This window comes from Hemiscyllium ocellatum, chromosome 44, assembly GCF_020745735.1.
Source record: "Hemiscyllium ocellatum isolate sHemOce1 chromosome 44, sHemOce1.pat.X.cur, whole genome shotgun sequence".
NCBI lineage: Eukaryota > Metazoa > Chordata > Chondrichthyes > Orectolobiformes > Hemiscylliidae > Hemiscyllium > Hemiscyllium ocellatum.
In genome coordinates this window covers 24,857,098-24,917,116 of record NC_083444.1, presented here as the reverse complement: position 1 = coordinate 24,917,116, position 60,019 = coordinate 24,857,098, and the positions used below count along the sequence as shown (strand labels likewise).

The following is a 60,019-nucleotide window of genomic DNA, read 5'->3' as shown; positions in this document are numbered from 1 at the left end:
GCTGGGGCGGCAGACGCGAGTTTGAATCCCTGGTGACATCTACATCCAGGGCAGCTTCACAGAGGCGAGGCCAGGGCAGGCTTGGATCAGAGGAAGAGCCCACGGAATTGACAGCGGCCGCACTAACGGGATTGGCCCAAAGCTGACTCTTGGCAGCCACAGTTGCGGAGTCGAGTTTGGGCCAGTGTGTATGTTCAGGTCCCTTGTTCCCTAAAGATGGCAGAACAGGTCCGTAGAGTGGTCAAGAAGGCGTACAGCATGCTATCCTTCATCGGACAGGGTATTGAGTACCAGAGTTGGCTGGTCATGTTACAGTTGTATTGGACTTTGGTACGGTCACATTTAGAATACTGCATACAGTTCTGGTCACCACATTACCAAAAGGATGTGGATGTTTTGGAGAGAGAGCAGAGGAGGTTCACCAGGATGTTGTACGGTATGGAGAGTGCTAGCTACGAGGAGAGGTTGAGTAGATTAGGATTATTTTCATTGGAAAGAAGGAGGTTGAGGGGGGAACCTGATTGAGGTGTACAAAATCATGTAAGGTATAGACAGGGTGGATAGCAAGAAGCTTTTTCCCGGAGTGTGGGACTCAATTACTAGGGGTCATGAGTCCAAAGTGAGAGGGGAAAGTTTAGGGGAGGGATGCATGGGAAGTTTTTTATGCAGAGGGTGGTGGATGCCAGGAAAGCATTACCACTGGTAGAGGCGGGAACAATAGTGTCATTTAAGATGTACCTAGACGGATACATGAATGGGCAGGGAGCAGAGGGACACAGATCCTTAGAAAATAGGCGACAGGTTTAGATAGAGGATCTGGATCGGTACAGGCTTGGAGGGCCGAAGGGCCTGTTCCTGTGCTGTAAAGTTCTCTGTTCTTTGGTACCCAGTGACAATGATGGTATCTGCATTGGCAATATCCAGTGAGGACCCACAGTGGTGGAGGTGAGATGGCATCAAAGACTGCCAACATTCGGACCGGCGACAGTGGATTGGCGAAGGGACCAGTGCCCAAGATCCATGGCAGAGCACTTTACAAGAAAGACCGTACATTCGGATACTTTTCCTTTATTTCTTATGTTCCAAGTTGTGATTTATTCTTGTCTGCTTTAAGATGGTGCTGGAGACTGGCAACACCATTCAACACTCCTCACTGTATTTTGGAACAACAAATAAATCAAACCAAATGGTACCTTGCACCCCACCCCACCCCACCCCCCTGTCACATCCCGCTCCGTGAGCTTTGATTTGTCACAATTTGTGGCTTTTCAAATGCTTTCTGGAGAGCTAAATGTTCCCTGGTTCCCTCTTTCTCTCCAGCACAAGTTACTTCTGCAATGACTTCCAATAAATCAGAAAAAGATCATTTCCCTTTGATGAAACCTTGTTGGCTCTTTCTGGTTAACCTGGGTTTATCCAAATGCTCTGCTGTTATGCCTTTAATAATTGCTTCAAATATTTGCCCTATTACAGATGTTGAGCTAACTGGCCTGTCGTTTCCCATTTTCTGCCTCTCTCCATTCTTGATTAAACAAGTTACATTGGCTGTTTTTCAACGCAAAGGAATCTTCTCTCAATCGAATGAGTTTCGGAAATTATAAAGCCAACTGTCTCTCTGGCTCCCTCTTTTCAGACCCAAGGATGAAATCCATTGCCATCTGGGGACTTGCCAACTTTAGTAGAGCCTTTGACAAGGTTCCACACGGTGAACTAAATGAAGTTGGATCGCATGAGATTCAGGGTGAGTTCGCCAATTGGATACAAAATTGGCTGAACAGCAGGAGGCAGAGGGTGCTGGCGGTGAACAGCTGATTTTTATACTGGGGCCTGTGACCAGCAGAAATCGATGCGAGGTCCACTTTTGTTTGTCATTTATGTAAACGATTTAGATGTGAATATAAAAGGCATGGTAAGTACATTTGCAGATACAATTGCAACATTTAAAAGGCATTTGATTAGATTAGATTACTTACAGTGTGGAAACAGGCCCTTCGGCCCAACAAGTCCACACCGACCCACCGGGGCGCAACCCACCCATACCCCCACATTTACCCCTTACCTAATAGCATGGCCAATTCACCTAACCCGCACATCTTTGGACTGTGGGAGGGAACCCACGCAGACATGGGGAGAATGTACAAACTCCACAGTCAGGCGCCTGAGTCAGGAATTGAACCCAGGTCTCAGGCACTGTGAGGTAGCAGTGCTAACCATTGTGCCACCGTGCCACCCACCATGGTGGATGGGTATATGAATAGGAAGGGTTTGGAGGGACCTGGGCCAGGTGCTGGCAGGTGGGACTAGATTGGGTCAGCATGGACGGGTTGGACCGAAGGGTCTGTTTCCGTGCTGTACATCTCTGTGACTATGACGATGTCACCAAAACTGGTGGCATAGTGCACAGTAAGAAAGGTGACAAAAGAGACATTGATCATTTGGGTGAATGGGCTGAGGAGTGGCAGATGGAGTTTAATTTGGATAAATGCGAAATATTGCATTTTGGCAAAACAAACGAGGGCAGAACTTATACAATTAATAGTAGGGTCTTGGGTGCTATTATAGAACAGAGAAACCGAGGGGTTCAGGTACATAATTCTTTGAAGTTTGTATCACATATGAATAGGGTAATTAAGAAGGCATTGACCCACTTACATTCAATGCTCAGTCCTTTGAGAATGGGAGTTGGGACATCACGTTGTGACTGGATTACTGCGTCCAGTTTGGACCTCCCTGTTGTAGGAAGGATATTATGAAGCTGGAGTGCATTCAGAAGAGATTTTACCAGGATGTTGCTAGGAATGAAGTGTTTGAATCACAAGGCAGAGCTGGATAGGCTGGAAGTTTTTTCTCTGGAGCGTAGGAGGTTGAGGGGTGACGTTTCAGAAGTTTATAAAATCATGAAGGGAATGGATAAAGTGACCAGCTGGTGTCTTTTCAATAAAAACAAATTACTGCGGATGCTGGAATCTGAAACCAAACGAGAAAATGCTGGAAAATCTCAGCAGGTCTGTAAGGAGAGAAAAGAGCTGACGTTTCGAGTCTAATCACCCTTGTCAAAGCCCAAAGGGTCAGTTAGACTCGAAACGTCAGCTCTTTTCTCTCCTGACAGATGCTGCCAGACCTGCTGAGATTTTCCAGCATTTCTCGTTTGGCTGGTGTCTTTTCCCTAGGGTGGGGGGATTTCAAGACAAGGGAGAACATTTTTAGGGTGATTAAATTAGATTCCATACAGTGTGGAAACAGGCCCTTCGGCCCAACAAGTCCATACCGACACTCCGAAGAGCAACCCACCCAGACCCATTCCTCTACATTCACCCCTGACTAATGCACCTAACACTATGGGTAATTTAGCACGGCCAATCCACCCTAACCTACACATCCCTGAACACTATGGGGTAATTTAGCACGGCCAATCCACCCTAACCTACACATCCCTGAACACTATGGGGTAATTTAGCACGGCCAATCCACCCTAACCTACACATCCCTGAACACTATGGGGTAATTTAGCATGGCCAATCCACCCTAACCTACACATCCCTGAACACTATGGGGTAATTTAGCATGGCCAATCCACCCTAACCTACACATCCCTGAACACTATGGGGTAATTTAGCATGGCCAATCCACCCTAACCTACACATCCCTGAACACTATGGGGCAATTTAGCATGGCCAATCCACCCTAACCTACACATCCCTGAACACTATGGGGCAATTTAGCATGGCCAATCCACCCTAACCTACACATCCCTGAACACTTTGGGGTAATTTAGCACGGCCAATCCACCCTAACCTACACATCCCTGAACACTATGGGGTAATTTAGCATGGCCAATCCACCCTAACCTACACATCCCTGAACACTATGGGGTAATTTAGCATGGCCAATCCACCCTAACCTACACATCTTTGGACTGTGTTAGGGAACCGGGGAAGATAAAGATTTTAAAAAGACATTCACGGCATTTTGTTTTACACAGGGAATGATTCATGTGTGGAATAGAGCAGAGGAGCTTTTATTTGTTATTTCTATCATATGCAAACTGATGCAGTAAAAACAAGACAGTGTTCCTCCGGGAGCAAAGGTGCGACATGGACAGCACAAACGTACACACACGGACACAACATAAAGTGCATAAGAAGTGCAAAACACTCAAGTTACAGTGTGACAGGAGAATGATGAATGATAGACATTTTGCGAGCAGCAATACGACAGAATTTCAGATGGGCAAGAGTCCAAACAGACAGTGTTAAGGAGCCTGATGGCCTGGGGGATGAAACTTTTGCACAGTCTGGCTTAGAGAGACCGAATGCTCAGGTGGGAGAAGAGTTTGTGTGAGGGGTGCATGGGGTCTTCCACAATGCTCTCTGCCCTTCATGCTAAATAACCCATTAGTGTCAGGGGTGTGTTGGTTAGGGTGGATTGGCCATGCTAAATTACCCCATAGTGTTCAGGGATGTGTAGGTTAGGGTGGATTGGCCATGCTAAATTACCCCATAGTGTTCAGGGATGTGTAGGTTAGGGTGGATTGGCCATGCTAAATTACCCCATAGTGTTCAGGGATGTGTAGGTTAGGGTGGATTGGCCGTGCTAAATTGTCCCATAGTGTTCAGGGATGTGTAGGTTAGGGTGGATTGGCCATGTTAAATTACCCCATAGTGTTCAGGGATGTGTAGGTTAGGGTGGATTGGCCGTGCTAAATTACCCCATAGTGTTCAGGGATGTGTAGGTTAGGGTGGATTGGCCATGCTAAATTACCGCATAGTGTTCAGGGATGTGTAGGTTAGGGTGGATTGGCCATGCTAAATTACCCCATAGTGTTCAGGGATGTGTAGGTTAGGGTGGATTGGCCGTGCTAAATTGTCCCATAGTGTTCAGGGATGTGTAGGTTAGGGTGGATTGGCCATGTTAAATTACCCCATAGTGTTCAGGGATGTGTAGGTTAGGGTGGACTGGCTATGCTAAGTTGCCCCATAGTGTTCAGGGATGTGTAGATTAGGGTGGATTGGCCATGCTAAATTGCCCCATAGTGTTCAGGGATGCGTAGGTTAGGGTGGATTGGCCATGCTAAATTACCCCATAGTGTTCAGGGATGTGTAGGTTAGGGTGGATTGGCCATGCTAAATAACCCATAATGTTCAGGGATGTGTGGGTTAGGGTGGATTGGCCATGCTAAATTACCCATAGTGTTCAGGGATGTGTGGGTTAGGGTGATTGGCCATGCTAAATTGTCCATACTGTTCAGGGATGTGTAGGTTAGGGTGAAATGGCCAACTAAATTGCCACATAGTGTTCAGGGATGTGTAGGTTAGGGTGGATTGGCCATGCTAAATTACCCCATAGTGTTCAGGGATGTGTAGGTTAGGATGGATTGGCCATGCTAAATTACCCATAGTGTTCAGGGATGTGTTGGTTAGGGTGGATTGGCCATGCTAAATTACCCCATAGTGTTCAGGGATGTGCAGGTTAGGTTGGATTGGCCATGCTAAGTTGCCCTATAATGTTCAGGGATGTGTAGGTTAGGGTGGACTGGCCGTGCTGAATTGTCCCATAGTGTTCAGGGATGTGTAGGTTAGGGTGGATTGGCCATGCTAAATTGCCGCATAGTGTTCAGTGATGTGGATGTTAGGGTGGATTGGCCATGCTAAACTGCCCATAATGTTCAGGGATGTGTAGGTTAGGGTGGACTGGCCATGCTAAGTTGCCCCATAGTGTTCAGGGATGTGTAGATTAGGGTGGATTGGCCATGCTAAATTGCCCCATAGTGTTCAGGGATGTGTGGGTTAGGGTGGATTGGCCATGCTAAATTGCCCATAGCGTTCAGTGATGTGTAGTTTAGGTTGGATTGGCCATGTTAAATTATCCAATAGTGTTCAGGGATGTGTAGGTTAGGGTGGACTGGCCATGCTAAATTACCGCATAGTGTTCAGGGGTGTGTTGGTTAGGGTGGACTGACCATGCTAAATAACCCATAATGTTCAGGGATGTGTGGGTTAGGGTGGATTGGCCATGCTAAATTACCCATAGTGCCCAGGGATGTGTGGGTTAGGGTGATTGGCCATGCTAAATTGTCCATAGTGTTCAGGGATGTGTAGGTTAGGGTGAAATGGCCAAGCTAAATTGCCCCATAGTGTTCAGGGATGTGTAGGTTAGGATGGAATGGCCATGCTAAATTACCCATAGTGTTCAGGGATGTGTTGGTTAGGGTGGATTGGCCATGCTAAATTACCCCATAGTGTTCAGGGATGTGCAGGTTTGGGTGGATTGGCCGTGCTAAATTGCCCTATAATGTTCAGGGATGTGTAGGTTAGGGTGGATTGGCCATGCTAAATTGCCCATAGTGTTCAGGGATGTGTAGTTTAGGGTGGATTGGCCATGTTAAATTATCCAATGGTGTTCAGGGATGTGCAGGTTCGGGTGGATTGGACATATTAAATTGCCTAGGAGAAAGTGAGGACTGCAGATCAGAGCTGAAAAATGTGTTGCTGGAAAAGCACAGCAGGTCAGGCAGCATCCAAGGAGCAGAAGAATTTACGTTTCAGGCATAAGCCCTTCTTCAGGAAACATGCTAAATTGCCCCATAGTGTTCAGGGATGTGTAGGTTAGGGTGGATTGGCCATGCTAAATTACCCCATAGTGTTCAGGGATGTGTAGGTTAGGGTGGATTGGCCGTGCTAAATTACCCCATAGTCTTCAGGGATGTGTAGGTTAGGGTGGATTGGCCATGCTAAATTACCCCATAGTGTTCAGGGATGTATAGGTTAGTCAGGAAAAATGTCCAGTAATAGGGTCAGGGGTTGTATCTGGGTGAGATTCTCTTCAGAGGGTCTGTGTGGAGTTGTTATGCTGAATGGCCTGTTCCCACACTGCCGGGATTCTATGATAGACTGGTTGAACTGAAGGGTCTGCTTATAGACTGTTTTACCTTATGCCTCTATAACTTGCAATTCCAACAATTTACGCGGTCTTACTTGCCTGGTAACTATAATTATTTGAGCTTCTCCCTCCCTTTCAATTCACAGCAATTTCTGGAATGTTACTGGTATCCTCTTTGGTGAAGAACAACACCAAATATCTTCAATTCATCGGCTTCTCCTTACTAATTCCCCAAACTATCTTCTCCAGGACCAAGACTTACTTTGTTCACTTATTTTTCTTTTTAAATATCTGAAGAATGTTTTTGTATTTTCACATTTTTGGCTACATTTCCCTTGCTCTCTAGTTTTCCCCCTCCTTATGAATCTTTTGGTAATGCTTTCCATTCTTTCAATATTCTGTCCATTCTTCTGACCTGCCACCCATCTCAGCACCATTAAACGACTTCTCTCTCAGTTTGATGCTATCTTTGATTTTCCAGAATAATCACTTAAACGCTGGCCCAACCTAAATTCCCAGTTCACTTTGAGTCGTTCTTTTTGCATGTCCTTATAATTCAAAACAGCGGTCTTAGACCCACATTTTTCTCTCCTTTAAAACTGTATGTAGAACATAGAACACTGAACATTCCAGCGCAGTATAGGCCCTTCGGCCCTCGATGTTGCGCTGACCTGTGAAGCCCATCTAACTTTCACTATTCCGTTATCATCCATATGTTTATCTAACAACCTCAAAGTTGGCGAGTCGACTACTGTTGCTGGCAGTGCACTCCATGCCCCTACTACTCTCTGAGTAAAGAACCTACCTCTGACATCTGTCCTATATCTATCACCCCTCAATTTAAAGCTATGTCCCCTCGTGCTAGCCATCACTATCCGATGAAAAAGGCTCTCCCTCTCCACTCTCTCTAACCCTCTGATTATCTTGTATGTCTCAATTAAGTCGCCTCTCAACCCCCTTCTCTCTAATGAAAACAGCCTCAAGTCCCTCAGCCTTTCCTCATAAGACCTTCCCTCCATATCAGGCAACATCCTGGTAAATCTCCTCCGAACCCTTTCCAAAACTTCCACATCCTTCCTATAATGCAGTGACCAGAACTGTACACAATACTCCAAGTGCGGCCGCACCAGAGTTTTGTACAGCTGTAATATGACCTCGTGGCTCTGAAACTCGATCCCTCTCCCAATAAAAGCTAACACACTGAATGCCTTTTTAACAACCCTATCAACCTGGATGGCAACTTTCAGGGATTTCTGTACCTGGACACCGAGATCTCTCTGCTCATCCACATGGTCAAGAATCTTACCATTAGCCCTGTAAAGCGATTACTGGGCTATCCAGGGGTAGCTTTCCCGACTTGGTTAGTAATTTATCCTATCTCATTGATCAAGCACAAAAACAGAAATTGCTCAGAAACTCAGCAGGTTGGGCAGCATTTGTGTGGAGGAAGCAGAGTTAAAATCCCCTGTTATAATCATGGTACCATTTTGTAAAGCCCCCTTTATTTCTTCTCGATATCCTGTCCTATCATAATATCACTGTTATGGAACCTGTGCACAGTTCTCACAAGTGACCTCTCACTTTTATCATTCCTCATCTCTCCCCAGACTGTTTCAATATCCTGGTTTCCAGAATTTAGGTCATCCCTCTGAACTGTGCACATATAATCCTTAATTAACAGAGCCACTCTTCCCCTCCACAGACAGAGAGATAGACAGAGAGGAGAAAGAGAGGCGAAAACCAGATAGATGTGTGTGTGTGAGAGATGGGGAGAGTGAGAGAAAGACAGAGAGACAAAGATACAGAGAAAGGGAGGTGTGTGTGTGTGTGTGTGTGCGCGCGCGCGCGCGCGCGCACGAGAGAGAGAGGGAGAAACAGGGAGAAAGACAAAGTCAGAAAGACAGTCACAGAGAAAAAAAACAGACAGTGTGAGAGAGAGAGAGAGAGCCAGAGAGAGACGTGTGTGTGTGCGAGAGACAGGGAGAGAGAAAATAACAGAGAGAGAAAGAGAAGTGTGAGAGAGTGTGTGTGTGTGTGTGTGTGTGTGTGTGTGTGTTAGAGACAGAGATAGGGAGGAAGACAGAGAGGTGTGAGAGACACTGGGAGAGACAGACAGACAGACAGACAGAGAGGTGCGAGAGACACTGGGGGGGGAGAGAGAGAGCGACAGATAGACTGATAGACAGACAGACAGACAGAGAGGTGTGAGAGACACTGGGAGAGAGAGACAGACAGACAGACAGAGAGGTGTGAGAGACACTGGGAGAGAGAGAGAGACAGACAGGGAGATGTGAGAGACACTGGGAGAGAGAGACAGACAGACAGACACACAGAGAGGTGTGAGAGTGTAGACTCAATGTGTAGAAGGGCATCTTTTCTGTACTGTATGAGTGTGGGTGAGAGAGATGTGTGAGAAAGAGAGAGAGGAACAGAAACAGAAAGAGACAGAGAAAGGAGACAGAGAGGTTTTAGGGGTTGGAATGGTGGTGGGAGCAGATTCTCCAGTTTGTTCTGTCTCACTCCATGTGAGAAAGATCTGGGACGATCTGGTATCAATCCCCAGCCAAGATCTAACACCCCCACCTATCCTGCCTGTCAGCCTCAGTCAATTCCTCTGGCTACCGTGAGTGATAAGCTTCTCTGTTAATCTCTCAAAATGGAAGAGCAATAACGTCTCAGACATAGGCTGGTGAAGCACCTCTGTCATTCAGTCTCCCTTCCATGTAACTCATCTGTTACATTACCCAGAATGTAGCCGCTCCCTCTGCCCCACCAACTCTCCTGTCATTTAATCTCTCCTCTCCTCCACCCTTCCCCACTCCCTTCACACGTAAAACCTTCCTCATTTACACAATGTCTGCATTGACAGCTCTGAAATATTATTTCCTGTTTCTTTTGTCCCGGATACTGCCTGACCTGCGGAATGTTTCCATTATTAACTGCTTTAATTTCAGATTTCTGACACCTTTGCAGGAAATGTTCTCTCTTCAAAGTGTTATGACCAATCCCCTCGAGCGATCCGTGTGGGAGTGACTTTCCGCATTCTTCCCACTCTCTGGGTGAAGATGTTTCGCCTGAATTCCTGACAGGATTTATTCCGACCTGACTGAGATGGATGGCCCTGTATTCAGACTCAGGTGATTCTCCTGCCCCTCGGATGCTGCCTGACCTGCTGTGTTTTTCCAGCACCACTCCGATCTAAACTCAGCGAGAGAGCTGACCGCTCCCCTCTCTTTATACAGGTCACTTCTAAAACATGACCACTGTGGCCTGAACTCTCATCTGTTCACATATCAACGAAGGGCCTCTCAAAATCCTTTTCATCTCTGGACCAAATCAGACTGATCGGAGCCCGGCCTGGTTTATTGCCCCTCTGGAAAAAAAAATCAAGGACAGAGTCGCCTTGAACCAAGGTACAGCTTCCAGAAAAAACAAGGGACTAGCTTTCTGACAACATTTACAGGGACATGGACAGGGTGGATAGAAAGCAGCTGCCCCTCTGCGTCAAAGGCTCAGGAACAAGGGGATAGAATTATAAAGTGAAAGTTGAGAGGGGATTTGTGGAAAATCTTTTTCAGCCAGAGGGTGTCTGGAGTACACTGCCTTGGAAATTAGTTGATACCTCATAATCTTTAAAACTTTTATTACAAGAGGAATTGAACATTAAGGTGATTAGATTCCCTACAGTGTGGAAACAGGACCTTCGGCCCAACAAGCCCACACCGACCCTCTGAAGAGTAACCCCACCCAGACCCATATCCCTCTGACTAACGTACCTAACACTATGGAACAATTTAGCATGGCCAATCTACCTGACCTGCACATCTTTGGACTGTGGGAGGAAACCGGAGGAAACTCACGCAGACACAGGGAGAGTGTGCAAACTCCACACAGTCAGTCGCCTGAGGCTGGAATCGAACCTGGGACCGTGAGGCAGCAGTGCTAACCACTGAGCCACCGTGCCACCCACAAAAGGATGTTATGTTTCTGTTATACAGGGCACTGGTGACCTTTAAAGGCTGGGCACTTCAAATGTCATTCAAGGGGACGGGCCAAGTGCTGGAAAGTGTGGCTGGTGTAGATTTAGTGTTACGTTGGCAGTACGGGGTGTGAGCCTCTTCCCTACAGTATGATTCTATGAACTGAAACCCTTTACCCAGGCAATATCCTGATAATCCTTGTTTGCACCCTCTCCAGGGCTGTCACGTCCCTCCTATGACGTGGAATCCGGAACTGCACACAAAACTCTAGCTGTGGTCAAACCAACATTTTGCACAGATTCAGAATACCATCCCAGCTCTTAAACCTTATGCCTTTGCTAATAAAGGTAAGTATCCTATCCACCTTCTTAACCATCTCATCCACTCTACCCTTTTATCTTTAAGGGGCTGGTGGACTGTACATCAAGTCTGTGCTGAGGTCTCAAGTTACATCAATGAGATGAGAAAAGGCAGGGTGTTTAAATTTGCTGATGATACTGTTCCGGTCCCAGCTGATGTTATTACTGGACAGGTCAGGTACCAGAATGAAGTCTGATTGGACAGAATGGTTTTGATTTGCTTTCATTGAAACATAAGCAGGCAAGTTTATGAATTTGGCTTTAACAATAAGACACGAAAGAAAGATAAAACAAAAAAAATCGACATGCAAGACCATTTAAGATATTTTGAAACTAATGGTATTAGAGAAACCCCGCCCACTCCTCAGAATCATCACTTTATAACTCCTCAACATTCCAAAGATTTCGCTTTCACAGACTGAACAGTTCTTCTCAGTCCGAGCTGTGATACCTTTTTTTAAAGATTCCCTACAGTGTGGAAACAGGCCCTTCAGCCCAACAAGTCCATACCGACCCTCCGAAGACTAACCTACCCAGACCCATTCCCCTACCCTATATTTACCCCCAACTAATGCACCGAACACTATGGGCAATTCACCTGACATACACATCTTTGGATTGAGGGAGGAACCCACACAGACACGGGGAGAATGTGCAAACTCCACACAGACAGGTCGCCCGAGGCAGGAATCGAACCGGGGTCCCTTGCGCTGGGAGGCAGCAGTGTAACCACTGAGCCCGTCATCTTTAACTTCTCACACAACTGAAAGATTATATTTTCTCAGCTTTGAATAATCCATGTAGAGTGGACAGTGAGAGCCTTTCTCCTCAGATGGTGATGGTTAGCACGAGGGAACATAGCTTTAAATTGAGGGGTGATAGATATAGGACAGATGTCAGAAGTAGTTTCTTTACTCAGAGAGTAGTAGGGGTGTGGAATGCCCTGCTTGCAACAGCAGTAGACTCGCCAACTTTAAGGGCATTTAACTGGTAATTGGATAGACAGATGGATGATAATGCAATAGTGTAGGTTAGATGGGCTTCAGATTGTGTTCTACAGGTCGGTGCAACATCGAGGGCCGAAGGGCCTGTACTGCAATGTAATGTACTCTTTGTAGGTTTCTAATCAAATGCTCTGGGGAGTTTTACAAACTAAGCTTTTTTATCGAGTAAATTATTTCCCTTAACTTCCCTGAATGATCAATCTCTTTTATCTATAATCAAAGTCAGTCCTTGATTATTCTGAAGTCAGAAGCAAGTCTTTCAACATTTTCTCTCTTCAGTCACAAACACCTACAATACAAACAAACTTCCATTCACACTCTGAGAGGTCACCTGCTCCTCAACACCAACTGTTTCAAAGTAATGCTTCCAGGAAGACTGATGGTTTTGAAATCACTTCACAAAAATAGACCAATTCCCATATGCCACAAATATAAAATCAAAGCTCCTTAAAAAATTAAGATCTACTAATTACATGCCTTTCAACGTAATGCAGAGATTGGTAGGAAAGTATGTTGGGAAGATGACATAACAAGGGTGCAGACTGTGGGTGGCACATTAGCTAGCACTGCTACCTCACAGCACCAGGAACCTGGGTCCGATCCCAGCACCTGTCTGTGTGGAGTTTGCACATTCCCCCCATGTCTGTGTGGGTTTCCTCCCACAATCCAAAGATGTGCAGGTCAGGGTGAATTAGCCATGCTAAATTGTCCAGAGTTTTAGATGCATTAGTCGGGGATAAATATAGGGTAGGGGAATAGGTCTGGGTGGGTTAGTCTTCGGAGGGTTGGTGTTGGGCTGGAGGGCTTGTCCCTACATACTGTAGGGAATTTAATCTAAATTTATATTGGGTTGACTGAGCTGGCAGACAGACTATAATGTGGGAAAATGTGAGGTGGTTCAATTTGGCAGAAAGAGTGAAACAAAACTGAGTATCATCCAGTGAAGGAAAGCTGCACAATTGTGGGGTGCAGAAGGAGTGAGGACATACAGTTCAGAAGGCAAATGAGATGTTTTCTTTTTATTATGAGAGGAATTGAACATAAAGGTGAGGACGTTATGTTTCTGTTACTTCGGGCACTGGTGAGACCACATGTTCGAATACTGCGTGCAATATTGGTCTCCTTATTTCAGAGAATGTAAGTGCGAGACATAATTTACTCCGAAGTACAAACCAGAAAACGTACGTTTGAATCATTGCATATGTTTATTTACCAGGCAAAGTAAAAATGGAACTGGGCAATTTCTGTCACTGGAAGTAGATTTTGCGAGTCATGCAGGTGTCCTATAAAATAAAAGTAACCACACATCAAGAGAGTTTGGAGTCATTATAAGTGACAGTTTATCACAGTATTGAAAAGAGAGAGAAAGCATTACACTTACAACCCTGCCAGCAAGCAAAATTGCTTTCTCTCTCTCTCTCCCTCTTTCTTGCTGCATGTGAATAAAATAACACTCAAAGATTTGAAAAAAACAAAAAACTGATAATTCCTCCAACACTTAGGTTCAGCTGATCAGCTACTGAATCAGGAAATCAACAACAGCATGATATCAGAGCCAAAACCGAAGAGGGACTGTGAACCGGTCACCTCCTTTTACTCCTTTTGGTTTGAACTTTGATCTGTGGACTTTGCCCAAAACGTCAATTCTCCTGTTCCTTGGATGCTGCCTGACCTGCTGAGCTTTTCCAGCAACACATTTTCAGCTCTGTGGACTTTGTGCCTTTTTCCTACAATTTTGACCCACAATCTTCCTGCCTATTTCATGAGATTACACAGACTGGGTATGTTTCTACTTGGCTTCGGAAGAGTGAGAGGTGACTTGATTGAAGTGTATAAGATGCTGGACACAAATAGAGGACATGGGAACACTGTTTCCTCTTGTGCGAGAATCCAGTACTAGGGGGCACTGTTTTAAAATTAGGGGTCACTCTTTCAGGACAGAGACAAGGAGAAACTTCCATGAACACCTCGGGAGGTCTGTTTCAGACTGTTGCCTGACTTTGGAATTCTCTCCCTCAGAAGTTGGCAGATGTGGAGAAATTGCGTGCAATTCTGGTCTCCTTCCTATCGAAAAGATGTTGTGAAACTTGAAAGGGTTCAGAAAAAGATTTACAAGGATGTTGCCAGGGTTGGAGGATCTGAGCTACAGGGAGAGGCTGAACAGGCTGGGGCTGTTTTCCCTGGAGCATCAGAGGCTGAGGGGTGACCTTATAGAGGTTTACAAAATTATGAAGGGCTTGAATAGGATAAATAGACAAGGTATTTTCCCTGGGGTGAGGGAGTCCAGAACTAGAGGGCGTAGGTTTAGGGTGAGAGGGGCTCACCCCAAAAGGGACATAAGGGGCAACTTTTTCACACAGAGGGTGGTACGTGTGTGGAATGAGCTGCCAGAGGAAGTGGTGGAGGCTGGTACAATTACAGCATTTAAGAGGCATTTGGATGGGTATATGAATAGGAAGGGTTTGGAGGGATATGGGCCGGGTGCTGGCAGGTGGGACTAGATTGGGTTGGGATATCTGGTCGGCATGGATGGGTCGGACCGAAGGGTCTGTTTCCGTGCTGTACATCTCTATAACTCTATAACTGTATAACAAGAGGAACTCAGATTGAAGGGACTGGGTAAGAGAAGCAGTGATGACATCGTTCCAGACAGCGAGTGCGCGGGATCTGGAGTGCTCTGGAGAGTGCGGTAGAGGCAGGTTCAACCGAGACCTTCTCAAGAGAATTGGACCATTATGGAAAGATGAATGATTTTCTAGATGATGGGAGAGATGGACTCCAAACCAGCCTGGACCCAATCGTCCCAATGGCCTGCCCTTGTGCCGTAACCATGATTCTATGATTCAGATCAAGCACGCTTAAAAAAAAACCGCTAAGTTATCTTAGGAATGTGGCTTGAAAGAAGTTCTGAGATTTACATATTAATGAATCAAAACCTGCAACCCATTCTAAAAGATGAAAGACTTAACAGCAATCTAGATTTGTTCAATATATCGCATCAGTTGTATGGAACTATGATCATTTATTATAAATTATGTGTTTTATGATTCTGCTCCACAAGTTTCCTGGCAAAGGAGCTGCACTCCAAAAGTTTGTACTATTAAACCTGTTGGACTATAACCTGGTGTTGTGTGAATTTTAACTTTGTCCACCCCAGTCCAACACCGGCCCCTCCACACAAAGTCTTAGAGATGTACAGCATGGAAGCAGATCCTTCGGTCCAACCTGTCCATGCCGACCAGATATCCCAACCTAATCTAGTCCCACCTGCCAGCACCCAGCCCATATCCCTCCAAACCCTTCCTATTCATATACCCATCCAAATGCCTCTTAAATGTTGCAATTGTACCAGCCTCCACCACATCCTCTGGCAGCTCATTCCATACACGTACCACCCTCTGCGTGAAAAAGTTGCCCCTTAGGTCTCTTTTATATCTTTCCCCTCTCACCCTAAACCTATGCCCTCTAGTTCTGGACTCCCTGGCCCCAGGGAAAAGACTTTGTCTATTTATCCTATCCAAGCCCCTCATGGTTTTGTAAACCTCTATAAGGTCACCCCTCAGCCTCCGACGCTCCAGGGAAAACAGCCCCAGCCTGTTCAGCCTCTCCCTGTAGCTCAAACCCTCCAACCCCGGCAACAGATTAGACTTATAGTATGGAAACAGGCCCTTCGGCCCAACAAGTCCACACTGACCCTCCAAAAACAACCCACCCAGACCCATTCCCCTACACTGAACACTACAGGCAATTGAGCATGGCCAATTTACCCTAACCTGCATATCGTTCAAGTGTGGGAGGAAACCGAAGCACCCGGAAGAAACCCACGCAGACACGGGGAGAATGTACAAACTCCATACTGAGGCGGGAATCGAACCCGGGTCTCTGGCGCTGTGAGGCAGCAGTGCTAACCACCGAGCCACCCATAAAATCCTTGTAAAACTTTTCTGAACCCTTTCAAGTTTCACACAACTTTCGATCCACCCCAGAACGGGAGCAGTGCCTTCCTCTCTATTCTGTCCAGACCCATCCTGATGCTGAACCCCTCGATCAAGTCTCCTCTCGAACTCCTCACCTCCGAGAAAATCGCAGCTAGCTTCTCCAAACTATCCTGGTCACTGCAGCTCCTTATCCCTGGAACCGTTCTCCTTTACCTTTGCAAGCGCCCTCTCTGACACCTCCACATCCCTCCTATAGTGCGGCTCCAGGGACTCGCTGTGTGAATGCGTCAGGCTAGTAACCCAGTGGCCCAGGCTAGTGTTCTAAGGAGTCGAGAGGGTGGTGCTGGAAAAGCCCAGCAGGTCAGGCCACATCTGAGGAGCAGGAGACTTGCCATTTCAGGCAAGAGCCCTTCATCAGGAATGAGGCTCTGAGCCGAGGGGGTGGGGAGATAAATGGGAGGGGGAGTGGGGCTGGGGAGAAGGTAGATGAGAGTGCAATGGGTGGATGGAGGTGGGGGAAAAGGCGATAGATCAGAGGGGAGGGTGAGCGGATAGGTGGGAAGGAAGATTGGCAGGTAGGACTGGTCGTGAGGGCAGTGCCAAGTTGGAAGGTTGGGGTTGGAGTGAGGTGGGGGAAGGGAAAATGAGGAAACTGTTGAAGTCCACATTGATGCCCTGGGGTTGAAGTGTTCCGAGGCGGAAGATGAGGCGTTCTTCCTCCAGGCGTCTGGTGGTGAGGGAGCGGCGGTGAAGGAGGCCCAGGACCTCCATGTCCTCGGCAGAGTGGGAGGGGGAGTTGAAATGTTGTGCCACAGGGCGGTGTGGTTGATTGGTGTGGGTGTCCTGGAGATGTTCCCTGAAGCGCTCTGCTAGGAGGCGCCCAGTCTCCCCAATGTAGAGGAGACCGCATGGGGAGCAACGGATACAATAAATGATATTGGTGGATGTGCAGGTAAAACTTTGATGGATGTGGAAGGCTCCTTTGGGACCTTTGCTGTTCTTGCAGAGGGGCTGAGTGGCCTTTGCTGTTCCTGTAGATGGGTTGAGTGGCCTTTGCTTGTTCCTGCAGAGGGGCTGAGTGGCCTTTGCTGTTCCTGTAGAGGGGCTGAGTGGCTTTTGCTGTTCCTGCAGAGGAGCTGAGTGGCCTTTGCTGTTCCTGTAGAGGGGCTGAGTGGCCTTTGCTGTTCCTGTAGATGGGTTGAGTGGCCTTTGCTTGTTCCTGCAGAGGGGCTGAGTGGCCTTTGCTGTTCCTGTAGAGGGGCTGAGTGGCCTTTGCTGTTCCTGTAGAGGGGCTGAGTGGCCTTTGCTGTTCCTGTAGATGGGTTGAGTGGCCTTTGCTTGTTCCTGCAGAGGGGCTGAGTGGCCTTTGCTGTTCCTGTAGAGGGGCTGAGTGGCCTTTGCTGTTCCTGCAGAGGAGCTGAGTGGCCTTTGCTGTTCCTGTAGAGGGGCTGAGTGGCCTTTGCTGTTCCTGTAGATGGGTTGAGTGGCCTTTGCTGTTCCTGCAGAGGGGCTGAGTGGCCTTTGCTGTTCCTGTAGAGGGGCTGAGTGGCCTTTGCTGTTCCTGCAGAGGGGCTGAGTGGCCTTTGCTGTTCCTGTAGATGGGTTGAGTGGCCTTTGCTTGTTCCTGCAGAGGGGCTGAGTGGCCTTTGCTGTTCCTGTAGAGGGGCTGAGTGGCCTTTGCTGTTCCTGCAGAGGGGCTGAGTGGCCTTTGCTGTTCCTGTAGATGGGTTGAGTGGCCTTTGCTTGTTCCTGCAGAGGGGCTGAGTGGCCTTTGCTGTTCCTGTAGAGGGGCTGAGTGGCCTTTGCTGTTCCTGCAGAGGGGCTGAGTGGCCTTTGCTGTTCCTGTAGAGGGGCTGAGTGGCCTTTGCTTGTTCCTGCAGAGGGGCTGAGTGGCCTTTGCTTGTTCCTGTAGAGGGGCTGAGTGGCCTTTGCTGTTCCTGCAGAGGGGCTGAGTGGCCTTTGCTGTTCCTGTAGATGGGTTGAGTGGCCTTTGCTTGTTCCTGCAGAGGGGCTGAGTGGCCTTTGCTGTTCCTGTAGAGGGGCTGAGTGGCCTTTGCTGTTCCTGTAGATGGGTTGAGTGGCCTTTGCTTGTTCCTGCAGAGGGGCTGAGTGGCCTTTGCTGTTCCTGTAGATAGGCTGAGTGGCCTTTGCTGTTCCTGCAGAGGGGCTGAGTGGCCTTTGCTGTTCCTGTAGAGGGGCTGAGTGGCCTTTGCTGTTCCTGCAGAGGGGCTGAGTGGCCTTTGCTGTTCCTATAGACGGGTTGAGTGGCCTTTGCTGTTCCTGTAGAGGGGCTGAGTGCCCTTTAAGAGGGGGCTGAACGGCCTGCTGAGAGGAGCCCAGCTGCTGGTGTGTGAGGCAGCGCCGGCGACAGGCGGCTATATCAATGCAGCGCTGACACTGAGTGAGTGAGTGAGTGAGTGAATGGAGCTCGCGGCCACCTCACACATTGATACACGGTCTCCATGGTAACGGTGCCGGGGCTGAGTGACAGCGGCCGGGTCCTACCGCCCGCCCTCTCCCTCTCCCTCTCCCTGTGTGTGTGTGTCAGGGGGAGAGCAGCACTCAGCACCGGGCTCCGCATTCCCCCCTCCGCCTCCAGCAGCAGCAGCAGCCCCCGGCCGGGCTGAGGCTTCCCCCGAAGCCCATGCGCCGGCCGCCTTACCCCCCTCTCCCCCCCCCCAGCAGCAGCAGCAGCAGCCGGCGGCGTGAGGGAGATGGAGTTCCTGATGGCCGGAGTGGCCGCCTGCGGAGCCTGTGTGTTCACCAACCCGCTGGAGGTGGTGAAGACGCGGATGCAGCTGCAGGGCGAGCTGCGGCCCCGGGGCTCCTACCCCCGGCACTACCGCAACGTCTTCCACGCCACCTACACCATCTGCAGGGCGGACGGCTGGCCAGCCCTGCAGAGGGGGCTCCTGCCCGCCCTGCTCTACCAGTTCTGCATGAATGGCATCCGCCTGGGCACCTACTCGGTGATCGAGGACGCTGGGTACACCTCCACCCAGGATGGCAGGATCAGCGGCACCAGGTGCACCCTGTCAGGGGCACTGGCTGGAGTGGCCGGGGCGTTTCTGTCCAGTCCCATCTACCTGGTGAGTCTGATGGTGCTGAAGGGTGGGCATGGTAGCTGGCAATATCCTCCTCCATTGATACACCACCCCCCCCCCACATCCATCTCCACACACCTACCTCCCTATGGGCAGGGGATGCAGGGGATATCCCCCCCCCCCCACCTTGTGCTGAGTGTCTGATGAGGAACAAATGTCTGCACCCGGAGCCTGGCTGAGGTTCCCCGACAGGGCAGAAGTGAGGATTGCAGGTGATGGACATCAGGGTCTAGGTCAGAGTGGTGCTGGAAAAGCACAGCAGGTCAGGCAGCAACCGAGGAGCAGGAGAATCAACATTTTGGGCAAAAGCCCTTCATCAGGGATTCCCGAAAGTGTGGAAACAGGCCCTTCGGCCCAACAAGTCCACACTGACCCTCTGAAGAGTAACCCACCCAGACCCGTTCCCCTATCTTATATTTACAGATGACAAATGTACCTAACACTATGGGGCAATTTCCCATGGCGAACTCACCCTAACCTACACATCCCTGAACACTATGGGGCAATTTAGCATGGCCAACCCACCCTAACCTACACATCCCTGAACACTATGGGGTAATTTAGCACGGCCAATCCACCCTAACCTACACATCCCTGAACACTATGGGGTAATTTAGCACGGCCAATCCACCCTAACCTACACATCCCTGAACACTATGGGGTAATTTAGCATGGCCAACTCACCCTAACCTACACATCCCTGAACACTATGGGGTAATTTAGCATGGCCAACTCACCCTAACCTACACATCCCTGAACACTATGGGGTAATTTAGCATGGCCAACTCACCCTAACCTACACATCCCTGAACACTATGGGTAATTTAGCATGGCCAATCCACCCTAACCTACACATCCCTGAACACTATGGGGTAATTTAGCATGGCCAATCCACCCTAACCTACACATCCCTGAACACTATGGGGTAATTTAGCATGGCCAATCCACCCTAACCTACACATCCCTGAACACTATGGGGTAATTTAGCACGGCCAATCCACCCTAACCTACACATCCCTGAACACTATGGGGTAATTTAGCACGGCCAATCCACCCTAACCTACACATCCCTGAACACTATGGGGTAATTTAGCACGGCCAATCCACCCTAACCTACACATCCCTGAACACTATGGGGCAATTTAGCACGGACAATCCACCCTAACCTACACATCCCTGAACACTATGGGGTAATTTAGCACGGCCAATCCACCCTAACCTACACATCCCTGAACACTATGGGGTAATTTAGCATGGCCAATCCACCCTAACCTACACGTCCCTGAACACTATGGGGTAATTTAGCATGGCGAACTCACCCTAACCTGCACATCCCTGAACACTATGGGGTAATTTAGCATGGCCAACTCACCCTAACCTACACATCCCTGAACACTATGGGGTAATTTAGCACGGCCAATCCACCCTAACCTACACATCCCTGAACACTATGGGGTAATTTAGCACGGCCAATCCACCCTAACCTACACATCCCTGAACACTATGGGGTAATTTAGCACGGCCAATCCACCCTAACCTACACATCCCTGAACACTATGGGGTAATTTAGCACGGACAATCCACCCTAACCTACACATCCCTGAACACTATGGGGTAATTTAGCACGGCCAATCCACCCTAACCTACACATCCCTGAACACTATGGGGTAATTTAGCACGGCCAATCCACCCTAACCTACACATCCCTGAACACTATGGGGTAATTTAGCACGGCCAATCCACCCTAACCTACACATCCCTGAACACTATGGGGTAATTTATCACGGCCAATCCACCCTAACCTACACATCCCTGAACACTATGGGGTAATTTAGCATGGCCAATCCACCCTAACCTACACATCCCTGAACACTATGGGGTAATTTAGCATGGCCAATCCACCCTAACCTACACATCCCTGAACACTATGGGGTAATTTAGCATGGCCAATCCACCCTAACCCACACCTCCCTGAACACTATGGGGTAATTTAGCATGGCCAATCCACCCTAACCTACACATCCCTGAACACTATGGGGCAATTTAGCATGGCCAATCCACCCTAACCTACACATCCCTGAACACTATGGGGTAATTTAGCATGGCCAATCCACCCTAACCTACACATCCCTGAACACTATGGGGTAATTTAGCACGGCCAATCCACCCTAACCTACACATCCCTGAACACTATGGGGTAATTTAGCACGGCCAATCCACCCTAACCTACACATCCCTGAACACTATGGGGTAATTTATCACGGCCAATCCACCCTAACCCACACGTCCCTGAACACTATGGGGTAATTTAGCACGGCCAATCCACCCTAACCTACACATCCCTGAACACTATGGGGTAATTTAGCACGGCCAATCCACCCTAACCTACACATCCCTGAACACTATGGGGTAATTTATCACGGCCAATCCACCCTAACCCACACGTCCCTGAACACTATGGGGTAATTTAGCACGGCCAATCCACCCTAACCTACACATCCCTGAACACTATGGGGTAATTTATCACGGCCAATCCACCCTAACCCACACGTCCCTGAACACTATGGGGTAATTTAGCATGGCCAACTCACCCTAACCTACACATCCCTGAACACTATGGGGTAATTTAGCACGGCCAACTCACCCTAACCTACACATCCCTGAACACTATGGGGTAATTTAGCACGGCCAATCCACCCTAACCTACACATCCCTGAACACTATGGGGTAATTTAGCACGGCCAATCCACCCTAACCTACACATCCCTGAACACTATGGGGTAATTTAGCACGGACAATCCACCCTAACCTACACATCCCTGAACACTATGGGGTAATTTAGCATGGCCAACTCACCCTAACCTACACATCCCTGAACACTATGGGGTAATTTAGCACGGCCAATCCACCCTAACCTACACATCCCTGAACACTATGGGGTAATTTAGCACGGCCAATCCACCCTAACCTACACATCCCTGAACACTATGGGGTAATTTAGCACGGCCAATCCACCCTAACCTACACATCCCTGAACACTATGGGGTAATTTAGCACGGCCAATCCACCCTAACCTACACATCCCTGAACACTATGGGGTAATTTATCACGGCCAATCCACCCTAACCTACACATCCCTGAACACTATGGGGTAATTTAGCATGGCCAATCCACCCTAACCTACACATCCCTGAACACTATGGGGTAATTTAGCATGGCCAATCCACCCTAACCTACACATCCCTGAACACTATGGGGTAATTTAGCATGGCCAATCCACCCTAACCCACACATCCCTGAACACTATGGGGTAATTTAGCATGGCCAATCCACCCTAACCTACACATCCCTGAACACTATGGGGCAATTTAGCATGGCCAATCCACCCTAACCTACACATCCCTGAACACTATGGGGTAATTTAGCATGGCCAATCCACCCTAACCTACACATCCCTGAACACTATGGGGTAATTTAGCACGGCCAATCCACCCTAACCTACACATCCCTGAACACTATGGGGTAATTTAGCACGGCCAATCCACCCTAACCTACACATCCCTGAACACTATGGGGTAATTTATCACGGCCAATCCACCCTAACCCACACGTCCCTGAACACTATGGGGTAATTTAGCACGGCCAATCCACCCTAACCTACACATCCCTGAACACTATGGGGTAATTTAGCACGGCCAATCCACCCTAACCTACACATCCCTGAACACTATGGGGTAATTTATCACGGCCAATCCACCCTAACCCACACGTCCCTGAACACTATGGGGTAATTTAGCATGGCCAATCCACCCTAACCTACACATCCCTGAACACTATGGGGTAATTTAGCATGGCCAATCCACCCTAACCTACACATCCCTGAACACTATGGGGCAATTTAGCATGGCCAATCCACCCTAACCTACACATCCCTGAACACTATGGGGTAATTTAGCATGGCCAATCCACCCTAACCCACACATCCCTGAACACTATGGGGTAATTTAGCATGGCCAATCCACCCTAACCCACACATCCGTGAACACTATGGGGTAATTTAGCATGGCCAATCCACCCTAACCTACACATCCCTGAACACTATGGGGTAATTTAGCATGGCCAATCCACCCTAACCCACACATCCGTGAACACTATGGGGTAATTTAGCATGGCCAATCCACCCTAACCTACACATCCCTGAACACTATGGGGTAATTTAGCACGGCCAATCCACCCTAACCTGCACATCCGTGAATGGGGAGAATGTGCAAACTCCACACAGTCACCCGAGGCTAGAATCGAACCCATGTTTTTGGCGCTGTGAGGCTGCAGCGCTGAGCCACTGTCCCACCAGTGGAATTCTCTGCTGCAGAGCGCGGTCAAGGCCAGAACATTGGAAGTTCTCAGGAAGGAATTAGCCATCGTCCTTCTGGCTGAAGGGATCAAAGGGGAGGATGTATGATCAGGGCACAAAGTTGGATGAACAGCCAGGACCCATATTGAGTGACAGACCAGGCTTGAAGGGATGAAGGGGCTCTGCCCAAAACGTCGGTTTCCCTGCTCCTCGGCTGCTGCCTGTCCTGCTGTGCTTTTCCAGCACCACTCTAACCCAGGCTTGAAGGGATGGCAATGTTGCCTTCATTGCCCACACCACTGAGTATTTGGACGTCATGTTAAGGTTGTGCAGGACATTGATGAAGCCATTTTTACAGTACTGTGTGCATTAATGGTCGCCCTGCTAGAGGAAGGATATTGTAGGGGAGGGTATCGAAAAGATTAACCACGATGTTTTTCACTGCAGTACAGGAGGCTGAGGTGTGACCTTATAGAGGCTTATAAAATCATGAGGGGCATACAAGGTGAATAGCAAGGGTCTTTTCCCTAGGGTGGGAGGGTGGGAGTTCAAAACTAGGGGGCATGTTGTCAAGGTGAGAGGAGAAAGGGGCAACCACAGAGGGTGGGCTGTAGGTGGCATGAACTGGTGCCAGAGGAAGTGGCCAGTGCAGGGCCAGTTACACCATTTAGAATATATTTGGACAGGTACATGTACAGGAAAGGTTCAGAGAGAAATGGGGCTGGTTTTGTTTGGGAAATCTGGTTCATGTGGACGAGTTGGATCAGAGGGTCTCCGTGTGTGACTCCGCGACGGCGCAGTTCTGCTGCTGGTTTCTGAGTTTCTATGTTTCTTTGGACACCGAGCCTGCGGAGTGCCTCTCTCTTCCCTCCTTCCATCACCATCTGGATTTTTGAAGGTTTGAACCCTGATTGAGGTCCAGCCAAAGCTCCCCGCGTCCTCAGTGCAGTTTCCAGGGCTGCTATCCTCCAGACAAATCATTAATGTCCCCCAGGCAGCACCTTCCAAACCCACGACCACTTCCATCTGGTAGGACAAGGGCGGTATATTGAACTGAATGGAATTGAATTTATTATCACGTGAACCGAGACACAGTGAAAAGCTTTGTCTAGTGAGCAATACCGGCAGGTCACAGAGTTAGGTAGCTTGGATAAGTAAATAACAGGTAAACAGCAGCCAAAACAAAAACACAGGGACAGGCGAATGGTAGGAGTCCATTCAGTATTCTAACAACAGTAGGGTAGAACCTGTTGTGAAACCGGCTGGTGTGTGTGTGTGTGTGTGTGTGTGTGTGTGTGTGTGTTCAGGCTTCTGTACCTTCTCCCCGATGGTAGAGGGTGTAGAAAAACATTGCCAGGGTGGGATGGATCTTTGAGAATGCTGGCGGCCTTTCCCTGACAGCGGGCCTGGGAGATGGATTCTCTCGATGGGAGGTTGGTCTTTGTGATTGTCCGGGCTGGGTTCACCCCTCTCTGTAACCGTCTCCGATCCTGAATGGTACAGTGGCCATCCCAGGTAGTGACACATCCAGACAGAGTGCTCTTGATGGCACACCTATAAAAGTGGGTAAGGGCATTCACCACCATGGCAAATTCCCTCAGCTCCCTGAGGAAGGAGAGACGTTGTTGGGCCTTTGTAACCGGTGCATTCACATGAAGGGTCCAAGAAAGCCTGTTGCTGATGACCACTCCCAGGAGCTTGACACTCTCCACTCGTTCCCCCTCTGTGTTGTTAATGTGTAGGGGAGGCATGAGGACATTGGGACACCACCCCCCTTTCAAGTTCCCCTCCAAGCCACTCACTACCCTAACTCAAAACTATATCGCTGTTCCTTCAGTGTCCCTCAAAACGGTGGAATTCCCTCCGTAAGGGCAATGTGATTCGTAGACAGCGGTGGTTCAGGAAAGGAGCTCACTCCCACCGAGGAGGCGAATAGGGACAGGGGACAAATACTGGCCCAGCCAGCAAGGGCAACATCCCATGAATGAACTTCCAACAAGAAATGTCTAAGTCTGAGGGAAGTCCATAGGCTGTTCTCAGTCCATTTGGAGAGCTCCTTATCCTGGCAGTGGCTGGAATTCACAATATGGACTGATCCCCTCTCACACATTGTCATGCTTTCAACAGCTTCAGTTATGAATGTAGTTTCAGGCAGCCCCTTTGCTCACCTGGTTAACACTGGGTAACTTCGCGGTCAGTCCTCGCATTAACCGGCCAAAACCCAGATGTTAATTGCAATTGAATATTGCCGTCCGTGTTCCAAGATACGTACTCCATTTTCCACTTTATTTAAAAAAGATTGTGGATCTATGTTTGCTAATGATACCAAGCTAGTTTGGAACCAAATGTCAAAAAAAAGACTTTGGGAGATCTGAAGGAGTAGATGAAATCTGTTTTTTCCCTTCTCCAAAAAGCTGGTGAGGAAATGTGGGGAAGGTTTGGATCAGCTGGGCCTCCATCCATTGGGATTGAGGAGAATGAGTGGCGATCTCACTCTTATGATACTGAGGGAGCTGGACAGGGCTGTGAAAGACAAGGGAAGGTTTTTGCCCTTGTAGGAGATCCCAGAGGGTCACTCTTTAAAAGTAAAGGGTGTTCCGAATGGCTGACTCCTGATTCTAACCTGGATGCTTGTTAAAAACTGGCCGATAGACTAACGGGATGTTGTTATGAAAGAGTCGAAATGGCAAACTGTTTAAGATTATAAAGTCACCAAAAACAGCAACAGGAAGAGGCTGTTTGATCCCCTGAGCCAGCTCCGGTATCCAGTCGGATCACGGCTGATCCTCACTCCCACGTTCCTGCCTTTTCCCTGACTGATCGAGAATCTATCCATCTCAGCCTCTACTCCCACAGCTATCTTTTGCAAGAAATTCCAAAGACTTGGAGGGATATGGGCCGGGCACTGGCAGGTGGGACTAGATTGGATTGGGATATCTGGTCAGCATGGATGGGTCGGGCCGAAGGGTCTGTTTCTGTGCTGTACATCTCTATGACTCTCAACCCTCAGAGAGAAGAAATTCCTCCTCATCTCAATCTTAAACTGGTGCCCCCTTTTATTCGGAGACCATGTTTGTGCAGTCAAACATTTGGATTTTCAATCAGGTTAACCGTATCCATCAGCAGGCCCTGGGGGTTACAGGGGAGGGGACGGGGTGGCACGAGACTGCCTGAGGAGTGAGGGGGTACAAATCAGCCAGGGATCTGACTGTTGCTTCCTCACCCTTGATCAGAAACATGAGCCAGGTTCCAGCAGGGTAAGGCACACACACACACACACACACACAGACACTCACACACACACACACACACACACAGACCCTCACACACACACACAGACACTCACACGCACATACATACAGACCCTTTCTCTCACACACATACACACACATACACACACAGACCCTCACACACACAGACAGAGCCTCATACACATACACAGATCCTCACACACACACACATACAGACACACACAGACCCTCACACACACCCCTCACATACACACAGACCCTCACACACACACACATACACAAACACACAGACACACACAGACCCTCACACACGCGCACACACACAGACCCTCACACACACACAGACCCTCACACACGCGCACACACACAGACCCTCACACGCACACATACACACACACACACACACACAAAGAGACAGACCCTTTCACACACACACACAGACAGACCCTCACACACACACAGACCCTCACACACACACACACACACACACAGACAGAGCCTCACATACACACACACACACAGACCCTCACACACGCACATACACACAGACACACAGACCCACACACACACACACAAACATACACATACACAAACCCACACACATACACACAAACACACACACAGACCCTCACACACACAGACAGAGCCTCACACACAAATACACAGACCCTCACACATACCTACAGACAGACCCGCACACACACACAGACCCTTGCACACACACAGACCCTCACACACATACACACACCCTCACACACACAGATCCTCACGCACACACACATACAGACACACACAGACCCTCACACACACCCCTCACATACACACAGATCCTCACACACACACATACACACACACACAGACCCTCACACACGCGCACACACGCAGACCCTCATACACACACACACACACATACATAGACCCTTTCACACACACACAGACAGACTCTCACACACACAGACAGACCCTCACACATACACAGACCCTCACACACGCACACATACACAGACCCTCACACATACATACAGACAGACCCTCACAGACACACATACACAGACCCTCACACACATACACAGACCCTCGCACACACACAGACCCTTACACACATACACAGACCCTCACACACACACAGACAGACCCTCACACACACAGACCCTCACACACGCACACATACACAGACCCTCACACATACATACAGACAGACCCTCACAGACACACATACACAGACCCTCACACACATACACAGACCCTCGCACACACAGACCCTTACACACATACACAGACCCTCACACACACACACAGATCCTCACGCACACACACACAGACCCTCACACACACACATACACACACACATACACACACAGATCCTCACACACACAGACCCTCACACACACACATACACAGACTCTCACACACACGCACACATACACACACACAGACCCTCACACACACACATAAACAGATCTTCACACACACACAGACACACACACAGACATACACAGACCCTCACACACACACCCTCACACACAAACACATACACACACACAGACCCTCACACACATATACACACACACAGACCGTCACACACACACACACACAGACCCTCACACACACACCAATACATTCACACCATCACACACTCACACACACTCCGATACACAATCCAACACACACACTCCGACGCACGCATATACACTCCGACACACGCACACACTCCTACCCACACACACTTACACACACATACACTCCAACACACAGACACACACTCACTCCGACATGCACACACTCCAACACACACACCTACACACACACTCTGACACACACACACTCCGACACACGAACATATACTCCAACACACTGACACACACTCTGACACATTAAGACAAACACTCTGACACACACACTCCAACACATGCACACACTCTGACATGCACACATACACTCTGACACACATACACACACACACTCCAACACACACATTCTAACACACACACACACAAAACAACGCACGCATGTATACACGCTCCCACACACAATCTGACACACGCAATCTGACATATAAAACACACACACGCACACTCTGTGACACAGTTAATTTTTATTTCCTGACGGTTTTCAGCAGGGGGCCGGCTGTTAGTGACTGTTCCAGGTAAGAGTCGACCTTAAAGGGGGAGTGAAGTGGATGGGTGTTGGGGATGGTGTTAATGATTGTCCCTCAATTCTCTAAAACACCACATTTCTTTTAAAGGTGAAGACACATCTTCAGACACAATCTACCTCTACTATAGCTGTTGGTCACCAGTATAAACATGAGGTGAGTTCACGTTTGTATATGTATAAATGGGAATACCAGCCTCCTTAAGGGTGTGAGCAAAACATTGAGACATTTAAATGGCCTGGAACAGACAGAGCAGAATTAAATCGTACAAAGCTGTTCAAACTTGGTTTTTATAACTACATACATGTTAATTCAAGGTGTGTGGCATTGCTGGCTAAGGCAGGATTATTACTAATCCCAAATTCCCCAAAGATAATAGTCAACCATACTGCCGTGGGTCTGGAGTCACGTGTAGGTCCAAACCGGGAAAATATGTCAGATTTCCTTCTCGAAAGATTGGGATTTCACAACATGGCCTCCCCTGGAGTTCTGACTAAGAGTTGCTGCACTTGAGATGTTGACTTTGCTTTTCCCCCTCTACGGATGCTGAGTTTCTCCAGCACTTTCTGCTTTTAGTCTCCCACTACACCGGCTTTTTTAATGTTAGATTTTCTTTAGCTTTCAAGCCCATGTCTGCAGAATGCTAGTGTGCACGGTTCTGGATTATAGCCGAAAGGTGTGGGGGGGAGGGCGTGGGGGCTGGAAACACCACGGCTGGTCAGGCAGCATCCGAGGAGCAGGAGAGCCGACGTTCTGGGCGTCAGCTCTTCATCGGGAACGTTGAACGGCTCCTGCCCGAAACGTCGACTCTCCTGCTCCTCGGATGCTGCCTGACCGGCTGTGTTTTTCCAGCGCCCCACCTTTGGACCCTGATCTCCAGCATCTGCAGTCCTCCCTCTCTCCTGATGGATTGTAGCCCAGTGACATTACCACTGTGTCACCCCAGCATGAGAAGGTGCTGGAGCTGCATCCCTCCACCTCGCTCCTGGGTACCTGCCCTGAAAGGACCAGCTGGATAGTCCGGTGGTCAGTTCTGATACTCAGACTCCAGTCGCGGTGTCTGAGTGATCGGAATCTGGAATTACGAGTCTAATGCTGACCAGGAATCCATTGCTGATATTTGGAAAAACACAATTTAGTTCACTACTAACGTCCTTCGGGAAGGGATCTGCCATCCTTACCCGGTCTGGCCTACATGTGACTCCAGACCCACAGCAATGTGGTTGCCACTCAACTGCCCCCCAGGGCAATTAGGGACAGGCCGAGCCAGCAATGAATGAATAAAGGGAACTCACCCTGGACAGTCGGAGTGCTTTCCCGCTGAGCCTCAGAGCGAGCATCGTTTATAACTGTTTTATTATCAGTGACAATGGACAGTGTTGGATCAAGGCCACGGTACAATGGTCTCTGGTGGGCTGCTAATTCTGTTGCTGTTCATTATAATTTGGGAATTGCATTGTAGAGATTTGGTCCCATCTCCCAGAGGCAACAAAGAATGGAAGCCTCCTACATCTCTCAGTGAGGTTATCCTGTGCCATTGTTTACATACACACACGGACACACACACACATGGACACGGGCACATGCGCGCACACACACACACGGACATGTACACACAGACACGTGCACACACACAAACCCGCACACAGGCACATGCACACTTGCACAAACACGCAAACACGGGCACATGCACACACACACGCGCACACGGACACAGACATACGTGTACACAGACACATGGATGCACACACAGACACGTACACACACACAGACATGCACACACTCAGGCACAGACATACACACATACACACACAGACACAAGAGCACGCACACACGCATACAGACAAACAAAAACACATGCACACACGCACACACATACAATCTCACACGCACACAGACAGATACACAGACACGCAGACAGACAGACACACTCTCACACAGATACACACACACACAGACACACACACACAGACACACACACACATACTCACACACACACACACACACAGACACACACACACACACACACACACAGACACACACACACAGACACACACACACACACAGACACACATACACACACACAGACACACACACACATACACACACACACACACAGACACACACACACACACACACACACACACACTCTCTCCATTTCCTTAGAATATGGGATACAGCAAGTTTGAACTCATGTCCATTTGTTGTTTGCATCCTTTGAGCTCCCTTCACAAGGCTGTGATTGTCTGAGTGTGCTTCAGCACTCCAGTTGCTGGTGCTAACTGGCACATTTAAAGTCAGACTCAGCAGGTCTGGCACTATCTGTGGACAGAAAGCTGAAGTGAATGTTTTGGGAGGAGTGACCTTTCCTCACAAATTCTCCAGTTTGACCAATTTCAACCCAGCTCCTACTCCACGAGTGAGCACCGCAGTCCAACATCAGCACTTCCACATTGTACAGAACAAGTACAACCCCATCAGATCACTGCGAAATGGTCACATTGTTCAGACAGGCATGGGGTAAAAGGAATACTATTCACAAAGTGTCGAGGGAGATTTACTCTGTCTCTAACACCGTGCTGTCCCTGTCCTGGGAGTGTTTGATGGTGGGACAGTGTCGAGGGAGATTTACTCTGTCTCTAACCCCGTGCTGTCCCTGTCCTGGGAGTGTTTGATGGTGGGACAGTGTAGAGGGAGCTTTACTCTGTCTCTAACCCCGTGCTGTCCCTGTCCTGGGAGTGTTTGATGGTGGGACAGTGTAGAGGGAGCTTTACTCTGTATCTAACCCCGTGCTGTCCCTGTCCTGGGAGTGTTTGATGGTGGGACAGTGTAGAGGGAGCTTTACTCTGTATCTAACCCCGTGCTGTCCCTGTCCTGGGAGTGTTTGTTGGTGGGACAGTGTAGAGGGAGCTTTACTCTGTATCTAACCCCGTGCTGTCCCTGTCCTGGGAGTGTTTGATGGTGGGACAGTGTAGAGGGAGCTTTACTCTGTATCTAACCCCGTGCTGTCCCTGTCCTGGGAGTGTTTGATGGTGGGACAGTGTAGAGGGAGCTTTACTCTGTATCTAACCCCGTGCTGTCCCTGTCCTGGGAGTGTTTGATGGTGGGACAGTGTAGAGGGAGCTTTACTCTGTATCTAACCCCGTGCTGTCCCTGTCCTGGGAGTGTTATTTTTTTGTCACACCTAAAGCCGACCCTGGCAGCTTCAGCCCCAGCCGCCCGGAGAGGGTGTAATTTGCCTTCCCCAAGACCTGAACTCGGCTCGCTGGGTATGAGAACACTGAGTCAGCCCCTGGAGCCCCCTGGCACCCGTCCTTCAGTCTGTCCTGCCAGCTTCTGTCTCCACAATGAATCTGCAGGTTACAACGGGTCCTGGAGGGGAGCACTGGGCAGGGAGAGGGATTCCAGATTCATCTCCACCCTCATGTGAGAGACCATTTCCTGATGTCCCCCCTCACTCCGCAGCCTGGCTCAGATTTCTCGGTTCCTTACCCCACTGTACTGGACAGCAGTATCCCTCACACCAACCCCCTCCTGCTACCTCTGCTGTATCGTGTGACTGACACAACCTGCAAACTGACTCTGTGTAACCCTCGCTGGGGGATCTTCCCCTTTCCGTCATTCTGGGGAATCTGTGCTCCTCTGAGCTACCCGTCCTGAGGAGGGGATCCGAGTTGCTGGTCAGACCAGGGCATTCAACACAACAAAGCCCATCCCTCTGTCCCTCCCAATCACATTGCCACAGCAGCCAACATCCCCTCAGCCTTTCCCAAGGAAATGGTTTGTCTCCATAAACTTGTGATTGCAATTTATGGTGACCCAGAGTGATCCGCACAATCCACCAGTGCTAAGGTTAGAGGGTTGCCGGAAAAGCACAGCAGATCTGGCACACACACACACACAGGCGTGCACGCACACACACACACACACACCTACACACACACGCACGCACACATGCACAGACACACACACACACACAGACACACGCACACACACAGACACTCACACAGACACACACACTCATACAGACACACATGCACACACGCACACAGACACTCACAGACACACACACAGACACACACACACACACAGACTCACACAGACACACACGCACGCGCACAGACACGCGCACAGACAGACACACAGACACACAGACGCACACTCTTATACAGACACGCACACAGACACACCCACAGACACACACATGCACACACACACGCACATGCATACAGACACACAAAAACAAATGCACATGCACACACACAATCTCACACACAGACACATACAGACAGACAGACACACACACACACTCTCTCACACAGACACACACAATCTCACACACACAGACACACAGACACAGACAAATACCCACAGACACACACAGAGACTCACACACACACATACCCCTGCCCATTTGTTTAGAATGTGGGATACAGCCAGTTTGAACTAATGTCCATTTGTTGTTTGCAAATGTTTAGCTGAGCATCCGAAGAGCAGGGAAATCGGCGTTTCAGGCAGGAACCCTCCATCAGGAACCCTAACTCCTGATGAAGGGCTTTTGCCCGAAACGTTGATTTTCCTGCGCCTCGGATGCTGCCTGACCTGCTGTGCTTTTCCAGCACCACCCTGATCTCCAGCATCTGCAGTCGCCACTTTTGCCTGCAATCTAGCTGTGTCCCTTTCCAGCTTTCTGTTTCCCTCCTCATGTCCTGCTTGTAATTGTACTGTCAGCACACTCCACCTAAATGTTCCTCGACTTCAGGAAAGCACCCAACGGAATCAAAGACCCCCACCCCGCCAAACCTCAAACTCTGGGTATGCTCCCTTCTAGGCAGAAGATAAAAAGGCTTGTATAAAATACAGACAGGTTCAAGCTTTGGATTTGGATGGGTATATGAATAGGAAGGGTTTGGAGGGATATGGGCCGGGTGCTGGCAGGTGGGACTAGATTGGGTTGGGATATCTGGTCGGCGTGGATGGGTTGGACCGAAGGGTCTCTTTCCTTGCTGTACATCTCTTTGACTCTATAACACTAAGAACAGCCTCTTGCCTGCCTTTCCCAGACTTTTGAACAGACCTCTCAAACATTAATTCTGATCTCTCTGTCCCTCTCTCTCTCTCTCTCTCTCTCTCTCCCTCTCTCTCTCCCCCTGCACCTTCAGTAACACTGTATTCTGCACCCTGTGCTGTTAACCTGAAGCACTGTGTGTGGTAAGGTTTGCCTGTACAGCACACAAAACAACATTTCTCATTGTACTTTGGTACATGTGACAATGATAAATCAATCAGTCGATCCACCGTACAAGCTTCTCAAACTCCATCGAAGACAGAAGTATTTCTCACTGTGAGCCCCATTTTTACGAGGATTCAAAATTGTGGCAGTCCCTCAGTTGAGAACCGAGAGAGAGCAAGGGCCTGTTGGAGTGGAATAGAAACAGAAAAAACATGTTGACGCATTGTCTTTTTGTTTTCAACATACAAACAACTCTTTCCTGTTTGTGGGATCGACCTGTACCCACATTCTCTTTCTCAGGTAAACCAAGGAGGCAGGTGGGTTACTGTCAGGGGAAAGGGAACAGGCAGGCAGTGCAGGGATCCCCTGTGGCCATTCCCCTCAACAATAAGTATACTGTTTCGGATAGTGTTGGGGGTGGTGGGGGGGGAGCGGGGCGGGGGGTACTTACCAGGGTTAAGCCATGGGGCAAAAAAGGAGAGAGTGAGTAGTGCGGATGTTGGAGATCAGAGCTGAAAAACGTGGTGCTGGAAAAGCGCAGCAGGTCAGGCGGCATCCAAGGAGCAGGAGAGTCGACGTTTCGGGCATGAGCCCTTCTTCAGGAATCTGAAGCCATGGGGCACAGGTCTCTGGAGCAGAGCTTTAGTCATTGGGGACTCCATAGTTAGGGGGACAGATAGGAGGTTCTGTGGGAACGAGACAGACTCACGGTTGGTGTGTTGCCTCCCAGGTGCCAGGGTATGTGATGTCTCAGATCATGTTTCAGGGATCCTTGAGGGGGAGGGGGAGCAGCCCCAAGTCATGGGCCACAGAGGCACCAACAACATAGGGAGGAAAAGGGATGGCGATTTAAGGCAGAAGTTCAGGGAGTTAGGGGGGAAGCTTAGAGCTAGGACAAACAGAGTTGTTCTCTCAGGCTTGTTGCCCGTGCCACGTGTTAGCGAGGTGAGGAATAGGGAGAGAGAGGAGCTGAACACGTGTTAGCGAGGTGAGGAATAGGGAGAGAGAGGAGCTGAACACGTGTTAGCGAGGTGAGGAATAGGGAGAGAGAGGAGCTGAACACGTGTTAGCGAGGTGAGGAATAGGGAGAGAGAGGAGCTGAACACGTGGTTACAGGGATGGTGCAGGAGGGAGGGTTTTGGATTCCTGGATAATTGGGGCTCATTCTGGGGAAGGTGGGACCTCTACAAACAGAATAGTCTTATCTGAACCAATCTCCTGCAGGGGGGAGGGAAATTTGCTATTGCTCTTTGGGAGGGTTTAAACAATTCAGCATGGGGATGGGAACTGAAATTGTAGCTCGACTATACGGGGAGGGTGAGGAGTGAGGTCTAAAATAAGGTTTCAAAGTTGTAGGAAGGCACTGGCAGGCAGGAAGTTGGTTTGAAGTGTACCTACTTCAACGCCAGGAGCATCCGGAATAAGGTGGGTGAACTTGCAGCATGGGTCAGTACCTGGGACTTCGATGTTGTGGCCATTTTAGAGACATGGATAGAGCAGGGACAGGAATGGTTGTTCCAGGTTCCAGGATTTAGATGTTTCAGTAAGAACAGGGAAGGTGGTAAAAGAGGGGGAGGTGTGGCATTGTTAGTCAAGGGCAGTATTACAGTGACAGAAAAGACATTTGAGGACTTCTCTACTGAGGTAGTATGGGCTGAGGTTAGAAACAGGAAAGGAGAGGTTACCCTGTTGGGAGTTTTCTATAGGCCTCCGAATAGTTCCAGAGATGTAGAGGAAAGGATAGCAAGATCATTCTGGATAAGAGCGAGAGTGACAGGGTAGTTGTTATGAGGGCTTTAACTTTCCAAATACTGACTGGGAATACTACAGTTCAAATACTTTAGATGGGTCAGTTTTTGTCCAATGTGTGCAGGAGGGTTTCCTGACACAGTATGTAGACAGGCCAACGAGAAGCAAGGCCACATTATAGAGTCATAGAGATGTACAGCACGGATACAGACCCTTCGGTCCAACCCATCCATGCCAACCCAATCTAGTCCCACCTGCCAGCATCCGGCCCATATCCCTCCAAACCCTTCCTATTCATATACCCATCCAAATGCCTCTTGAATGTTGCAATTGTACCAGCCTCCACCACTTCCTCTGGCAGCTCATTCCATACACGTACCACCCTCTGCGTGAAAAAGTTGGCTATTTGGTCTCTTTTATATCTTTCCCCTTTCACCCTAAACCTATGCCCTCTAGTTCTGGACTCCCCTACCCAGGGAAAAGACCTTGTCTATTTATCATATCCATGCCCCTCATGATTTTATAAACCTCTATAAGGTCAACCATCAGCCTCCGACTCTCCAGGGAAAACAGCCCCAGCCTATTCAGCCTCTCCCTATAGCTCAAACCATCCAACCCTGGCAACATCCTTGTAAATCTTTTCTGAACCCTTTCAAGTTTCACAACATCTTTCCGATAGAAAGGAGACCAGAATTGCATGCAATATTCCAACAGTGGCCTAACCAATGTCCTGTACACCCGCAACATGACCTCCCAACTCCTGTACTCAATACTCTGACCAATAAAGGAAAGTTTACCAAACACCTTCTTCACTATCCTATCTACCTGCGACTCCACTTTCAAGGAGCTATGAACCTGCACTCCAAGGTCTCTTTGTTCAGCAACACTCTACAGGACCTTACCATTAAGTGTATAAGATTTGCTTTCCCAAAATGCAGCACCTTGCATTTATCTGAATTAAACTCCATCTGCCACTCCTCAGCCCATTGGCCCATCTGGTCCAGATCCTGTTGTAATCTGAGCTAACTCTCTTCACTGTCCATTACACCCCCAATTTTGGTGTCATCTGCAAATCAGATTTGGAACTGGGTAATGAACCCAGCCAGGTGTTAGATTTGGAGGTAGTGAGCACTTTGGCGATAGAGACCACAATTTGGTTATGTTTACTTTAGCATTGGAAAGGGATATGTATATACTGCAGGGTAAGAGTTATTGCTGGGGGAAAGGTCATTATGATGCAATTAGGCAAGATTTAGGATGCACAGGATGGGGAAGGAAACTGTGGGGGATGGGCACAATTGAAATGTGGAGCTTATTCAAGGAACAGCTACTGCCTGGCCTTAATAGGTATGTACCTGTCAGGCAGGGAGGAAGTGGTCGAGTGAGGGAGCCGTGGTTTACTAAAGAAGATGAATGTCTTGTCAAGAGGAAGAAGGAGGTTTATGTTAGGGTGAGATGTGAAGGCTCAGTTAGGGAGCTTGAGATTTACACGTTAGCCAGGAAAGAGCTAAAGAGAGAGCTGAGACAAGCAAGGAGGGGATGTGAAAAGTTGTTGGCGGATAGGATCAAGAAAACCCCTAAAGCTTTCTATAGGTATATCAGGGATAAAAGAATGACCAGAGTAAGATTAGGGCCAATCAAGGACAGTCGTGGGAAACTGTGCATGGAGTACAAAGAGATAGGGGAAGTGTTAAATGAATATCTTTTTGTCAGTATTCACACTAGGAAAGGAAAATGTGGTTGAGGAAAATACTGAGATCCAGGCTATATGGCTCGATGGGACTGAGAGGCACAAGGAGGAGTGTTAGTAATTCTGGAAAGAGTCAAAATAGATCACTCCCCTGGGCAGGATGGCATTTTTCTGGGGATTCTCTGGGAAGCACGGGAGGAGATTGCAGAGTCTTTGGCTTTGATCTTTATGTCGTCACTGTCTACAGGAATAGTGCCAGAAGACTGGAGGATAGCAAATGTTATCCCCTTGTGAAAGAAGGGGAGTAGAGACAAGCCTGGAAATTATAGACCAATGAGCCTGACTTCAGTTGTGGGGAAAGTGTTAGAAAGAGATATAAGAGATAGGATTCATAATCATCTAGAGAGGAATAAGTTGATTGGGGATAATCAGCACGGTTTTGTGAAGGGTAGGTCATGCCTCACAAACCTCATTGAGTTCTGTGAGAAGGTGACCAAACAGGTGGATGAGGGTAAAGTGGTTGATGTGGTGTATATGGAGTTCAGTAAGGTGTTTGATAAGGGTCCCCATGGTAGGCTACTGCACAAAATACGGAGATTAGATTAGATTAGACTTACAGTGTGGAAACAGGCCCTTCGGCCCAACAAGTCCACACCGACCCGCCGAAGCGAAACCCACCCATACCCTTACATTACCCCTTACCTAACACTACGGGCAATTTAGCATGGCCAATTCACCTGACCCACACATCTTTTGGACTGTGGGAGGAAACCGGAGCACCCGGAGGAAACCCACGCAGACACGGGGAGAACGTGCAAACTCCACACAGTCAGTCGCCTGAGTCGGGAATTGAACCCGGGTCTTCAGGCGCTGTGAGGCAGCAGTGCTAACCACTGTGCCACCGTGCCGCCCACTTTAAAAAACAACCCCCTTTTCTCTCCATGCAAGCCTGGCCCGTGCTACCCACATCTCAAGGAGTGTGGCTTTAGATTAGATTACTTACAGTGTGGAAACAGGCCCTTCGGCCCAACAAGTCCACACCGACCCGCCGAAGCGCAACCCACCCATACCCCTACATATACCCCTTACCTAACACTATGGGCAATTTAGCATGGCCAATTCACCTGACCCGCACATCTTTGGACTGTGGGAGGAAACCAGAGCACCCGGAGGAAACCCACGCAGACACGGGGAGAACGTGCAAACTCCACACAGTCAGTCGCCTGAGGCGGGAATTGAAGGTGATTTTAGTGGTTTGGATCAGAAATTGGCTAACTGAAAGAAGACAGAGGGTGGTGGTTGATGGGAAATGTTCATCCTAGAGTTCAGTTACTAGTGATGTACTGCAACGGTCTGTTTTGGGGCCATTGCTGTTTGTCATTTACATAAATGACCTGTATTAGAGCATAGAAGGATGGGTTAGTAAATTTGTGGATGACACTAAGGTTGGTGGAGTTGTGGATAGTAACAAAGAATGTTGTAGGTTACAGAGGGACATTGATAAGCTGCAGAGCTGGGCTGAGAGGTGGCAAATGGAGTTTAATGTGGAAAAGTGTGAGGAGATTAGCTTTAGAAGGAGTAACAGGAGAAGAGCAGAAAGATCTTGGTGTCCATGTATATAGATCCCTGAAAGTTGCCACCCAGGTTGGTAGGGTTGTTAAGAAGGCATAGGTGTGTTAGCTTTTATTGGGAGAAGGATTGAGTTTCGGAGCCACGAGATCATGCTGCAGCTGTACAGAACTCTGGTGAGGCCCCACTTGGAGTTTTGTGTACAATCCTGGTCCCCGCATTATAGGAAGGATGTGGAAGCTTTGGAAATGGTTCGGAGGAGATTTATTAGAATGTTACCTAGTATGGAGGGAAGGTCCAATGAGGAAAGGCTGAGGGACTTGAGGCTGTTTTCGTTAGAGAGAAGAAGGTTGAGAGGTGACTTAATTGAGACATACAAGATAATCAGAGGGTTAAAGTGAGAGCATTTTTCCTTGGATGATGATGGTTAGCACAAGGAGATATAGCTTTAAATTGAGGGGTGATAGATATAGGACAGAACTCAGGAAGGAGTAGCAACGTGGAATGCACTGCCAGCAACTGTAGAATTTAAGTGGTCATTGGATAAACATGTGCATGAAAATGGAAAAGTGTAGGTTAGATGGGCTTCAGATTGGTTCCACAGGTTGTCGCTACAGTGAGGGGCCGAAGGGCCAGTACCGTGCTGGAATATTCTATGTAAGGGGACAGTTGGAAAGTGGGAAGTCTTCAAACATGAGATAGCGAGAGGCCAGAGGAAGTTTATTCCTGTTCCGGGGAAGGACAAGTAGGTGGAGGGAATGCTGGATGACAAGAGAAATTGGGGTTTGGGTTGAGAAAAACAAAGAAGCATACATCAGATATAAAAGCTAATTACTGCGGACGCTGGAATCTGAAACCAAAAGAGAAAATGCTGGAAAATCTCAGCAGGTCTGTAAGGAGAGAAAAGAGCTGACGTTTCGAGTCTAACTGACCCTTTGGGCTTTGACGAGGGGTGAGTTAGACTCGAAACGTCAGCTCTTTTCTCTCCTTACAGACCTGCTGAGATTTTCCAGCATTTTCTCTTTACGTCAGGTATAGACAAGGAGAAATCAAGTGGATCCCTAGGAGAGTATAAAAGCAGTCGAAAAATAGTCAGGAAGGAAATTTGTGTTTTATTTTGACACAGTGCCCTCGAGCAGGCTGTTTCATTATTATTCTCGACTTCTCCTTCTCAAAGATTCGAGGCTGCTTTACTTTCAATTTAAACGGTTAGAAGGAGCTTTAATTCACACCGAACGCCATGCTGGCCCTGACCTGGGGATGTTTGATTGGGACAGTGTTCTACTCTCTACATTCAGCCTAAGAAAGTACAGGGAGTCCCCATCCCCAGTGGGCTGTGAGTTCCAGGTCTCTCCCACTCGCTGCAGAATAAACTTCTTTCTCACCCACCCCAACTTGTGTCTCTGTCCAGAACCTGTGTACCCCACAATCAACGCTCTGTTATCCAAACCTCTCATCCTCTGGTACGCATCTCCACCCCGACCTCATCACTAAAAGCTCCCCCATCCCTGAAACCATTTGGGAAAATCCCCTCTGCACTCCCTACATCCCTTCGATAGCGTGGACACTGGAACTGGACAGAGTGCTCTTAGGTGGGGGTTGAGAAAAGTTGAGAATAACTTCCCTGTCCTTGTCCTCAAGCGTCGATATTTCTAAAGTGCACACTGCCTTTCGCTTTGCTGTCCCTCACGAGACATTCTCTGTTCTCCAGACCAACTACAACACTTCCTCGCTGCTGTGAGTAGTGAAGTAACAGAGTAAACAGAGAGACATAGAACCCAGGCGGAGGCCATTCGGCCCCTTCAAACTTGCTACCTCATTCAACATGATCATGGCTGTTCATCCAACTCAGTGCCCCATTTCCTGCTTTCTCCCAGAACCCTTTGATCCCTTTAGCCCAATGAACTATATCTAACTCCTTGAAAACACACAACTGCTTTCTGTGGCAGAGAATTCCACAGGTTCATCTCAGTCCGAAATGGTCTACAGTGTACCCTTAAACTGTGATTCCTGCTTCTGGACTCCACTGTCATCAGGATTATGATGCATTCCCACATCGGGTGACTGTGTGGGATATTCTCCCCGTGTCTGCATGGGTTTCCGCCAGGTGCTCCGGTTTCCTCCCCACAGTCCAAACATGTGCAGGTTAAGGTGAATCAGCCATGCTAAATCAGGGCAGCACGGTGGCTCAGTGGTTAGCACTGCTGTCTCACAGTGCCAGAGACCCGGGTTCAATTCCTGCCTCGGGTAACTGTTTGTGTGGAGTTTGCACATTCTCCCCGTGTCTGCGTGGGTTTCCTCCCACAGTCCAAAGGTGTGTCGGTTAGGGTGAATTGGCCGTGCTAAATTACCCCATAGTGTTCAGGGATGTGTCGGTTAGGGTGGATTGGCCATGGGAAATTGCCCGTAGTGTTAGGTGAAGGGGTAAATGTAGGGGAATGGGTCTGGGTGGGTTGCTATTCGGAGGGTCAGTGTGGACTTGTTGGGCCGAAGGGCCTGTTTCCACACTGTAGAGAATCTAATCTAATCTAAATTGCCTGTCGTGTTAGGTGCATTAGTGAGAGGTAAATACAGGGTAGGGGAATGGGTCTGGTGTGTTACTCTTTGGAGGGTCAGTGTGGACTTGTTGGGCCAAAGGGACAACTGTAGAGAATTTAATCTAATCTAATCTCATCTATATCCTTCCGGTTTAGTCCTGTTGGGCATTTTGTAGATTTTCTATATGGTCCCTCCTCATTCTTCTCAGCTTCAGTGAATACAGTCCTGACCGGTTCAGTTTGACCCCAAGTGTTCGTTCTGCCATAACAGGAATCAGTCTGGTAGACCTTTGTCCATCATTAGATCATCTTCCCTCAGGCAAGGACATTGAAATAATACCAGTTGCAGTCAAACATTTCTGTTCCTCTGCTCACTATGAAGGCGAACATACCTTCTTCACCACCTGATGCACTCGTACGTTTGCTTTTAGTGTCCTTGGTGCACAAGGACACCCAGGCCTTGTTGCCCCTCACTGTCCTGCTCTCCCACCTTCCCTCACTCCAAGATTACTGCACTGGGGCTTGGACCCACGGTCTTCTGGGGAGGCTGTGACAGCTGAGCCCTTGCCTACCCCCCACGATAACGTCTCTGCCACCTGTTCGCAGGATCCCATACAGTCACACTTTGCGCTCGAACTCCCCCTGTGAGCCGAGAGCACTCATTGATGCCCCTGAGAGAAGGAAAGCAACTGGGCCTTATACAACCCAGTCTGGGAGTCCCACACTGAGTAGGCAATAGGTGCAGGAGTAGGCCATTCTGCCCTTCAAGCCTGATACATGCGGACAAGTTCGAGTAGCTCATCGCCCGACTCTCCCGGGCCTCCCCACCATCTCGAAGGCACGAGTCAGGAGCGTGATGGAATACTCCCCATTTCCCTGGATGGGTGCAGCCCCAACAGGATTTGAGCAGCTTGAAAGTAACCCAGGGAGAAAGTAACCCACTTGGTTGGCACCACACCCTCAGGCGTTCACTCCCTCCACCACCAACGCTCAGTAGCAGCAGTGTGTACTGTCTACAAGATCCACTGCAGAAATTCCCCAAGACTCCTTAGACAGCCCCTGCCAAACCCACGACCACTCCCAACTGGAATGACACGAGCAATAGATACATGCGGACAAGTTCCGTTCCGAGCCACTCACCATCCTGATTCGAAAATATGTCAGCGTTCCTTCAGTGTTGCTGGGTCAAAGTTCTGGAAACTTCCATCGCAAACAGCTCTCCGTGTGCCCTGAGACTACAGCAGTTCACCACCACCTTCTCAGGGGCGATTCCCTATTGGTCAGCCATGATGTGGAGGAGCTGGTGTCGGCCTGGGATGGATAAAGTTAAAAATCACACACAACACCAGGTAACTAGTTAGATGAAGGAGCAGCGCTCTGAAAGCTAGTGCTTCCAAATAAACCTGTTGGACTATCACCCGGTGTTGTGTGATTTGTAACTTTATTGGTCAGATCATTGAGTACAGGAGTTGGGAGGTCATGTTGCGGTTGTATTGGTTAGGTCACTGTTGGAATATTGTGTCCAATTCTGGTCTCCTTGCTATTGGAAAGATGTTGTGAAACTTGAAAGGGTTCAGAAAAGATTTACAAGGATGTTGCCAGGGTTGGAGGGTTTGAGCTACAGGGAGAAGCTGAACAGGCTGGGGCTGTTTTCCCTGGAACGTCAGAGGCTCAGGGGTGACTTTATAGAGGTTTACAAAATTATGAGGGGCATGGCTAGGATAATGGTCTTTTCCCTGGGGTGGGGGAGTCCAGAACTAGAGGGCACAGGTTTAGGGTGAGAGGGGAAAGATATAAAAGAGACCAAAGGGACAACATGTTCACACAGAGAGTGGTACGTGTGTGGAATGAGCTGCCAGAGGATGTGGTGGAGGCTGGTACAATGACAACATTTAAAAGGCATCTGAATGGGTATATGAATAGGAAGGGTTTGGAGGGATATGGGCCGGGTGCTGGCAGGTGGGACTAGATTGGGTTGAGATATCTGGTCAGCATGGACGGGTTGGACCGAAGGGTCTGTTTCCGTGCTGTACATCTCTGTGACATCAGAAAAGCACCTCATTGGTATGAGCCGTGCTGTGGGAGGGCCCCTGTGATCAAAATATAAACTGGCTTTGTATTTTATAAACTTAGAGGATGCTATTGAGTCAGCCAACACTGAGTTGAGGTTTTGGGTCTGCAGTCAGACTGATGTGTGATTTAAAAACATCAGAAAGTACTGAGTGTGTCAGCAGGACAGTGACAGAGAGTGGTCCGACTGTAACTATGGTAACACACGCACACCATGTGAACAAATGCAACTCCGCATCAAACATATTGGAGAGATTCCAATTCCAAAGAATCAAACACCAGGAGAAATTGTTCCCAAAAACAACAAACTGGTGACACTGCCAACTACAATATTTCAGGCAGCACAATACCTCCGAAATAAGAAAAAAAAACAGAATAATTGCGTACGCTGAAGGACAGAAACATAAACAGAAAAAAGCTCAGCATCTGTTCCTCAGAATTCACAACCCGACAGGATTCATCCGAACTGCAACCTTCACTGTCCTTTCTCTCCACAATGCTGCTGGACCAGCTGAGCTTTTTCAGTAATCCCGGTTTCAGTGCACAGTACCTCGGTTTGAGTTCAACAATAACTTTGCCGTTGAGATGGTCCAGTCACACCTCAATTATGTCCAAGGTCCTGTGATACAGACAGAGCAGAAAAATGTACAAGTGAACACTGGGCCTGGGGACCCCCTGTAAATACTGACACACTCCCCCCCGAGACCCTCCTGTAAACACTGACACACTCCCCCGAAACCCTCCTGTAAATACTGACACACTCCCCCCCCGGGACCCTCCTGTAAATACTGACACACTCCCCCCTGAGACCCTCCTGTAAACACTGACACACTCCCCCCGAAACCCTCCTGTAAACACTGACACACTCCCCCCGAAACCCTCCTGTAAATACTGACACACACTCCCCCCTGAGACCCTCCTGTAAACACTGACACACTCCCCCCGAAACCCTCCTGTAAATACTGACACACACTCCCCCCTGAGACCCTCCTGTAAATACTGACACACTCCCCCCAAGACCCTCCTGTAAATACTGACATACTCCCCCCCGGGACCCTCCTGTAAATACTGACACACTCCCCCCGAGACCCTCCTGTAAATACTGACACACTCCCCCCTGAGACCCTCCTGTAAATACTGACACACTCCCCCCTGAGACCCTCCTGTAAATACTGACACACTCCCCCCAAGACCCTCCTGTAAATACTGACACACTCCCCCCAAGACACTCCTGTAAACACTGACACACTCCCCCCTGAGACCCTCCTGTAAACACTGACACACTCCCCCCGAGACCCTCCTGTAAACACTGACACACTCCCCCCGAGACCCTCCTGTAAATACTGACACACTCCCCTCCCCACTTTTTAAGAAAGGTGGGAGAGAGAAAGCAGGAAATTATAGACCAGTTAGTCTGACCTCAGTGGTGGGAAAGATGCTGGAGTCTATTATAAAGGATGAGATTACGGCACATCTGGATAGTAGTAACAGGATAGGTCAGAGTCAGCATGGATTTATGAAGGGGAAATCGTGCTTGACTAACCTTCTGGAGTTTTTTGAGGATGTAACTCTGAAGATAGACGAGGGAGATCCAGTAGATGTAGTGTACCTGGACTTTCAGAAATCTTTTGATAAAGTTCCACATAGGAGGTTAGTGAGTAAACTTAGGACACATGGTATTGGGGGCAAAGTACTAGATTGGATTGAAAATTGGTTGGCTGATAGGAAACAAAGAGTAGTGATAAATGGCTCCTTTTCGGAATGGCAGGCAGTGACCAGTGGGGTACCGCAGGGATCCGTGCTGGGACCACAGCTTTTTACAATATATGTTAATGATATAGAAGATGGTATCAGCAATAACATTAGCAAATTTGCTGATGATACCAAGCTGGGTGGCAGGGTGAAATGTGATGAGGATGTTAGGAGATTACAGGGTGACCTGGACAAGTTAGGTGAGTGGTCAGATGCATGGCAGATGCAGTTTAATGTGGATAAATGTATGGTTATCCACTTTGGTGGCAAGAACAGCAAGGCAGATTACTACCTCAATGGAATCAATTTAGGTAAAGGGGCAGTACAAAGAGATCTGGGTGTTCTTGTACACCAGTCAATGAAGGCAAGCATGCAGGTACAGCAGGTAGTGAAGAAGGCTAATAGCATGCTGGCCTTCATAACAAGAGGGATTGAGTATAGAAGCAAAGAGGTGCTTCTACAGCTGTACAGGGCCCTGGTGAGACCACACCTGGAGTACTGTGTGCCGTTCTGGTCACCAAATTTGAGGAAAGACATTCTGGCTATTGAGGGAGTGCAGCGTAGGTTCACAAGGTCAATTCCTGGAATGGCGGGATTACCTTACACTGAAAGACTGAAGCGACTGAGCTTGTATACCCTTGAGTTTAGAAGACTGAGAGGGGATCTGATTGAGACGTATAAGATTATGAAAGGATTGGACACTCTGGCAGCAGGAAACATGTTTCCGCTGATGGGTGAGTCCCGAACCAGAGGACACAGCTTAAAAATACGGGGTAGACCATTTAGGACAGAGATGAGGAGAAACTTCTTCACCCAGAGAGTGGTGGCTGTGTGGAATGCTCTGCCCCAGAGGGCAGTGGAGGCCCAGTCTCTGGATTCATTTAAGAAAGAGTTGGATAGAGCTCTCAAGGATAGTGGAATCAAGGGTTATGGAGATAAGGCAGGATGAGATACTGATTAGGAATGATCCACCATGATCATATTGAATGGCAGTGCAGGCTCGAAGGGCTGAATGGCCTACTCCTGCACCTATTGTCTATTGTCTCTAAGACCCCCTGTAAATACTGACACACTCCCCCCAGGGGACCCCTGTAAATACAGACACACTCCCCACCGAGACCCTCCTGTAAATACTGACACACTCCCCCGAGACCCTCCTGTAAATACTGACACACTCCCCCCAGGGGACCCTCCTGTAAATACTGACACACTCCCCCCAGGGGACCCTCCTGTAAATACTGACACACTCCCCCCGAGACTCTCCTGTAAATACTGACACACTCCCCCCAAGGGACCCCCTGTAAATACTGACACACTCCCCTCTGGGACCCTCTGAATTATTGACATACTCCTCTCCCCAGGGACCCACTGTAAATACTGACATATTCCCTCCCCAGGGTCTCTCTGTAAATGAGACGCACCCCCCTCCCCGGGGACCCCCTATAAATACTGGCACAGTGACCCCACCCATCTCCAGCACTCCCTGTAAATATCCCCCTGTTAGACCTGCCCCAGACTAGCTTACCTAACGTGGAAAGGCATTGGCCAATCCGTCCAGTGTAAGATCGCACAGACAGGGGTGGTTCGCTCCGATGGGAAGATAGTGAGTGTGGGGTGGGGGATGGCATTAACTCAGGGCTTCCTCCCTGTTCCACCTGAGGTAAACCCTGGGCCTAGTGGGTTGCTTTGGAGCTGGTGCAGGAAGGTTTCTGGGGGAGGAGGTGAGGTGGGGGCCTGCCCTCTGAGGGGCTGGCAAGACTGGGTCGGTGTTTCGAATAATGAGACGGGAATCACAATGAAACAGACAGGTCTGAAGGGGTTCGGTCAGGTTGAGAGGTCTACCTGCATCCCTCCCCCTCCCTCCGCTGGGTACACATTGGCTCACCAGGTCAGAAGGTGGACTGCCTTGGAGCTGTGTGAGTATCTGACCATCCTTCCCCCCCCCCCCCCCCCCGACCCCAGGCTTGACCCTATCCTGCACCCGCCCACCATCTTCGACTTTGCTTCCCCCCCCCAGTGTTTTCTCCAACGTACAACGGGCGGCACGGTGGCACAGTGGTTAGCACTGCTGCCTCACAGCGCCTGTAGACCCGGGTTCAATTCCCGACTCAGGCGACTGTCTGTGTGGAGTTTGCACGTTCTCCCAGTGTCTGCGTGGGTTTCCTCCGGGTGCTCCGGTTTCCTCCCACAGTCCAAAGATGTGCGGGTCAGGTGAATTGGCCATGCTAAATTGCCCGTAGTGTTAGGTAAGGGGTATATGTAGGGGTATGGGTGGGTTGCGCTTCGGCGGGTCGGTGTGGACTTGTTGGGCCGAAGGGCCTGTTTCCACACTGTAAGTAATCTAATCTACACCATCTGCCCTAACAGTGTGGCTGATAGGTTGTCACTGGATCTCCTCAATGTTAATCACTGACGTCCTCTGCTCCCCAGCCAACGCCAACTCTTCCTCATTCCAGCCTTAGTCTGCGGTGGGGCATGGTGAATGTTCCCTCCATCTCCTCCCGGCTCATCGGCAGTCCGGTTTGACTCCCTTGCCAAGCCTGCAGGGCAAATACCGGAGATGACAAGATACTGCAGCTCAGCAGTTTGTTTCCTCATATTCAGGTTCAACGTCCTGAATTCTCAGAAATTCTCTGACAAAACCCTTTTGGCAATCTCTGTTCCCTCTTTTCTTACTTGCGACATATGTCACAAGACGACTGGTCTAGCTGTCGTAACGCTTAGGTCAATTCAGCACTTCCAGCCAGTCAGTATAATTTCGGCTAATCTCATTCCCAGACTGAGCTTCACTCCCTTTAACCCATGACTCGGTAAAAATCTTTCCACCTCTTTCTCAAATCTAATCACTGTGTTCTGGGGAAGTAGATTCCGCAGATTCGTGCCCCTCTGGGAGAAAGAGGTTCTCCTCAGCTCTATTTTAAATCTGCCTTGGCTTGGCCAAAGTCCATGACCTTTGCTCCCCACACGACTGAAGCAAAGCACCCAGGGCATTGTGGTCTAAGTCCCGCCCTCTTGTTTGTGTGCATTTTCTGGGAGCACATGCCCTCCCCCCATTCTCCCTCAACCAAGACTGAGGCCTTCACTGAGATCCCTGGTCCTGGAGACTTTTCCCAACACACAGAGGGAGGCTGTTCATCCCATCATGTTGTACCCGCCCTCCAGTCAGTCCCACTCTCTCCTTAAGAGTTTGACTATTCCTTCGATTCATTTTCCCCTCTTTTGAAATTTCCTGTTGCATCCAAAAATCTAAAAGCTGCTTCCTGTTGCGAATTGCAACCGTTCTTTGAGGATATTCTCCTCATCTCTCGCCAGCCAGCAGTTCTTTCACCAATTCTCTTCGATCTGTGTCCCCTCCACTGACAGAGTCAGCCGGGAGAAACCTTCAACGACCCCTTGTGATTTTGAATGCCTCAATTAACTTTCCCAAAAACCTTCTGTACTCTGATGAGATCAATTCCAGAGTCTGCAACCCTTCCAGTTTGGGCTGGCCCAGTTGAACCACTTGCTCCGACTCATCCCTGGTTTGGTCAGTCGAGAGTCTGGCAACTGACCGTCTGCGGTCAGCGACCCAGGGAGAAGACCAAAACCCTTCAACTGACCCATGACCCATTGCAGCCTCGATCTCTGACAATGCATGCAGCCCACGCGTGGAATCCACCATTCCCCAGCCCTGGATAGTTTGGGGTTACCTACAGAAGCAAATGTCCCTCAACACTGTCTCCCATCAAGGGAACAGCGTGGGGTTAGGTACAGACTAAAAGCAAAAGTTGGAAAGCCTCCTCAGAATTTTCATCGTAGTGGGATAGGTCAACAAATGCTTGGCCACCATCCCAGGAAATTCCTGTCTTAGCCGTCCACTCACTGTCCCGATAAGGCGCGTCGCTTGAGTAGCCTCTCTGCGAAGTAATGGCAGGGTTGTGAAAGACCGGGACTCCACCGTGACATCTAACTCAGCTAAATTATGTCATGACAGGCAGGTATTTACAGATTCTTTGTCCTTCGTATTTATAACTCGATTATGGCACCAAACTGAGACAGCAGGGAAGCTGAATGGGCTGGTACGTTCACAATACTGTGTGTGAGGAGGTGATGCTGCAAAATGTTTCTCCCCAGGGGATGTTCCACGCACTGATGACCATTTACCGCAAGCATGGCGTCACTGGACTGTGGCGTGGGTCAAGTTCAGCGGTGCCCAGGGTGATAGTTGGCTCTTCCTCCCAGCTCTCCACATTCTCCACCGTGAAACAGTTTACCAATGACCTACAGGTCAGTATAATGTGATGGAAGTTGTGTGGTTTATATATATATAGAGATTAGATTAGATTAGATTCCCTACAGGGTGGAAACAGGCCCTTCGGCCCAACAAGTGCACACCGACCCTCTGAAGAGCAACCCACCCAGACCCATTCCCCTAACTAATGCACCTAGTACTATGGGCAATTTAGCACGGCCAATTCACCCAACCTGGACTGTGGGAGGAAACACAGAGCACCCGGAGGAAACCTACACAGACACGGGGAGAATGTGCAAACTCCACACAGTCACCCGAGGGTGGAATCGAACCACTGCTGTAAGGCAGCAGTGCTAATCACTGAGCCACCGTGCTGCCCCTAAGCATGTCGTTCGTTTAAAGTCTGACTGCTCTCCAAGAGAGCGACTCAGTTGCATCAAACAGCTAAAAAATCTCACAAAAGAATTGGACAGACCATCGATGAAACAGCATAAAATGGCATTGGCAAACTCAGTGACCAGACAGACCATGGCAGCAGCTACAGTGGAAGCACCACCAAATTCCCCTCCGAACCATTCACCACCCTGACTTGGAAGTATACCACTGTTCCTTGAATGTCACTGGGTCAAAATCCTGGAAGCCCCTCCCTCCCAGCATGTTGGGGTGTATCTACGATGCATGGACTGCAACAGTTCAAGAACGCAGCACCTTTCCAAGAGGTGATGGCCTGGTGGAATGATCACTGGATTCCTAGACCCAGGTAATGTCCTGGGGACCCAGTTATAAACCCTGCTGTGGAATTTGAATTCACTTTTCAAAATTCTAGAATTAAGAGCCCAATGATGACCATGAATCCAGTGGGGACTGTCGGAAAAACCTATCTGGTGTCCTTTCGGGAAAGAAACTGCCATCCTTACCTGGTCTGGCCTACGTGAGACCTCCACACCATGTGGCTGACTCTTTACTGCCCCCTGGGATGGGCAATAAATACTGGCCCGGCCAGTGACACCTCGCCCTGTCAACGAATGTTTAAAACTACAGCTTGGGCAATAAATGTTGGCCCAGCCCGTGATGCCCAGATCCCATGAAAAAACTTTTTTAAAAACAGAGCAGAAGCAGTTCCTGATGAAGGGCTTTTGCCCGGAACGTTGATTTTCCTGCTCCTCGGATGCTGCCTGAACTACTGTGCTTTTCCAGCGCCACTCTGATCCAGAATCTGGTTTCCAGCATCTGCAGTCACTGTTTTCACCTAAAAGCAGTTCAGTCAATCTACAGATTTGATTTGGAAAAAGAAATCTCTCTGGGTTTTTGAGTGAAGGTGTTGGGGAGTGGATGGGATTATGTTTCGCCGTGCTCAGGGATCTTTCAAAAAGATTTAAGAAGCATGGGGTTTGGTTTATTTTATATTTGTTTCTTTTGTGTCACCAATTTCTGTCTTTTTTTGTTAAAATCAGATCCTTGTACCCCTATGTTTCAGTGAAAGATTGTCGTGTTTTAAGAATAAAACTGTCATTCCAGATTCCATTCTGGGATCCGACGTGTTCATTGGCCACATCAATCTGCTTGGAATTGTGGTCCAACAGTGGACTTGCCCAACACGGGTGAAGGGATGGATTGGACACGCCTTAAAATTTGACCGAACCGGTGGTTGTCCATCCCAGTTATCTCCCTCTCTGGCTAACTGCCATCTTTTCATTTGATTCCAAAAAGGGGACTGGCTCTTTGCTGGAAACTGGAAACTGTTTGTCCTGAACTCATCATCACTGAACGGTCAGCCCGCTCCACCCCGCAACATGATCATGGCAGATCCTCTGTCTCAATACCACCTACCCCCACCCCTGTCCCCCCTCCCCCCGCCGAGCTCTCTGTTACAAAGTCGAGTGGGTGTATGTTCACTTTAAAATAGAGAGTGTTTTCTGAATATTGAAGTAAATTTAAGGTGTAGGCTCAGCTGGAGAGGCTGGGAGATGGGGGCTGTTCCCAAATAGATACTTGGCTGTTAAAGGGATACCTGAGTTTTGGTTGCCGTTTTGACAACAATTTGAATTTAACCAATTACTTTAAATTACGCCCAGGTTACTAAACCCCAAACGAGTTTGAATTTATTGTTTTGACAACATCGGACCAATGGCAGGGAACGATGCTGGAGGGTATAAAACCAGGCCATTTTGAAAATTTGGTCAGAGGGCAACATCACCGAACAGCAGAGCAATTGCCATAGAGCCGGAGGGCTAACTGCCCATCTAATATCTTACTCTCAAAGAAATTAGAAGGCACTCTGTATCGAAAGCAGTTAAAATGTAAGACGACAACCCAGGGAGATCATCAGGTGGAAGATTGAAGACAGCAGAGGAGACAGAGACAGTGTAGACTTGAGATTAACTTAGTGTAATGTTTAATTGTGTTATTGGAGCAACGTTTTTATAGAGTGGGGGGTCAGATAGTACATTGTTAATAAAAAGGGGGCTGGAATTTGTGAATAGTTTTTGTTTAGTGTTCAGTATTACAGTTAGAAAAATGAATTGTTATTTTTCTTTAAATAATGAAAATTAGAAATTCTCTGTCACTCATATATTTTAACAAATTATGAGGCAAGGCAAGTTTTATAGGTGCTTGGTTTTAATTAAGTTAAAAATCACACCACACCAGGTTATAATCCAACAGGTTTGTTTGGAAGCACTAGCTTTCGGAGCGCTGCTCCTTCATCAGGTGGTTCACCAGCGCTCCGAAAGCTAGTGCTTCCAATTAAACCTGTCGGACTATAACCTGGTGTTGTGTGATTTTTAACTTTGTCCACCCCAGTCCAACACCAGGCCCTCCAAATCATGGTTTTAATGAACCGAGGGGTCTGACCTCTCCGTCGTAACACTCTCCTTAACACCTTTAGCCTTGAGAAATTGTTGATTTTTTTTGTGAAATATATTCAATGACATGGCCAGCCCAGCTTTCTGGGGTAGAGAATTCCATAGGGTCACCACATCTTAGTGAAGACATTTGTCCTCATCGCAGTCCCAAAATGCTTACTATATATCCTTAGACTGTGACCCCTTGTTCTTGACCCCATCAAGCAGAGATCCATCATCCCTGCATCCAGTCTGTTGGAATTTTGTAATTTCCCTCCCGTTCTACTGAACTCCAGTAAATACAGTCCCAGTCAAACCCACCCTACAATAAACCTGTCATTCCCAGGAATCTGAACCTCTGCTGCACTCCCTATGTGACAAGTATATTTTGACCTAGATCAGGAGTCTGAAACTGCACACAGTTACTCACCAAGGCCCTGTACAGCTGCAGTAAGACTGGACTGGACTCAAATCCTCTCACTATGAAGGGCAGCATGACACTTGCCTAACTGCTTGGTGTACTTGTGTGCTTGCTTGAAGGGACTGGTGTACAAGAACAGCCAAGTCCCTCTGTACATCACCATTTCTCAATGTCGCACCATTTAAATAAAGGTCTGCCATCTTGACTTCCCAACGAAAGTGGACAACTTCAGACTGACTGAATGACTGCCTGATTTGCTTAATTGTCACTTGTACCTAAAAACAGTGAAAAGCTTTGTTTGCGAGCAGATGGAAGCAAGGACATACAGATCATAGGGTGCTTAGACAGAGCGAGGTCAACAGCTTATACTGCACAGCAAGTACACAAAGCATGATCAACGTTGTTTGAATTTAGAGAGCTCCATTTATCAGTCTAATAACAGCTGTTCCTGAAGCTGTTGGTGCCAGGGTTCAAGCTTCCGAATCTTCTGCCTGATGGAAGAGGTTGGACGAGGGTGTTACTGGGGTGGGACAGGGGGTCCTTGGTTGACGTTAGCAGCCTTCCCCACGAAAGCAGGATGTGTAAATAGATGGGAGCTGGCTTTCCTGATGGTCTGCACCACCTTTTGTAGTTTCTTACAGTCCTCGGCAGAACAGTTGCTGTACTAGACCTTTATGCTGAAAATGTGTTGTTGGAAAAGCGCAGCAGGTCAGGCAGCATCCAAGGAGCAGGAGAATCTTCTTTCCTGAAGAAGGACTTATGCCCGAAATGTCGATTCTCCTGCTCCTTGGATGCTGCCTGACCTGCTGCGCTTTTCCAGCGACACATTTTCAGCTCTGATCTCCAGTATCTGCAGTCCTCATTTTCTCCTAGGCCTTTATGCAGCTGTCAAAGTTGGTGAGAATCCTTATGGACATGCCAAATTTCCTGAGCTGCCTGAGGAAGGAGGAGGTGTTGTTCTGCCTGATTTCCTTTAGATTAGATTTTTTTTAGATTACTTACAGTGTGGAAACAGGCCCTTCGGCCCAACAAGTCCACACCGACCCTCCGAAGCGCGCCCACCCAGACCCATTCCCCTAAATTTACCCCTTACCTAACACTATGGGCAATTTAGCATGGCCAATTCACCTGACCCGCACATCTTTGGACTGTGGGAGGAAACCGGAACACCCGGAGGAAACCCACACAGACACAGGGAGAACGTGCAAACTCCACACAGCCAGTTGCCTGAGGCGGGAATTGAACCCAGGTCCCTGGCGCTGTGAGGCAGCAGTGCTAACCATTGTGCCACTGTGCCGCCCACAAATACTCCATGATCCCCTCCCCTAACTCCCATCAGTTCTTTTCCCCTGTTGTCTTAAGTTTTTGTCCTTTAAGGCTCCCCATTGTTTTGCTACTGGAAATGCTTTTTTTCCCTCTCTCTTCTATCAAACCTCTTTGAGATGGTTGTATGGTGGTGATGTTGTTAGATTAGATTAGATTCCTTACAGTGTGGAAACAGGCCTTTCAGCCCAAAAAGTCCACACCGACCCTCCAAAGAGCAACCCACCCACCCCTTCTGACTAATGCACCTAACACAATGGGCAATTCACCCTGACCTGCACATCTTTGGACTCTGGGACGAAACCCACACAGACACAGGGGAAGAATGTGCAAACTCCACACAGACAGTCAGCCTAAGGCTGGAATCGAACCTGGGTCTCTGGTGCTGTGAGACAGCAGTGCTAACTAATTAGCCTGCTTGGCCATCGCATCTACATGGGAAATCCAGAAGAGACGGTCAGTTATCGTCATTCCTAGGATCTTGATGCTGTTGACCCTGTCCAGCCCCGCACCACCGATGTATATGGGGGCATGGCCTCATCCTTTCCTCCTGAAGTCAATGATCGGTTCTTTTGTTTTGCCGAGACTGAGAGAGAGGTTGTTGTTGTTTCACGTTGTCCTGCATCTGCCATGTTTCTGCCCACTCACTCAACACGTCAAAACCACCATGAAGACTCTTTCCATCACTCTCAATCCCATCGAAGACACACAGACATCATGCTCAGAAAGGGAGCAGCGATTTACAACAGCCTGAGGAGAGGATTCCGACTGTAGTTGGCTGGGAGATGTAGCAGGAACTGTTTACTGACTAAGTTCAAAGCAGGCAGGTTGGCAGTGATTGGGCATGGGAATTGCCCTTTCCTCACGGTTTTCAAGCTGTGTTGGAGGCGCTGTGTAAAAGCAGGTTGTTGTTGAAGTTCATGCACAGTAAAGTGCAAACTACAGGGGAGGGCCGTGTCCCTAGTGCGAACAGTGAGCAGCCTTTAACGGTGGTTGCTCTGTTCTCTCGCAGGTCTTTCAGCCGGGAAGCTGGCTGGTATCACTGACAGCGGGGATGGTCAGCAGCATCTTTGTTGTCCTTGCCATGACACCCTTCGATGTAGTTAGTACCAGACTCTACAACCAACCAGTGGACCGGAAAGGGAAGGTACTGTCATGACCAAACCCACCTGTGTGCAGATGGGGAACGGTGTGTGTACATTACTGAATGTACAAGGGATTGTGGGGATGTGTGTGTGTGTGTGTGTGTGTGTGTGTGTGTGTGTGGTGTGTGTGTGTGAGTGAGACTGGGATTGGGGGTGACTCCCTCCTCCCAATTCTGTTGTTCTCCTGGATTGGGTCACCTCGGGCTGTTCTCACCAGTCCCTCTGGCTGTGATCTTGTTGCAGGGTGTGATCTACAGAGGATACCTGGACTGCTTTGCAAGAACCGTAAGGAAAGAGGGTCTGTACGGCCTGTACAAGGGCACTGGGGCCTCCTACTTCCGACTAGGCCCGCACACCATCCTCAGCCTCTTCCTCTGGGAAGAAATGCGCAAGTATTACTGGAAGGAGAAGCGCGCCACACAGAGGCAGGCCCCTGGCCAGCTGTAGCTGCAGGGTGCAGCGTCTCTGTGCTCAGAGTGCCATTTTGTCTCTCTCCCTTTCTCCGGACCATCCAAGGCCTACTTACTCACCAGATGTGGCAAGGGGGAGGCTGGAGGATGGCCAGTGAGCGATGGTGACCCTGGACAGATGAGCGAATGGAAACCTGGGAACGAACCCAGTGGACGTTTCCTCAGAATGAAATATGAACTGATCCTTTAAAAAGTGTGAGGTGTCTTTGTCGTGAGGCAGGAGTGAACGGTGACTCGATTGAGTGGTGGGCAAGGCGGGGAAGGGGCAGGGTCGGGGGTGAGGGAGGAGGAGAATCAGACATGGGGAGGCCGGGCTCGTGTTGGTTCAAAGGTTGCAGACAAGAAACCAATCTCGTGCCTCGGTTCCTGAGACGATGCTAACATTCCTCAGACCAAACTGGGTTTGAAGATGGATGGTGGGGCAGAGGGGGAGCAGAAGGGGTGAGAGGAGCTGGGCCAATGGGGGTGAGGTTGAGTGGGGGGAGAGAGGGAGGTTTGAGGGAAATTGGACCGAGGGGGAGTCCAGGGAGACTGTGCCCGAGGAGGGGGGGGGGGGTGGGGGGGGTCGAGGGAGACTGTGCCCGAGTGGGGAGGGGGTTGAGGGAGACTGTGCCCGAGGAGGGGTAGGGGGGTCGAGGGAGACTGTGCCCAAGGAGGGGGGGTAGGGGGGTCGAGGGAGACTGTGCCCGAGGAGGGGGAGGGGGTCGAGGGAGACTGTGCCCGAGGAGGGGGAGGGGGTCGAGGGAGACTGTGCCCGAGGAGGGGGAGGGGGTCAAGGGAGAGTGTGCCCAGGGAGGGGGAGGGGGTTGAGGGAGACTGTGCCCGAGGAGGGGGAGGGGGTCGAGGGAGACTCTGCCCGAGGAGGGGGGTGGGGTAGAGGGAGAGTGTGCCGGGGGGGGGGGGAGGGGTGTGGTTGAGGGAGACTGTGCCGGAGGAGGTGGGGGGGTGGGTGGAGCTGAAGGAGGTGGGGAGGGCTGTGGTTTGAGAGAGACTGCGCTGCCAGATGGGGTTGCCCTCACCTGTCTCACATGAAGGTGACCTGCCCTTGGTGGACGTTCATACCAACCTCTGACAGTGCCCTCTCTTACACCCTTCACGACCCTCTCCAAAGGTCCTGCTAGCACATGCCCATGTCGACAGCTCACCCCCAGCTTCTCCAGGGCAACTGGGCAACAAATCCCCCCACCCCCCCTCGCCCTGTCTGCCCACTGATCTACATTGGAATATTGCTCAAGTAGGAGCCAGTATAGAAGGTCTCATCTTTGTTTTCAAATTCCTCCCTCACCTCCTTCCTCTGTGATCCCAATTCTCCGAGATATCGGCACTCTCTTTCAGTTATTGAGCCCTTCCAACAGGATGTCTCAGGGCTGCCCACAACAAATGGCCAGTGAGTGCCCCAGGAGGATGTGTGGGCCATGTTTGTGCGGCGCGGGGGAACACTTGCTTCAAGCACCCGAAACAACGGCGGGCCTGTTCACTCCATTCTCTGGGAGAGAGTGAGCACGTGCAGATGCTGGAGGGTCAAGAGTCAAAAAGGTGTGTGGGTGCTGGAAAAGCAGCATCCGAGGAGCAGGAGAGTCCCTGTTTCCTGGTGAAGGGCTGACTTTGGAAATGTCGACTCTCCTGCTCCTCGGATGCTGCCTGAGCGGCTGTGCTTTTCCATGCCCCCCACGCCCTTTTGACTCTCTGACATCTTTGCCGATACTAAAGTTGAGAATATCTTCCTCCAATTAGTTGTCGCTCCTAAAATTTCTCCAACCAGTTATAATACCACACATTGATTTTAATTAAAACTCTTCAAGATAATCAGAGCTTAGATTTGATTACTGACAGTGTGGAAACAGGCCCTTCGGCCCAACAAGTCCACACCGACCCTCCGAAGAGCAACCCACCCAGACCCATTCCCATACATTTACCCCCTCACCTAACACTATGGGGCAATTTCCCATGGCCAACCCACCCTAACCTACACATTTTTTGGACTGTGGGAGGAAACCGGAACACCCGGAGGAAACCCACACAGACACTGAGAATGTGCAAACTCCACACAGATAGGAATTGTCTGAGGCAGGAATCGAACCCGGGTCTCTGGCGCTGGGAGGCAGCAGTGCTAACCACTGAGCCACCGTGCCACCCAAAATCTTATAGAGCTAATATATATTTATATTTTAAAAATCACTAAACATTTTAGAAAGGTTTAGGAACTAATTATAAGGGACATCCCTTATGTTGTAGGAGGAACAATGGCTAGAAGAATAATCAAACACAGACATCATCATTGAGACAGAAAAGGGTGACTGGTAACCATGGAAACGTTCGGTCTCACTCACCAGAAGGGCCCATTCAGACCACAGCCATGAGTACATCACTCTGTAGTAGTAATTACTTAACACCCAGTTCCAGTTGGAAAACCCAGAATGAATTAACTGATAGTATACACAGAGACAGAGTATGTGCTGCTCTGCTAAAGTTACAAGAAAAGACAGTTTACTTGTATTTAAAATTATAGAGCATCATTGACTTTTCTCCTGATCTGAGACAAAGATTAAGGGGCTAACCGAGCCCTTCAGTCCAGGCCAGATTCGGGATGGTCTTTGGCCTCACTCTCTGCAATATAACAAATAAATTACCACCTGCCTGAACTCTGCTGGGCTCCTGAAATTTATTGAGTAAAAAATGAGGTCTGCAGATGCTGGAGATCACAGCTGCAAATGTGTTGCTGGTCAAAGCACAGCAGGTTAGGCAGCATCTCAGGAATAGAGAATTCGACGTTTCGAGCATAAGCCCTTCATCAGGAATAAGAGAGAGAGAGCCAAGCCGGCTAAGATAAAAGGTAGGGAGGAGGGACTAGGGGGAGGGGCGATGGAGGTGGGATAGGTGGAAGGAGGTCAAGGTGAGGGTGATAGGCCGGAGTGGGGTGGGGGCGGAGAGGTCAGGAAGAGGATTGCAGGTTAGGAGGGCGGTGCTGAGTTGAGGGAACCGACTGAGACAAGGTGGGGGGAGGGGAAATGAGGAAGCTGGAGAAATCTGAATTCATACCTTGTGGTTGGAGGGTTCCCAGGCGGAAGATGAGGCGCTCCTCCTCCAGCCGTCGCCCAGGCGGAAGATGAGGCGCTCCTCCTCCAGCCGTCGTCCAGGCGGAAGATGAGGCGCTCCTCCTCCAGCCGTCGTAGGCCGGCTTGGCTCTCTCTCTCTTATTCTCTATTCCTGAGATCCTGAAATTTATTGCCGATTGAAAGCTCGCTTTCCCGATGTGAAATTCAGGATACTGGAACCATTCTGTGCTGCTGCCAGGGAGACGGGGTGCAGAGAATCACTGCCATACACCAGGACAGTGTCAGTGAATTCGTCTGTGACTGGGTCTTTAATTCAGAATCTCGGTCTGATCGTTAAATTACAGCTGGAGGTGTGTGTGTGTGTGTGTGTGTGTGTGGGGCGGGGTGTGTGTGTGTGTGTGTGTGTGGTGGGGTGTGTGTGTGTGGGGTGGGGTGTGTGTGTGGGGCGGGGTGTGTGTGTGGGGCGGGGTGTGTGTGTGGGGCGGGGTGTGTGTGGGGTGGGGTGTGTGTGTGGGGCGGGGTGTGTGTGTGGGGCGGGGTGTGTGTGTGGCAGGGTGGGGCGTGTGTGTGGGGGCGGGATGGAGTGTGTATGTGGGGTGGGGTGTGTGTGTGGGGGGCGGGGTGTGTGTGTGTGGCAGGGTGGGGTGTGTGTGTGGGGGGCGGGGTGTGTGTGTGTGTGGCAGGGTGGGGTGTGTGTGTGGGGGGTGGGGTGTGTGTGTGTGGCAGGGTGGGGTGTGTGTGTGGGGAGCGGGGTGTGTGTGTGTGTGGCAGGGTGGGGTGTGTGTGTGGGGGGTGGGGTGTGTGTGTGTGGCAGGGTGGGGTGTGTGTGTGGGGGGTGGGGTGTGTGTGTGTGGCAGGGTGGGGTGTGTGTGTGGGGGGCGTGGTGTGTGTGTGTGTGGCAGGGTG

At 49.2% G+C, this 60,019-nt stretch overlaps 1 protein-coding gene across 2 annotated transcripts; it reads left to right on the top strand.

Moving 5' to 3' along the window:
• Window positions 1-18,712: 18,712 nt before the first annotated feature.
• slc25a35 (solute carrier family 25 member 35) lies at window positions 18,713-56,284 on the top strand. Of its 2 annotated transcripts, XM_060854480.1 has the most exons (5): window positions 18,713-19,249; window positions 29,115-29,180; window positions 49,738-49,890; window positions 55,455-55,589; window positions 55,831-56,284. In XM_060854480.1, the coding sequence occupies exons 1-5, from the start codon at window positions 18,875-18,877 to the stop codon at window positions 56,032-56,034; spliced, it is 933 nt and encodes a 310-aa protein (XP_060710463.1). In that variant the 5' UTR covers window positions 18,713-18,874; the 3' UTR covers window positions 56,035-56,284. The 2 variants fall into 2 exon arrangements, with proteins under 2 accessions (XP_060710463.1, XP_060710464.1); XM_060854481.1 differs by lacking the exon at window positions 49,738-49,890.
• The last annotated feature ends 3,735 nt before the right edge of the window (window positions 56,285-60,019 follow it).

Excerpts from the sequence above, each read along its gene's own strand:
- slc25a35 (XM_060854480.1), top strand. The coding sequence starts at position 18,875 with ATGGAGTTCCTGATGGCCGGAGTGGCCGCCTGCGGAGCCTGTGTGTTC. Across the intron at positions 49,891-55,454 it reads AGTTTACCAATGACCTACAG|GTCTTTCAGCCGGGAAGCTG; the intron begins GTCAGTATAATG and ends GTTCTCTCGCAG. Across the intron at positions 55,590-55,830 it reads CAGTGGACCGGAAAGGGAAG|GGTGTGATCTACAGAGGATA; the intron begins GTACTGTCATGA and ends ATCTTGTTGCAG.